Source organism: Nelumbo lutea, chromosome 1 (genome assembly GCF_056320005.1).
Source record: "Nelumbo lutea isolate HS-2025 chromosome 1, American lotus-T2T, whole genome shotgun sequence".
In the NCBI taxonomy this organism is placed as follows: Eukaryota; Viridiplantae; Streptophyta; class Magnoliopsida; order Proteales; family Nelumbonaceae; genus Nelumbo; species Nelumbo lutea.
Window position 1 is genome coordinate 130,212,674 of NC_142684.1, and position 71,458 is coordinate 130,284,131.

Sequence of the window (71,458 nt, forward strand, 5' to 3'; positions counted from 1 at the left end):
CCTTAGCTTCAATCGGATTTGATGTACTTTTGTTATTTAGTGGAAATAAATTAAAGTGCATGTTTGATTCATGTTGTTTGGTATAATTCTGTGTAAGACCCTAAAACTAGACACTTACAGAAACTTGTGTTAGTTTTAAATGTTTGCAGCCATTGGATAAGTCTGGGGAGATTTATCCTGCCAAGGCTGATACTGATGTGCCACCAAGTGTTGGGATGGCTTGTTTCGGCCATCAGGGTAAGACCCAAGGCACATGCAGTATGGGATTGCTTGAACCCTTGAACCGGACCAGATTTCCAGTATTGCCCTAGACCATGGAGACAGATGGGCAAAACTGGAAAGTTACACCTGACCCCTAGACTCGATTATGACACATCACTAGGTGTCGGATCGGGCTGTCTTTGATGTGTCAATCAGTGAGATCCTTTGTGGGGGTCAAAACCTGGACATGTTGGGGCAGTCTGAGAATTCATCTGAGTGAGTGGTCATAGTGACAGGATCAGCCCCTTTGTGGGACAATGGTAATGATCGGGAATGCACTCTCTCTGATGGAAACCAAACTGTCGGTAGTTGATTTCAATCGTTGGAATTTTGTTTTGCAAAATTAATAAATATATATATATATATATATATATATATGTATGTATGTATGTATATGTACGGTTTCAAAAGATTTGCAAAAGGTTTTAATTCCCGGGATCCATGTGAGTGGAGAGTGCGGCACTGTTTCTTGCAGCTGAGGGAGAGGTCTTCTCTTGTCGGGCAGTGCTTGATCATTAAGGGCTGAGAGGTTAAATGTAAGACCATTTAGGATAATACCTTATGGGCTAATCTTGCACCTGCCCACAGTCCCTGGGTTTTTATAAGATGGTTTGGCCCAGGGACCACTTAATGTAAGTGTTGGGCCCATAGGGTCCATGTGATGGGCTAAAGGGGGTCACTGAGTCTTTCAGTGAATTCGGCTGGGCCTTGTAATAAAGGCTGGGCCGAACTCATGTGGCTGGTGTGTAGATCAATGCTTGGGTCCCATGCCATACAAAGAAGCCCAACTGGGCAGCAGATTGGAAACTGGTTAAACACTGAACACTTAATGGGCCAAAAGCCTATTTCGAACTGGGCTGATATGATCACCTGTTCATGGGGCGAATCTGAGATTAATGTTGGTAAAAGGATTGGGTCTTTAACCTTATCCACTCTAAGAGACCAAATTCAAATTAGATTTGAATCTGGTAACCTCCTGATAAGATCAGGAGTTAACTAACTTAATCTGCAGATAGGATTAAGATTAACCCTTATCCAAATACTGATTTGGATTGGGATAACTCCCAAAATATTGGGAAGTTTCTTAATCAAGAAGAAAGAGGAGAAAACCCTAGAAGAAATATCAGATTTCGAACTAGGGTTTTGAGTAAGCAAGAAACACATCCTGCGAATTGAGATCTCTCACAGACTTTAGAGAGAAGAGACAGTTCTGCCCTCTTCGTCCCTGGACTTCTCCTCCTCCAGCCGTCGCCACTCCCTATTGGAAGATTGGATCTTTGCAGCAACAGGAAGTCAAGAAATTAATTCTTGACAATAGTCTTGCAAGAAAGACAAAAGGATTCGGTGTTCAAGGTTTCCAGAGGGTTCTTGCGAAGAATCCAGTGTGTAGGACGCATCCTGCTGGTTCCGTTCCATCCATAGCTGTGTCATCTTCAGCAGGAGCGGATCTTGGTTTCTTCTTTGGGCGTGAACACCAACTTTGGGAGATATTGTTTCTCCGGATCAAGTATAATCCTTCATGTTTCCTTTTGGTTCAAATCTGGTTTGATTATGGTTCAAGTAGAATCCTTGAATAATGTATTCTAAATTTAGGGAATATGATTCCCAGTTGGAAGAAGGTAGGAAATTTTTGAAATTCGCCCACCCATTCCACACCCTTCTTGGCATCCATTAGATGGATCCTATCATTCTTTCAGTACACTACATAATTGAACAAATGGCCTATCAAGCTAGTGGGTCCTCCATCTATGACTGGTCTGGGTTGAGCACATGATCCCTCCGTGTGGCAGACACAGGTGGTGTTGTGCGGGGAAGCTCCCTAACTGACCCAGTCAATGGAAGGAAGTGCTACATTGGTCTTCTTCCTTAAAATACCAAGGAGGAGAGCCATCTCCCAGTCAAAGACAATAGCCAAATAAACTCTGCACTAGCTTGGCTCAGGGCTGAAAGCTACCATCACTAGAGGGTGAAGGGGCAAACATGTCAGGCCCTTTTGGGCTCAAAACAACATTGCCACATAGAAGATTTCTAGGTAAGTTTTGGGCTCTCTAAATTCTTAATTTCCCTTGTTCAAACAACAAAAAATTCTACATACTTCAATTTTGAATGCAAACACGATACCATCTTGATCAGTGTGATGGTGGAGCTGCAAACCAGATATGACTTTCTTCTAGAATTTTGGAGTTTTATTTTTATTTTTTTTAACTTGCTATTGGCAGTTTATTCTCAGATCAAATCATTTCTAAATCAACGATTAATGGAGTTGATAAGTGAAGAGACTGCATCTTTACAGCATCAAGTTCAGGCAGTTGCTCCATTTGTTCTGCAGCAATACACTGCTGATGCCATTGAGAAAATGTTGGCATTTCCCTGTTAATCATGATTCTGAACTCCAGAAGGTGGATAGCTTTTTTAGCATTCATTTAGACTGGTTTGATATAAATTTGCTTCCCATTAAAGTTATTATTTAATTTTTTTCTGAGAAAATGTAATGTAGTCTATTTAAGGGCTGAGAAAAGTATCACGTACAGCTCTTCAATCTGAAAGACACAGATAGTGGCATCAAAATGATATGTATAAGTGAGGTTTATCCACATTTTTACGTATAACCAGCAAAGCCTTTTCTCTTGCTTGCTCATGCCTATCTGAATAAAATCCCTTCTTCCTTGCCTAACAGCTCTTCTGATGAAGATACTCCATTCTCAAAGAGCTCCCTGTTCCTCTCAGTCTACAAAGCCCAACTTTCTTCTCTTACTGAAACCAATATTTGGCCATGTCTTGAAGTCTTTGAACATCCCAAATATCACTCATCGCAAGCCAAAAAGCTTCACTAATGAGATATACAGAATACAAGAAGTTCATTGAGGACTGAAAATAATTCTACCCAGTTGTTTATTTAAATCCCAAAGGTAAATTAATTATAACAATTTATTTGAATAGAAATCAATTAGTACCTTTATACTTCCTTCACTATGTTTATGCAAGAGATTGATAGATTTAATTAGGAACACTCGACTTTTCTATACTTTCACCATTGCTAGATCCTTCAATTGGGCTCCTAAGTTCAGCTACTTGTGCTTGTGCCAACAGTATAGTGGAAAAGGAGTAAATGTTCATTCCATCTATTAACAGTGATTGGTTAATTGGTGTGCTTTCATTTGAAAGTTCCGTCCATTCTGGCAATCTTTAAGACTATTGTATGAACTTCCTGTTCCACCCACAAGCCCAAATATGGCCCAAACAAGACCCTTTGAGCCTGAGAATATGGCGGACTAGTTCCTCCAAACACATGTAAAATAGAATATAAGCTTTTTAAAGTCTTCTCTCTTCCTCTGTATTGAGCTGCTTTTTATAAAGAGTCATTATGTTTGGTTCAATTCTTATTCTTTTTCATTCATACCCAAGATGAAATTCTAAAATGGAAAATAATGGGTAAAAATAGGCAGAATTAGAAAATATTGCTATGAACCAAACACATTTTTCTTAAAAATGAATTCTTTTCAAACTAACAAGTTTCCTATGTTACTCATTTTCATTCTTCAAAAAAAAATTTGTCGGTATTCACAAACCACCAGCCTAGTTCTCTAGTAGTCAATGTTTATCAATTGGCATAGATGTTTTGTTAAAGTGCATTTACAAAAGTACTTTTATAAAAAAAATATTTTATAAAAATACTTTTGTAAAAGTGCTTTTATAAAAGTAATTTCAAAAAAATGATTTTATAAAAGTACTTTCCTAAAAGTGCTTTTGTACTTTCGTAGTTCTTTCATAAAAGTACTTTCACAAAAGTACTTTCATAAAAGTACTTTCGTAAAAGCGCTTTTATAAATGTACTTCCTAAAAGTGCTTTTATAAAAGTACTTTCACAAAAATGCTTTTATAAAAGTACTTTCGCAAAAGTTATTTCATAAAAGTACTTCTATAGAAGTGTTTTTATAAAAGTACTTTAGTAAAAGTGCTTTAGTAATGTACTTTTATAAAAGTGCTTCCGCAAAAGTCCTTATATAAAAGTATTTTCATAAAAGTACTTCCATAAAAGTGCTTTCTTAAAAATACTTCCAACAAAGTGCTTTCGTAAAAGTGCTTTCATAAAGGCACTTTTATAAAAATATTTTCGTAAAAGTACTTTTATAAAAGTGCTTTCGCAAAAGTAAACATACATGGCAATAGTTTTATAGGTAGAATTTCCTCAAGGAATGAAATGAGCAAGATGGGGCATGATTATTTTTCATGCTGCAGGCTGGTCAATTTTTGTGCTATGGGACTTATTTTTCATTCTAAAAAGAATGTGACCCTCGATTTGTAACCAAACACTCTAATGTTATTCATTCTTGCCCATTCTTACTCAGAATGAGCAAGAATTAAGAGAATGAGGCCTAGAGCGTGAACCAAACATGGCCAAGCATCTTCATATAAATATAGCCACTTGGAAATGAACTTTCTTATATCTTTCTATAAAAATCAGACCATACGTTCAAGCTTGGTTATTCCTTTAAATCCCTACAAAATATATTTGCAAAATTTGTCCAAATCATTACAATTGCAGTTGGTAGTCTCATGATGCTCATGAAGTAGATGGGGAAGGAGGAGATGTAGACTTGATGAAAATTGATCTCTTAGCTTGTGATAGAAATCTTGGATTTCCAACCAATGAACTTTGACTAGTACTTTTCAAGAACAAAATTATAACATTCTTTTCTTGATTTCGGAATCAAGATCAGGTTTCCTAGATACTTTTCATTCGGCTTTAGTAATTGGACTCCAAATGCACCAACTAGCAACTTAACAGTGCCTTCTATAAAGGTTGTGACTGAAAACAACATTTGGCCTCTCAAATTTAGCCTCTGAAAAAGATCATAACTCATATCTCTTCAAAATTTCGTTAATATCATCAATTTCAGCAAGAGATGCCTTTTCAAACATCAGGAGGGTCATCTACAAACACTAGATGACTTATTTTCAATGATTCTCCTATTTTCACCCCTGACTTCTCCCAATTGTAACAAACTTAACTAGCATTTTAGAGTAGATGGTGAATAAGTACGGAGATGAGGGACATTCTTACCAAGTCTTCTTTTTAGTTTAAAAGGACTCCTAGAAATCCACCTATGATCTAACTAATAGCTAGGTGAAAGGTGTGAGCTAGCTTGTCGGTAAAGTCTTTAACTGGTTGTGACAGAAACCTGAGATCAAACCCCACCATCACCAGGGTTGGGGGAGTTTAGGGGTTTGGAGAGGGCTGCCCCCTATCGTGTAGCCCATTTGGTGGATCTAGAAATTAAATCTAACTAGCAAGTAAACAATGTATGGGGTTAAATTGAAATTTGGTTAATTTGGATGAGCAAATTGTGGTTTTGACATTAGTTTGGGTCAAAGCTAGGGTTAGCCCTTAACCTAACCCAATCTATCTCATTTAACCCCTACTTTATTAGAGAGAGCTAAAAGGGGTTAGGAGAAATTTAAAGGAAAGGGGGATTTAACGGGTGAGAGAAGATGTTACAAACATTGGCTATTAAAGGAAAGAGGATTTAAGAATGATCTTATCATAGAATATACATATGGATTTTATGAGAAATTATGAAGACTCATGGCCAAGAGGGATTTTATTTTGACTTGTTATATTTTAGTATTTTAATTTAAAAATAAATAACCCCGTGTGTGAGAAATGAGAGGAATAGGAAGGTGGCATTTGATAACACTTTTCAGACCTCTAAAGTCTGAAAATGTTGCTTTTCAGACGCCACCTATGTTTGGGTTAAGTCTGAAAATTCAGATCTGAAATGTATTTTTAGATTTGAATTTGTAAGAGGCAGGCCCAATGACTTAATGCGCTCAAACATTTTTAAGACCACGTTAAAAGATAAAAATGCCCATCCTTGATTTCCCTTACCCTCTCCCTCTCTCTCCCCTTGTCTTCCAACCACCGCCACGGCAACTCTCAGCAGCGATGTTTCCCTCTCTCTCTCTCTCTCTCTCTCTCTCGCCACCACCGCTGCAAAGAGTTGTAGTGATGTTCAATTTCCCACACCCTCTCACTCTCCCCCCTCTCTCTCTGTCTTCTCGCCATCATCGCTGCAAAGAGTTGCAGCGACGTTCAATTTTCCTCTCCCTCTCTCTTTCTTTCCTTGTCTTCTCGCCACCACCATTGCAACTCTCAGCAATGACATTTCCTTCTCTCTCTCCCCTTGTCTTCTCGCCACCACTACTGCAAAGAGTTGTATTGGCATTCGATTTCCCTCACCCTCTCCCTCTCCCATCTCTCTCTCCCCCCATCTTCTCGTCATCGTCATTGCGACTCTCAATAGTAGTGTTCGGGTTCCCTCTCCCTCTCCCTCTCTCTCTCCCCCTGTCTTCCTACCATCGCCGCTACAACTCTCAGCACCAAAGGTCGGGTTCCCTCTCCCTCTCCCTCTCTCCTTCCCTCCCTCCCTCTCCCTCTCCCTCTCTCCTTCCCTCCCTCCCTCTCTCTCTCTCTCTCTCTCTCTCCCTGTCTTCCCACCACCGCTATTACAACTCTTAGTAGCGGCGTTTGATTTTTATTCTTAATAATTTATTATTATTTTAATTTAAAAATTTATATGTTGTTCCAATTTTATTCTTATTTTAATAAATTATTTTTATAACTTCTATTTGTATTAATTATTAAAATAATAATAAATTTTTATAAGTTTAATTTATTAATTTGATAATTATTAAATATTTTTTTGATTGCTTCATGGACTTATTTATTACTATCTTTTGTTATTATTTTAACTTTTAACAACTTATTTTTAATTTATAAATTTTATATATATATATATATATTCAATTTTATTCTTATTTTAATAATTTTTTATTTTTTTATAATTTATCATAATTTGTTCATATTTTTCAATACTATTTTGAATTTAATAAATTATATTTTATGAAATAGTACAAATTGAACTCAAAATTACCAAATAGTATGTTCTAGGGTTAAAATAGTAAAATTAAGGAATTTTAGATGTTAAAGGTTTTTGATCCAATACAAACAACCTTCTTTGTTCAGAGCCTCTAAAAAGTCAAAAAGCATTTATATATTTTTTTTCAGATTTCAGACCCCATTAATATATTATTAACTTTTCAGATTTCAAATTTTAGATTTATGAAACGCCACTTAAGTTTTTAACATACCTACTCTTATTCTATTAATTGAACATTATAATCTATATCTACAAGATAAGATAGGTCTCCTCTTTCCTCTTTCTATTGTAGATATAGATTATAATGTTCAATTAATAGAATAAGAGTAGGTATGCTAGATTAACTAGAAAGAAAAATGTACAAATTGTTGGGTGTACTGTTGTGTAATTTATGCACAGTTAGTTCAGGCAAGTGTACCTTAGTCAAATGTGCGTATAATGATGAGAAAAGTGTCGATCCCACAGAGACTAGATCATAGTACCAAATCAATTTTAAACTAATCTAAGTTGAACTCATGAATCAATTGAATGAATAAAAAGTAAAAGAATTAATGCAAATCCAAGAACTTAATAAAAACTGAATTGACGGATGAATGTAGATAGGGTTTAGATTTCATTAAATCAAGGTTATATAATTATTTATTTAATCCAACTCAAGACCAAAATTACCCTAAGTATGTTAAAGTTATTTGCATGTGATGGTGGATTTTCCTAAATTAATTAATAAGCTTTCTCAAGTCATATTAATCCTTTATTAATCCAATTCTACCATCAAATTTCTAAGTGATTGTCAAAAGGAAAAATAAGCATTAATTTCTTTGAAAACCTCTAATCATAGAAGGGAATTTGACTCACTAAGCTTCCTTGATTCCCACACATGAGCTAATCATTTTTCGATATCATAGTTTATCATGTGATATTTATTGCCTAGGGATCTAATTCATAACAATCATTTGGTCAGTCATGCATGAATCATCAAATCATTAAAAGATTAGCCAATTCTTTTAAAGCATTAAGCATAGCAATAAAAATTCCTCATGCAAATAATAAAAGTCTTGAATTGAACTAAGCAAGTAACTATATAATCTTAAGATCAAAATCCATCTAAACCCTAGCTAAGAGAATTTAGCTAGACATCATTAAATTCAACATACTCGAGAAAATTAAAGGGGAAACACAACAAAAACACATCAATGAATGAATAAAATAACAAGAAAATTTTAGCCTTTGGAAGTCGAAGACAAGTGCAACAACTAAGCCTTCCTCCCTCTTGGATTCGGATTGTTCCTCTCCTTCTCTAGTGTGCTGAAATTGTTTCATCTCTTCTTCTGATGTGCTAAGACTGTTTCCTCTTTTTTTCTCCTCCAAATTCTCTCTAGAGATGTGCCCCTTTGCCTTGAGTCTATGGTTATTTTTATAGTGCAGTCTCTCATCAATTGCTTCTCAATGCAGACTCCTAATTCAATACAAATTAGGTCTTTTATTCTTTATCTCATTTGAATTTCTATCTCTTATGCATTGCCAACTGCTAGACCCGAAACTTGTAGCTCGAATTTCACCTGGTTGGCGGCAGAATTAGGTTGGGTGATAAACACAAAAGTTGTAGCCCTATCTCTTAGCTTTTAATTATCTGTTTGAATCACCTCAATCCGAGTTGTAGGCAGAAAGTTATGCCCAAAATATAGGAACTATATCAAAAGAGGAAATTTCTCGATTTTTGTGCATACATATCAAATCCGATTTCAATGGATTCTCTCCTTCGTGGCTACATCATGGAGCATCATTACTGCATGGTCCTTCCTCTATGATTATCTTGATCAATTAAACCAAAATCCTCCTTAAAATTATACAATTAAGCTCCAAATCATCTTATAAGACAATTTCATCATAACAAATTCCAAAAACATTATTACCAAAATCATCAAGTTAGAGGTATGAAAATATGTACAAAATATAGGCTTATTATATATTAAGTGCTCCTAAAACAAGTTGTGATAATTAGAGTGTATCTCAATTCTGAATCAATCGTGGAAACCTATTTATCTTTTAGGAGCATAGTAGTTCAAAGGAGGGTGCTTAGGCTTATTAACAAGCTAGGTTTTAGAGTCTTTTCAATATTAATGGTTAACAATGTAGCCACATATATAGCTAAAATACTTCTCGTACATGTGTAATATGGGCATGCCGGGCCTTGCCCGGAATCTCTCAAGGGAGAAGTTTGGGACAGCTTGAGGCCCAAGCTCAAGGCTAGGAGTGGCACAGTTTTTTAAAAATTGAAAAAATAATGACAAGTAAAAATAAATTAACAAGATAAATAAGAAATTGAAAAAATAATATCTTAAAAATTTATTTCATATGAATTTCAATGTATACAATTGTTTATATATAGAATAATAAAATAAAATTAAAAAAATTACAAAAAATGTATTATATATATATATATATATATATATATGCGTGTATAATGGACCGTGGGCCTCAAAATCACTAGTCTAATTAACCTAAAATAAGATATAATAAGAGGTTGTTTTAGCATGATGGGAAAGGCAGGAGAAAACATATATAATCCATTCCACGAAATAGGCAAAGAAAGTGGATTAGTTAGGATAGGTTTTGCTTATTGAATAAGCAAGGCTAATAAATAAATTAAAAGCCAATGAAGTGGGGCTCAACCTATGAGAACCAGCTAAGCTAATTAACCCAATTTGAAGTGACGTGCCTTGACAGTTCAACGACTGCTTCGAGGCAGCCTGCAGCCTAGTGCCTGCCACACTGTTCTTTCTTCTGTGCCCCTCCTCTTAACTCTTACAACTTCTATCACCTCAATTCAGTAAACCTGAATTCCTAAAAGCCTGACCCGACTGCCTCACGTCCTCCCTGTACCAAGTAATCCTCCAAAAAGTTTTTATAACGGACCAAGTAATACTCAACTCGAGTCGATTAATTAATCAAGTCGCAATCCTAAACATCTTATGGTAAAACATTAAAATTTTAACTCTAATCGAGCTGAGCTCAACTAATTTCTGAGTATCAAAACTTGAGTTTGAATAAGAAGCATGAAACTTGATCGAGTTCCGTTGAGTTTCGAACTCCATTTTTTTTTTAATTGACTCGAATACAAATTTAGATGGTGTTTGGAAGCGTGGGTGTTTTTCGGGATCAGTTTTCAAGAAAAAACGTTCATGTTTTTAAAACTTGATTTTTACAAAAAAATATATTGATTTTATTTAGGAGTGTTTTTAGCACCTAGGCAGTGAGTAATACTATATTGTTTTATAAGGTGGCTTTTATCACCTTTTTATATATGTGCTAACAGGTAAGCGCCACATAGGATACATGTAATTGCCAATCAGTCGACCATTGGGGGAAACAGTTTACTAATGGCACTTCATGCATCAGTGGAATCCCAATTTACGAGGTATGCCAGTTTTTTTACATTTTTTCAAAAAACGCTTGAACTTATGTGAGCATTTGTTGAAACGTCTACATGAATCTAACGTGACACCGTTTTTCAGAAAAACAGCCACGGTTCCAAACATCCCCTTTAATAACCCAATACTCGACTCGGCTCAACTCGGTTCTGGTTAGAACTCGGTGCTCAAGTTTATGGGTGAGTCAGATGAGGTCAGTCTTTATCAGGGTACGTTGGATTGAATCTGACCTGACCCACCTCAAATCCACCTCAAATCCGACCCATTGACGGTGCCATTAAAAAGATGTAAATAAGATCAAGCTTAGGTTTGTTGGAGACTGGAGGACGGATTCGATTCGGTAATCCTATTCCATTTAGGGTTGGGTTCAGACGTTCAGTTGGTGCAAGTGTACGTGCAGCTTAATTTAGGTTCAACTGAACAAACCAAGATTATACTAATAACCAGTTAATTTATGATGACAGGTATCCAACACTTATTTTCTGCACTTTTTCACTGCACATCCATTCAATTACTTGTGTATGGAAGTGCAGGAAAAAGATGAAGGAGATCCAGAGGATGGGACTAGAATCATGGGGCAACTTTCAACATTATTTAGTGATATCTATCCTTAGAATTATTGAAAGAAAACTAGTTAATGGGATGATCAGGATAGGCCATATAATAAAGCTTAATCATAGATCTGATGATTATTTTATGGTTTGTGAATGACTCAATCAAGCAATTACAAGCACAATACAATGAAGTCTCATATTGTTTTCTAGCTCTTTTCTTGAGAATTCTATATTCCATCTCTGAATTATTTTTTTCAATGCTACCCACTTACAAAGGGAAGCTACTAGATCTGAAAGCATTTTTAGTCCTCCTTTTCTTGCATCTCATCATTTCATTTATTTTTTTTCTTCTTTTCGTTATGGTTACAATGAATCAATCATGGAAGGTAGGTCACAGTCAAAAACTTGAGATTTCCATTGCATCCTTTTGAGTGATAAAGCATGCGTTGAGCACTCACTGAAGGTGGGACTTTATCTCTTCAGTCTTTCATCTCATCATCGATCAAGAATTTCATCAATATGCAGACCATCTTCAGCTCTTCTTTAATTAATGCAGCTGCTGCAAATTAAACCATTTGTTTGGATGATCAAAACTGGTCAACCTCTGGTTTTTTATTTGTTTATTGATCCATTTACGAGACATCCAGTATACGTGACTTGCGCGGCCCCCCACCGACAGCACCAACCGCATAGATAAACTGGATGAGTCAAACTCCATTATTAATTTATCAACTGGCTGATGAATTGCTTGAGATCTAATGGGATAATTCTGTATTAATTTATTTATTTTGATGAGCTGACTGCAATTCCATGAACTGTGTTGTTGCTGGGTTTTTGCCTCTGAAGGAATTCCAGATTCCCAGGTGGGTCAGTGTGGATGGAGAGGCTGCATATGTCGTTGCACACTTGCATTGACAGGGTTGGGCCTAGATAAGAATGACAACTCCAAGAACAGGACTACCCCACACCCACAGACCCACGCACAGCGTTGAGCCTCTGTGTGTGTGAGAGAGAGGGAGAGGTAGACATCTCGCCTTGCTGGAACAAAACCATGAAAAAGCTTGTGGGACCTCCAACTGTTGCTTGATTTGTTCAGCCACGACTCTATAAAAGAAGCAGCAGCCCAGTTGCGATGAAGGAGAAACAGCACTGAAGACATGGCTACCCACTGCATTAATTGATCTGGTCCCCCGGCCAACTCCAATTTGCTCATCAAGCGTGGGTTTTACACCAAAGCTACTAGAAATGCCTACACCCTTATTTCTTCTTTCCTTCAATTTCAGTTACATCTGATCACTCCTTCACATGTGTTAATTCACTATTTAGTGATGGAGTGTCAAATGAACAGAACCAGAAGGAAAGAGTGATCCATCTGGGTCCAATAAATCTTAGATATATCATCAGTTTTTGTTCAGATTGGAACAAGTGTTCTTTCCGTTTCACTCCCCTCCTCCCCCAACCCACACCGAAAAAAAAAAAAACATATTGAGTTAACAAATATGCAACTCTCTTAATTTGTTCTTCGCCCAACAGACATGGTGAGAGTTGAGAGCATGAAACAACATAAAACAAGACAAAGTTGGATTTGTCTTGCCATGGCTCAGACCTTTTTGTGTAGAGAGAGCCAAAATTTGCTTAATGTGGTTATTTAATTAATACTTAATAGAATATCCAAGCATTCCTTTGGGGTTTGGGAATTCTAACCCAAGGACAATAATAAATAGGGAAATTTATGCTAAACAGGTCCATGACAGTTTATTATTTATTTATATTAATAAACAAGTATATTTTATTTTAAGGATTTAGGGTAGCATTTTCATGAATAAAAGGAATTATTGAGAATATAAATAGACCCATTTCAGAAGAGTCACACCCTGGGATACTTTCTCTCTAATTTTCTCTAAATTTCACCATTTTTAATATTTTACTACCAAAAATCTGCCCAACACAGACAAATATGTATGAAGAAGGTTTGTCTAGACGCTCAGTCTGGTGTATTCTCTGAGATAACATTGGCTCCATATATACCCCACCATAATTGGATCTTGGATCTTTCCCAAGTGATATTACCATTTGAAAGCTCCAGGTCTTTCTTCGCAAAATGCCTAGAAAAGGGCTTAGTTTCATGAACTGATGGATGGAGGAGAATGCATCCAATGGAAGATAGAACCCTTTTAAGCAGCCAGCTATGTCCCCCACCTCCCACCCTTCTCCCTGGTTGAAGCTCTTCTGTAAATGACTCAGCTCTAGCAAAACCACAAATAATGGCGTATACGTTTATAGTTGATGTGAACCTGGAGTGAACAAGCAATGATTCCAGAAGGGTTTACCATCCAATGGAAGGCTTGGTTTGACTGAAATGAGAATTTATTTAGAGAAATAGCCTAAACAGCTAAACTGATCCAGTTTAGAAAATTATTTTCATACATAAATACATACGATACAGAGACATAGAGAGGGTTTATTTTCAAAAATTTTCTGTTTCAAATAATTCCTTTGTTTGGAAGAAAGTCCTAGATTCAATCACCTACTTCCATTAGAGGATAAAAGAAGCAACAAAGTTTTTAGAATCAAAGAATCAGATTTGATTTTTCCTTTTAGAAAACTAAAAATTAAGAAATCCGATTCAACCCCACATGTTACACTACAAGTCGTACATCAAAACTTTCCCACCTCATGTCAGAAATTAAAAAATAAGATGTTGTGGCACAAACCATGTGAGCCCAAGAATCCCCAGCTCCATTTTTTTTGTCCCTTTACAGTTTTGCTTTTATCAACTGTTACCTCACTCTTTCCTATACATCCTCTCTCACTGTATATATAAACTCGGTCCGAGAGACTGAGGCTGCTTTTTGTTCAGTCCCCCCTCGTCTTTTTGTTTACTGTTTGGAATCGAAATCCGAGATGGGTTCTCGATTCCAAGCTTTGTTCTCCGTGATTTGCTTTCTGTTTGTGTTCCTACAACAAGGAAAAACAGAGCAGTTTTATAATGTGAGCAGCTTGAGGGGTAGAAAGCCAGCGGGTAGCTGTAATCTGTTTCAAGGCAGTTGGGTCGATGATTCTTCGTATCCTCTCTATAATTCTTCTAGCTGTCCCTTCATAGATCCAGAGTTCGATTGTCAGAAGTATGGTAGACCCGATAAACTGTACCTGCAATACAGGTGGAAGCCCAGCAACTGCGAATTGCCAAGGTACGTAAGAATCCATCAGTACATCTATTTCGGTACTTGCTTTTTGTTTTGAGCTTGCATCAATGGAGGTCTCTGTTTCTTCAATTCCATGGGTTTTGATAAATGGGTCCTGTTTATCTGTGAATACGTGTTTCACTGTTTCTATTCATCATGGCTTGCTGTAGGTTTAATGGGGTGGACTTTCTGACGAGGTGGAGGGGGAAGAAGATTATGTTCGTGGGCGATTCGCTGAGTCTGAACCAGTGGCAATCGTTAACGTGCTTGCTTCACGCTTCTGTGCCCAACGCCAAGACTACAGTGACGAGGAGCACGCTGCTCTCCTCTGTAATATTCGAGGTCAGCTCCTTCTCTTCTCTTCCCTACCTTCTCTTTTTCTTTTGAAGTGGAGACAAACGGCCCACTTGCAGTCATTTTTCAAAATCAAAATCATTACTAGCCACAGTCCATGCCTTGTGCTTTTCAAATTCTGATTAAAGGATTTCTGATTTCAATCCTTTTTGGGACCTCCATATCTTTTTTCTCTAGATGAGATATATAAAAATTGATAATAATTGAGAATGAATTTGGACAAGACCCATATGAACTCATCATTTGTAATACATGCACCATCATTAAAGCAACAGAACAACTCTGATTTTGGGTTTCATATCTATTTTTCTTATTCTCTGAATTTTGGTTTTGAACATGGAATCCGAAATGAGATAAGGTGACTTTTCAAGGAATTTCAACCAAGAAAACTGTGCTCACTTTGGTCTTTGAATCGATAGTGATGATTTTCTTTTATCTGTTTCTTCTTTTTGTCGAGTAAAGTTGGAGCGGAACATGCAGTAATCTTGGTTTTCGTTGTGGTTTGTGAATGAAACTGAGCTCGGGATACTGTAATGTGGAAACTCACGCCGTTTCAAATAAATGGGGTTATTGGTTTCCTGTTTCCATGGTGAATGCTAATCTCTAACCTTTTTCTCGAAAGGACTTGTGGAAAACCATTCCAGACTCCACTAGTGCAATTCTAAGCCTAGGTTTAGATCTATGCACAGTTCTATAGATGAACCAGGGAATGATTCTCTTTATGGAAGTAACGAAGAAGAAGAAAATAAGGATAGATTCAGGAGGGTGAATGAAAATGCCAAAAACGAAAAAGAACAAACGGAGAACAATTTGATTCTTCTGTTTTTGAAATCTAATCAGATGGATGAGAGATGAGCTTGGATTCTGAGGAGGGAAAAGAATTCCTTTTTTTGAAAGTTCGAAATTCTGAACCAAGCATGGTACACGCACACACAGTTCGTTGTTGTTGGAGTTTGGAGACATAGCAAGACATGGCCCCCACCGGACGAATGTGGGCCATGTGATTTTGTCACTTTGTGTTGTGATGATAACAGATCCATGTGGGGTTTACTACCTTATCTTACACACGGTCACATAGGGAGGTTTTTTTTCAATTTTCACTGGTGAAGTGGTGAATGGTGATTTGTTGCCCTGGGCCCCACCTCTCTGTGTATAACAGTAATTAACTGTCAAAGCAACTGCTGCTCCAACTGGGAGTGATTTGAGGGGGTTGAAAAAGGATGGAAAAGTGAGAGGACTTTTTTGTAATTTCTGTGGTCAACAGGGGGCATTTTGTCAGTTCAGATATACGCTCCACAGCACATCTCCACCATGTATTGGAAACATCTCTCCATGGCGATATCATCGATTCTGATATTATCATCGGGAGATGTTCTCAATACACGGCCGGAATATCTTGTGAGACGTTGTGAGGCGCAGATGTGAATTCCTGAAATTCCTGCGTCTGCATGCTTTCGTTACGAATCGGGTCCCCCCACCTTTCTCCCTTTGCACGAGCTGTCAACTTCACTTTTCCGGTTGGTGGCCTGGTGCGAAGCCAAATAGCGACGGTTACTCTCGGAAACACCGAAACTGCCCCTATTTTACTCTTAAAATAACGAAAATACCTTTTCCCCAAAATTTATAGGGCTCCACCTCCACGGAAATGCCTGGGCCTGGCCCACGATGTCCCACTGTCCAGAATCTATTGCAGGTTTGCAGCTGAAAATTCCTCCCGTAACAGTTACGTATACTCCATGCATTTGACTTTTGATACAGACAGTTGATATGCTGTTCGGCAGGATTACGAAGTTTCGGTGTTGCTCTATCACACTACATACCTGGTGGATATTGTCCGGGAAAATGTGGGCCGGGTTTTGCAGCTGGACTCGATCTCGGTTGGTAATGCGTGGAAAGGCATGGACGTGCTGATCTTCAACACGTGGCACTGGTGGACCCACAGAGGAAGAAGCCAACCGTACGATCCGCTCGTCAAAATCCATCAATTTCATGCCCCTTGTTGTCTTGTCTTATTACATTTGAATTTGCCTTCAATCCAACGGTCTTTGTTTTGACAGGTGGGATTACATTCGAGATGGAACCTCATTGTACAAAGACATGGACCGTCTGATTGCATTCTATAAAGGACTGATGACATGGACCAGATGGGTTAACTCCAACGTCGATCCCACCAAAACCAAAGTGTTTTTCCAGGGGATCTCTCCCACCCATTACGTGTAAGCATTTCTAAGTGGCAGTATTGATGTGAACAGACATTGTTTTTCATACTCCCAAATGTACCATAATACAATTGGGTACGTCAAAGTGCTGGCCCATAATTTCATGGGCTTCACAACGGACAGATTGGTCTGAGAGGAGGCCCATCCAGTAATACTCCTATTTCTCCACTCAGGGAGTTCAAAAGCTGAACTTTCTAATGTGGTAATACAAGAGAGAACCCAGGCCCACTTGAGCCTATCCTTCTGCTTCTGGACCCTTTGCCTTTTATGTAATACTGTAATAGTTTGTAAACTTGTTTGCATGTTAATCAAGAAAACCATACTGAATTCATTGTTTAACAAACCAGAGGCAAGGATTGGAATCAACCATCTACAAGTTGCAGTGGCCAGATGGATCCGGTGTCTGGGGCAACATACCCGGCTGGCATACCTCCGGAAGCGATCGTAGTGAACAAAGTGTTAAGCCGGATTAGAAAACCGGTCTCTCTGCTTGACATCACTAGGCTCTCGCAATTGAGAAAGGATGCACACCCCTCTGCCTACAGTGGTGAGCACAAGGGCATGGACTGCAGCCACTGGTGCCTTCCTGGACTGCCTGATACTTGGAACCTGCTCCTAAATGCAGCTCTCATCCTTTGAAGATGACAAACAATTGCAAACAAAAACTCATTGTTTGTATTAGGTGGAATTTTCTAGTTATTCTTTCTTTCCTTTTTCTTTTAAGTTACTTGTATTAGGTTAGAAAATAATAGGGATAATGCATCAAAGTTGTAAATTATTCAATCCTTGAAGTTGCTTGGAATTACTGTCAATTTCATTTCTTATGCAGAATTTTAAATGATACAAGTCAAAATTGGGAGGTTTGTTATATTGAATATGACTGTAAAAATTTAGTTGAACTCCTTATTTATTTATTTGTCTATTACATTTATGGCCTATATTGGGCTCAATGGTCCATTATGCAGTTGCACTGTGGCCATGGATTATGGATACACATATAACAGTGAATTTTTTTTCCCACAAAGTGAAAGGAATTGAAAGAAAGAAAAGATGTGAAATTCTTTCTGTTAATATGGATAATACCTTTGGTTTATAAGCCTAAACAGCTAAAAAAATGAATTAAAAAGAAAAAAAAAAACTTTTGTTTACAAGCCTTGCAAAAGAGGAACTGAAAAAGAAAAAAAAAAAAAGACCACATATCAATCTAATGCAATGTGCTACTGAACAGAATTGAATTTATATTTAGCTTGGAGATCTTCGTGCATTGATGCTTTAATATGCTACATCCCTGTCTGCTGTCTACTCCTTCACCCAGAGTGTAAAATAGACTGATTTTTATTAAAAGGAACACTGCCTGGCATTTAACTCCCTGAGATGCATGCTATTATATCAAACCTGACTACAGGCATCTTAATAAGATTTCTTTTCTGGGATCAAATCATCATAGTCCATAAAACATCCTAACAGTATTGTCTATCCCAATTCTAAGTTTGTTGCCTTGCTCAGATGTCTTTCCTGGGACCAACATCACCTTACTCCATCTAATCCTCAGTGGTGCCTATCCCCTTACTCAACTTGTAAAAGTGCATCTGCAACTCAAGATGGATTCCTCAAACCCAATACAATCCAAGAGAAAGGGTTCTCCCTGTTCCCTGTTTCTTGTACCCAATACCATCTAGACCCAAACCCATAGAGCTGATTAAATAGGAAATTTGGAGACTAGATCACCAAGAGCGAGTTAAAAGAGTTCATTTAGCATTTTCCCCAACACCAATGATCGATTTCTTCTATTCCATGGAGTATTACTCATCTTCTTCATGAAAATTTTGACATCGCTACCTCAATCAACTGCAGCTTTAGATGGATTCCAAGAGAACTAAATCAAATGGTAGATTCTTTTTAACTAGACCTGGTTTGGGAAGGGATTTTTTGTATAGTGCAAATTCTTTACCTGTTTGTTGTTTAGCCCTTGTTTGTACTTCTTCTCAGGTACATAATTCCCTTTTATGAATGAAAGTTTTCTTTTCTTAAAAAAAAAGAAAAAAAAATAAACTGCATGTATTTTGGCTCAATATAACAGCATTCAGTGTTGCCTTTATATTAAGTAACTTGCAGCCTAAAGATAAAGGTTTAAACGGACATTGCTCAATGAAACGGTAAAATCCTGAGTTAGCAAGTGTGAGAATGTGGTTTCAAGTGTAGAGATATTAATTTATTAAAAAAAAAAAAAAAAGCCACAGGTTAGACCCTATCCAGTTTATCCCTCCAAGACCCAGCTCTCTGGGGCCATCATTAGATAACAACCCTTTAGCTTAAAGACAATATAGGAGCAAACATAGGTGTGCATGACAAAGATGAACTCTCAATGCTATGCTGACTAGCATTCAACTTTGAAAGAGAATTGAAAGACTATTCTTCCAAGAAGTGGAAGCATGCTTATAAAACTCTGAAATGAAATAAAATGTGAAAAGAAGACTAATAACCAACATAAACTGCGGCATTGACAACATAACAGTCATCATTCTTATCTCCCATTTCTTCCACACATACACCACTTGAGCATACAAGTCCACCATCCACAATGTCAACATTCAAAATTTTGCCACTGAAAACATAAAAGTAGATACATATTTAAGTAATATTCTTGTAAGAAGTTCCTAATTAGTGCCACTTTTAAGACAGTTATATAAATAAATCAGATACTTTCAAGTAATACATGTTCACAGAATAGAAGTATAATCACCGGCCAAACTTAACTTCAACTGCATGCAAAAGGGAAATAGGAATTAGAGTACAAGGCTATGAGGACATCATTAGTTGAAGTTTTGAATTGATGTTATCACACACACAGTGTTTTACTCACACCTAACATGCATAGTTAACTAGAAAAAGCTTTCAAAGGTGTTGGAGGCTTGGAGCTCAGAACTCAGAAGTTGGAATTCTGATTTTAACCATCTAAGTAGAATCTGTGGAATGAGCGTAGAGAGTTTGTATGTATGATGAATATCAAATAAAAGGCAAAAGGACCTAAAAATGCAAAATAAAGCTCAGAAATTTTAATTTTCCCCCTCTGCAAGAAACATACATGCTCAAGTATCAAACTCATATCCTAATAAATTGGGGTACAGCTACAACATGAGAGAGGAATCTTGGATAACTGATCAAAGTGAAATTATAAAGGAAGAAAGGAATGCTAATTCATAAAATATATTAAAGGATAACCTTAATACCATGGTTTTCGAACCGCCGTTGACCCAGACGGTCGGACCATTCGTCCTGGGAGGAACCGTCCAGGCAACCGGTTCTGTTTTACCCCAAACCTGGTCCCCGGCCAAAACCGTTGAATCAGTTAGCAACCCGTTGACCCAGGCGGTCAAACTGTTGACCCGTTCCACGGTTTTTGGTGATTTTTTAATTTTTAATTATTTTTTTAAAATTTTTGTCAGAACGGGCCGTCCATTCAAACCGGACGGTTGAACCACCAACCCGGAGACCGGTGGCCAGAACGGTTCTGTTTCCGGGTCGTTTTTTAAACCATGCATTATACTTGTATTACTACAATTCCCTTCCATCCAGTTCACACATGCAGTGCATTCAAGATGAACCAATTAGAGAAAAGAAAGACTTCTATCTGGAGTTTGAATTAAACAACTAGCTATGATCCAATGGAACTGCTTTTGGGCCATTATATTGCAGGCAATACATCACAGACACATTTAGATTTAGGATAAGAAATTACAGCTTCTGGACTTCTTTTGTCTTGAAGATTCATAAATAGCATCTAAGATTGGAAAAAATCTGACGGTCTATCCCTAAGTTTAAAACTCACAAGGACAATTAAGAATCATATAATTGAGAAACATTTCTAGTTCTTTAATAAACTTCTGATTATATTTTCAGATAAAGGAATTATTTTCCCAAGTATAGAATTTTTTGATAAGCAACAGATAATTTTCCCAAGTATAGACTCAACAAATATAAAATTAAGATAAGCACATATGGAGCTGTAAGCCTGTAACTACTTACTAAGGGAAGACAGATTTAACTCTCTCAATATCCAGAAATTGTTGGAGTTGTCTAGGAACTCCAAGCTTGATCTGAAGCTTCATCTGATCAAATGCAACACCAGGTATGGAGCCTGCACCAATACCTTAGAAGTTAGAACGTCTTAATTAACCAAACCAATTTCTTAAATAGAAGAACCAAGTTAAATTCTTTCTGAAACCCAATAAAATACGGGAACTTCAGATATTGAAACATGGTAGAACTTATTACAAACAACGAAAAACCAAAAAAGTGATATCAAGACCAAGCATAGCTACGAATAAGATCATCAAAAAACAGAGAAAAGTTGAAAAGGGTAAAACATTCGGTGCAACAAAGCTGCAATTAACAAAGCCAGTCAAAACCCAAATAACAAAAACAACAAAAGTAGGAGTCCCTCATCCCGCCTCAAGATCCATCTTCAAAAACAAAACCCACATGAATTACAATATATTCAAACCCTCCCCACCGAAGTCTTACCTATAGCTCAAATACCAAAAAGCAGGCAAACTTCTCACACCCGCAACACGAAAAAACAAGTTCTAAGAAGGAAACCTCTTCGGAAAGCAGGAATTGAATTGGAAGAGATTGCATCTCTGCATGCCCGCATTGCTGCCGCCGTGATGTCTTGCCTGATCATTTTATTTCAGATAGAAAGGAAGTAATACCTAAGTGATTCTGTAACAAAATTTCAGCTGAAAATTGATAATAGAAAGAAAAGAATAGAGAACTGGACATACCCATGTTGATCATAGCCAACACCCATCTCGACAAACAAGAGTTTCATTGCCGGAACTACCCCGCTGGGAATATTCTCGCTCTGCTGGCCTTCCATGGCTGCTGCAGCTACAATGCTCGACGACAGTCGATGAGATCGAATAGAGAATCGAAGTGGAAGAAAGCGGTTTGTAGCAGAGAAATAGTGGACTTTGCAACGACCATCACGGAGATAAAAAGACGGCGAGTTGAGGACGGAGAGTGTTGTCATCTCTCTCCACTGATATTCTCAATCTTGAAGGCCCACTCCGGACTCCGCCACACGGAGCGCGCTACCGCTACTAGTTGGGGGTGCAACTTGGGCGGGCCAAACCCGAGCACGAACCGGCCCAATCCGAAATTGTACACGGATTGGGCTTGAATATTCGGTCTTCCGGCTGAGCTCGAGCCTAAATAATTTGGTTTTTTATTTTTCGGTTCAGATCCGGACCTATTTAGAGTGGGTTCATTAACCAATATCAAATTATAGTGGAGGCTGGGCTTGAATCGGAAAAATTGGGCTTGACTTCAAACTCGGTCCAAGCTCAAGCCTTAAACCCAAATTTTAGGACTAAACTCGAATTGACCATAAACCCAACCTAACTAGCCCGGCTTATACCCTTACTCCTAGTTTTCAACTCTATACCTTTGTTGGTTAAAGACTAGAGCAGGCAATATCGGGTCGGGTTAGAAAATGCTAGGCCCTAACCTCGACCCTAAACATTCATATTAGATCGTTAGGGTTGCCCATGAATCAGATGGGTCAATCGTTTAACTATCAGGATCATCTGGTCTTTCATCAAGTCAACGTTTTTATCCAAAAATATGGTTTTAGTGGTCTAGTTTGGTCTAGTTTGAATGGTTAGGACAGTTTAATCATTCAAATTAACGTTGATTTGAAAACGTTGGTTTAAAAAGATGTGGCCTAGCACCGACAGTGACTTATGACCCAATCTGACCCAACCCACAAATGAATTCAGGTTGGGCCATATCATGATACCATCCTAATTTTTTGGGTCGCTAAATAGGGGTCCTGGTAGGAATGGCAAGAGGGCGGGGATCATATTCCCCATCCCTGACCCCAATTATGAAATTAGCCTCATCCTCGTCTCTGATCTTCATTGGGATAAAATTTGTCCTCCTTTCTCGATTCCCGATGGGGATGGGTTCTTTGTGGGGACGTAAATCCCCGAAATTTTTTTAGATAACAATATTTTTTTGAAAAATAAATTTATTTAAAATAAATAATGTTAATTATAAATAATGTTTTGATATATATATATATATATATATATATATATATACATATATATTTAATATAAATAACATTTAAATATATATATAGAAATAATATATAATATAAATAATATTAAATATATATAATCGAGATCGGATCGAGGCGGGGATCCCAATCCCCATCCCTGACTCCATCGGGTCTGGGAAGTCGGGTTCCAATCGAAGATGGGGAAGATTTCCATCCCTAGGTCTTGACCCACTTTTTTGGGTTGGTTTTGCAAGTTGGGTCAACTTTTTCCAAGTCTACTTTTAAAGCTAATGGATCTTTGCACGCATTGAATCCAACTGCACATTATGAATATTTTTCATACATGTAAGAGCTATTCATATGGTTATATGCCCATATTTTTCAAAGTCTATATAGAGTTTTGTTGGAGATTTGGGGCTTATTCGTTTGCTCTGAACTCTAACATCTAAAAGTGCACATTAAGAGGTATATTGGTATTGATGAATTTTTCTTTCCTCTGAACTTTGAATGTAAATGTTGTTCTGAATTCTAAAAATTGTCAAATATCCATTTTGACTTCATATATAATAGTTTTTGTTTGTCTTTTTGGGGGTATCATTGGAGAACAAAAAGTTATATGATTGCACTTTAAGAGATAAGAAATAAGAAAAAACGAACAACAATTTTTCTCTTAAAGTTAAAAGATTCCTCTTAAGAGATAAGAGTTAAGAGGAAATGAACAAGCCCCAATGAAAGTATGTCATTCCCATGTTCATAGTATCAGAAATGCTTAGGTTGGTTTGAAACACTGTGTATTGGGATACATCTAAAATACCCATGTGTATTGAAGAAAATTAAGATATGCATTGAAACATTATAAATAGTTTAGTAAATCATGATAATATATCAATAACACTAAATATAAGGCCTTAATGAGGTATACATACATTAAATAAATATATTTTAATGGGTTTTATGAAGAAATACATCGTAGTCAATTATAATTTTCATTAAAAAAACCCTATGCTTAACTATAATTTATAAATTATAATTCTTAAAATTTAAGGGATGGGAAAAGCCCAATTATTCTATCCAACCATAAAACATGAATTTGCATAACTTAAAAGTGAAAATATAATTAATAATTATTTCTCGTTTAAATAATTAATATCAATTTTTTAACTTCAATAATTAAAAAAAAATCAAAAATATATAAACATTGTATAATATATTTAAAAGTAATTATTGAAGAAGAAATTTCAATTGCTCTATGGATATGATAGATCATTCATAGATCCATATTAATTGTTTTTTAGTTTTTAAAATATAAAAAAAATCTTGAAGAATTTCAGTTTCTATATGGAAATGATAGATCATCAATAGATCTAAAATATATTAAGTCTTTATAGGCATATAAAAAAAGACATTTTCAATCTTCTTGTTAATTTATATTTTCCCAAATCTCTATAAAATTTCCATAGATATACACATAACACTAAAAAAAATTGTGATTTTCAACACAAAAAATGTTTATCAACATAGATTTAAGAATTTTTAAGCATTCAAGGAAAAAAAAAAAGAAACAACAAGATATTATGAAAAATAAAATAAAATAATACCTTTTTTGCAATCTTTTTCAAAACATGAAAAATCTTTAAAAACCTTGATGATTCACACTTGTTTCTTATTTTATTTTTCTTTTTTTTTTTGAAAATCTAACACTCTAGGAATGATGTTTGGAGGCTTAGAGTCATTTGAGAGGGAGGAGGGCGAAAAAAAAGGCTTATTTTAGGGGAAGGAGAAGCCTTCTTTTCCCTTTTTTTCGTTTTTTGTTTGAATATTTTTTGTAAGGTATCAATTGAACACCTAATATGCCATCGATACACTACCGATACACCCCGATATCAAGAATACCATGTTGAAATTTTAAAACGCTTGTCATTCTAATGCTATTGGGCTAGATTATCTTGGAGGTTAGTGCATGAAATCCTTTTCTTAGGGGTTGTTTACTTTCATATCCATTTATTAGAAAAGCATGGGTTTAGTAAGACATTTCTCTTGAAAATGGGGACAATACATTTATTTTTTCGTTAGATAGCTAGGTGCCACATAGACCAAACAATAAAAAAAAAAAAACGCTTTGCCATTGGGGGGAGTTCTAATCTAGTCCCAATACAAGTCCCAACAACCATTGCAGTCGTGCATTGGGAACATTTCCCTTGTCATTCATGGTTAAATGTTTCATAGCCAACTTCAAGGGTTGTTGGGACCCTATGTTGGAACCTGATTCGGATTCCATTTGAAGAAACCATCATTTTGACATTCATTTCAATGAATGGCTCTCATACAAAAAAAAAAAAAAGAAAAGAAAAATGTTTTCTTAAACAACTTAACCAAACAAAATTTCAAGCTTCATTAAGGGAAATGCCTATTTGGTGTTGAGCTTAGTGCCAATTTTCAATAAATGGCAATCTTAATCAACCTCAAACCAGTTAAATGTGAAACTCATTCAATAGGGGGTCCTGGTTCTTTGGGGCCCAGTGGTCTAACAACCGAAACCTCCAGTGGACAATTTTAGCATGAAAGTTCCACATTTAGGTGCAACTCTAGCAGGTAGTAATGTAGTCGGTTATCGGGGCCACAGCCAACCTAAGCCCAAAGGCTTAAGGTCCATACCAAACTCAAGAATCAAGTTGCTAAGTATACCCATAAATGTGGTAAGTCATTAATGAGTAAACTGATGAAACTCAAGTTGGTTTGTTGGGTTATATACTTATTTTACGACTTGTGCATTGTAAAAAATTCAAGCCTTATAGTTGGATGCAAAAACTCTAGTTCGGTTGGACTACCCAAATTACAGGCCTTATTTTGATTAAAGGGTAAACTAGCAAAGTTACCCGTGCTAAGCACGAGATTGCATACTTGTATATATATATATATATATATTGTTTTAAGTATGTTGTTTGATTTTGCTTAGTGTTAATTGATACAATGATAATTAATTGAGCAACTTAATTTAATGTACTAGATTTTGGGAGATATTAATTGTATCTGATTTATGTAATCATATGTAGCATTATAGGTAGAGAGAGAGAGGGAGAAAGAGAGATTTTAATTTGGTACATAAGAGTGGTTTGAATTCTGTTTGTTGAGCTTGTAGATCTGTTGATTATTCAATTATTGATTTTCCTTTGTTGCTTTTTCCTTCATCTTTGATTGATTGTGTACCTGGGTAAGATTAAATAAAAAATTATTATTAAATTAATTTAGGTAGTATTTCAAATTATGAAATTATTGAATATATATGATGTTGAAAATGCATGTGTGTTTAGAGTTCTTATCTTTTGTAGCTTCATTATTACTGTTATTAGATTTGATAGTTTCAATTTCAGCAAATAGCCTTGTTGATTCTTGGCCCAATTCACATCAAAGATTAAGATAACTATGAGCATTGTTTGTCGATGAGATTTAGTTAGTAAGATGTGGTACTTCCATAAGCAAGACTTTATTAAACGTGGAAACTAATCATATTCATCCTCCTGTAGTAAAATTTATGTTGTATATTATGAAGATATTATTCTAATGATGTTGTTGATGTAAAAATATTGTTATTTTTCGAACAAAGAATTTTACTAGACATACCTTGGAGAGCGTTTGTTTTAATTCCGATAGTCATTCCCATAATATTTTCAACTTGATTGTCAAATACAATGAAATTTTGAGTTGTTGGATCTTGACAAATGATGGATATTTTGTACCTGCAATTAAACATAGTTGTTAGTATGGCATAATTTAGATATATTAAGAAGATAGTTTGTATTTCGAAATTTACCTTGTGATTGTGTTGATGTATTCTTGTTGACAGTTTGGACAGCTGAAAATTTCATTTAATTCAAGTGCTTTCTTTTTGCAATTTTTGCAAGCTCTCATACCAAAATCCATGATCAACATCAATAGATGTGATACATACAAAGATATGATACCTGATTTTGTGGTTTTATTTTTGTTGTATTAATGTTTTGAATTTGACAAGGCTTATATATTTTCCTAATGACATTTCTTGAGCTAATGAAGTAGCAATTTTTTGTTGTTTGAATTTCTTAATTGCTTCTTCATTTCGTTTAAACCTATAATAATAATTTCATTTTTAGTTTTTATAGAAATATAATCTAAATTTTATATAGATATAAGTCTAAATTATTGTATTACCATGAGAGGAGGTTGCTTGTTTCTTTTATTTCTACATTGATGTTGATTCTTGTGAATTTGCTAGTAAAGAGTGATAAACTTACATGACAAAAAGTATATTATTTCATGATTTCTTATAAGTTGAAGAAATATAATGTTTATTTCATGATTTCTTATAAGTTGAAGAAATATAATGTTTGCTTACTTTAGAATGTTGTTATTCGAATAGAAGAATCTATTAATGTACTAGGTTTTGCTTCTATTTGAAGTAATTCTTCTTTACTAATGTCTTATTGTGTGTCCCATAGTGTTAGACTTATTGGTAGTAAGCTTTATTTGTAAAACATAAGATACAATGATTAAAATTTAATTCATTATAGTATAAATTTGATTTTTCAAAGACTTTTGTTGATAATTACTTAATTCTCATCAAATATGGTAACGCTTCTTTTCTTTGATCCTAAAGCAATAGTGTAGATGTTGCTTATACAAACAATTATTGCAACAATATCTACAAGATAATAAAAACTTTTGCTATTAGGAAATGTTAAATATACTTATGTTTATTTGAAAATAGATGATTTGTAGGTATATCGATAATTTTTTTTTCCTTTGAATTGCTCAATCTTGTCAAATGCAACAAACTTGTATTTGTATAGGGGAAATTCTAGAGCATTGTTTATTTCTTTTGTAATTTTTGTCTTGCTTGTAAATTACAAGTGAGTGTCTTTTCGAACAATTATATATTTTTGGTCAATTAAAAGTGCGTGCAGGTGGGATATGCTATACACTTTTCCTTATTGAAATTGTTTGTAGAACTTGTCTATAAATCATATCTACATTCTTATTTCAATGTCTTGTCCCTGCATTTTTAATGCTAAGTTAGTACTTTTTAATTTTTGATTAGGCATGTTAGGGATATGTGTCAAAGAAAAATTGATGCTATAACTTTATGATTGATAAAAATCATCCTACATATTTTTTGAGTTTGTTGCCTTCTTTGATAGTATGGATTCCTATGAATCTGAACAACCAACCTTTGAAGTCCCAATAAGATTAATGAATGTACATGATGTATATTGGGGCTGGTGAAAATGACATCCTACAAGAATAATTTTTAAGTAACATGAGATAATTTTAATTTTAATATACAAGAGTTTGAAAATAATGTGATGCATAGTATTTAAAAATAAAAATACTGATTTATAATATTGTAGTTGAAATTTCATTGAATACTTTGTAGACAACATTTCTTGTATGAATCTTTAAATGTTCTTTTTTATTATTTATGAGGATCTTTGTGCCAGATTTTGATGATACTCTAGAAACCACTACATATAATTGCCAATGTGTGAAGACTAGATCTTTTAGATATACACCAACATGTTGTATAGACTGTCCCTATCTTTTATTGATTGTCATAACAAATGAGAGCCTAATTGAGAATTGTCGTCTTTTGAAACAAAAAGGAAGTGATACTCCTATTGGTGTTATTATTACTCATGGAATGAAGACATTTGGACCAACATGTGTTCTTGTGATTATTTTTGCTTCTATGACATGATTTCTAAGTTTCTGGATGATAAGTCTTGTTCTATTGCAAAGATCATGTGATGGGCCTAGATTTTTTAAGAGCATTATAGGAACTTGGACTTTTAGATGCATAGAATAGTTTGTGATGCTTGTCAACTTAATAGAGTTAAGATATTCTGTTGGGTACATACTTGAGTGCTTTGATGTCAAATCATCTTCTTTGATTATTGTATCTGCACTTAGATATGTACAAACATCGGTAGGTAAAAGTTCTAGAATGTATAAATTTATGTCTTCAACTTCTTCATTTCGTAGAGCAAGTATTACTCGTTTTAATAGGTAATCTTCATCTATAAATTTTTGTTGAATGTCTAGAAAGATGCTGTCAACCAAAGTTTTTATCTCGATTCCATCTTCTTTTATTAGAATACCATCTGGTATTTGTATTCAATTAAACTCAACATTAGGTTCTAGAGAAACACATTTGATATCACCATTTTTTATATGAAGGACCCAATTATCAATTTTTTTTCTATTTCTGATAGTTGATCAGATGTCTCATTATTTGTTAAAAGCCTTGTGTTTACTGTTAATTTGAAAACTTGACATTACGACCATAATTCTGATCTTTGCAATGATGTAGCAACAATTTTTTGTCTTCATACTTTTGGAACAATAAGTAGAATTTGTCTAAAATCTTCACCTAAGACAATAATTTTACCACTAAAGGGTTTGTTGGAGTTATGTGATGCACTTACTCTCATGATATCTTTTATAGTGCGGTCAACTGCTTCAATTGCATATCTATGAGCCAGGACTTCATCCCAAATTATTAACTTTGTTTGTTGAATAAGTGATGCTAATTGAGACTTTTGATTAATAGAACATGTTAAAGTCTCATGTAATTTAAGTGGTATTTTGAACCTTGAGTGTCATGTTCTTCCACCTTGTAGTAATAGTGTTGCAATTTCAAGCGTCGTAACCACAAAAACTATTTTTCTCTCTAATCTTAACTTTGAAATCAATGTATTCCACAAATATGTTTTGCTTGTACCACCGCTTCTATAGATTAAGAAAAGCCCACCAATTTTAGTTTCACATGAATTAATGGTTTTCTCAAATATTATCCTTTGCTCCTGGTTTAATCCTCCATATAATTGTTGAAATTCTTTCTTTGAAATATTTTTATCATATTGTAGTTCTTCCCATAGAAGTTTGTTTATGTTGTTGTATGTGTTGTTCTTTTTAGGAATTGGCATATTTGGGAAATATTATAGAGATTTTCCATTTTTGGTCAAAATTGAATTAATCTCATATAGGCCACAATTTTGTAATTGTTGGTTAGATAACAAGTTTGAATCTTGAGTTTTTGTTCTTGCTCTTGCTTGTATGTCATTGCATAACTCTTTTCATGAATATTCCATAGTTGTTTTCGATTTGTAACTTTATTGAATAGTAGAATCGTTACAAACATATGACATAATTGATCTCTAGTTGCCCAAATGCAAGTTTCGGATAATGCTTAATGCCATTCGTTATCATCTTCTAGCAAGCCGAAAGCTTTGCATGCTGGCTTTTAAGTTGGATGTTCAATGCCATCAATTGTTCTCAATTCTTTATAACTCCTAGGTCCACGAATTACATGTAATAGCATTCATAAGTAGAACTTCTCTCCAGAACCAGGATGCGCATAGTATTGATCTTCTAATTGATCGGCATTTTTTTCTTCTTGTCTAAATGTTTTCATCTTGATTCCAAACTCACTTTGTAGGAAATTCTAGATATGTTAATTCTCAAGCATCTAGGTATTTTGCATTTGCTTCAATCCATGTAGTAAACAATATTCTCTCAATATCTGTTTTTTATACTACATGGTATAAGTCATCATTGAAAATAATTATCTATTGATTTTCTAAATGATATTGTAGTCTTTCAACATGTGGGTTCTTATGTTTTAAAGGAAAATCAAATATTCTCCAACATGCTTTAGAGGCTGATACATATCTACATCCATATATTGTTGGATCTCATTAATTCCTTGAATTAGCTCTGTACTTCTATTGTTTTCAGTTTGATTCATTTAGAGAAAAATTGTTGCTTTGTCAAATCCTTTGTGTATATACTTGTATAAGTATTTGACAATTTGAAAATATCCAACAATTTCGACATTGATATGAGCATTATACTTTCATGACAAATCTTTATTGTAAGGAACAACCTAACGATTATCAACTTTATATTTTCCAACTTTTACTTTTCATCATTCTTCATACGGTAGATACGATAACCACTTTCTTTAATAATGGTTTCTAAAGAGAATTCTCGTGGGTAATGCTTTGTACACTTGAACTCAGTTGTGCATGGTAAGTTTGGATTAATCCTTCCACAAGTCTATGTATCATAAATTTCATGATGGTTTCATATAATAGAGGGTTTTCATCTTTGTCCAGTATTTCGGTACAAACTATTGCATCTATATCTATAGAGGTACAAGGCTTATCTTTAGGATAAAGTGTGGCTAATATATATGCATGTGGAACCCCTTTCTTTTGAAATTCAATGACATGTAAATCTGAAAGTTCAAAGTTTATGTTAGAAGACAACTGACAATATGGTTTTTATAAAATCGTATTAGTGGATAGAGATTTGTATGGACAAACATGCAAATACTTTTCCAAAAATCTGTTAGACCTTAATATCATCTAGCGGTTATTTGAGCTTCATTTTGAATACATGTGTGATGATATCAGGACGATCATTTTGTTTTAACTAAGGCATTTCTGTCATAGTTGTTGTAACCTCACTCTAATTTTGATTTGCTGTGAATGTGATAAAAAGATTTAGAGGGCCCAGTGCTCAACATATTGCCATTGCATCTTGGTAGTTTTGGATCATGTATCTCAATCCTCTTGTAAATGTAGAAGGAAGGACAAGGCGACGACTAACTGATCGAGCATCATTATCTCCTGAAGTTATTGCATCTTGCAAACCTTAGTACAAATCGCTTCTCATTTGTTTTTGGTTTAATTTGATAAACCTAAGGCGTTCTTCCTCTATAATTGCATATGCATCATTTAGATATTATCGTAATAGACAACCAACTTGTAATAGTGTTTTGCCTTCTTATATTCGTTCTTGAAGTCGGTATGCATGAAACTCTCTTATAGAAATAGTGTCTCTTCGAATGCTTCTAATGACTCTAACTCCTTCATGTGGAATGTTAATGCTCCAACCATCTTTTCCATATGGAAACAGTAGGGGGTATTGTAACGGCATATAGTTTGGATGTGTTTCATCTATTCTTTGAAGTTTATTGTCAATGGTACGGACAATAATATCTCGTCGATGTATATTTTCAGACCCATCACCAACTATCAATGCTACAATTTCATCTTATGGTTTGTTATACTAGTTTGTGTTTGAAACTCTTTTTTTTATTATTCTAATGTGTAGGCTGAGTAATTGATTATATTGGAGGATATCTCTTGCCTGATGAAACACTTTTACATAAGGATTGAGTTCATTCAGCATCATTTGTAGTTGTTCTACTATGCCGGGAGTCCAGATCTAGCCATCTCAAAGGTGGTTTTTGTATTAGGAACATTAAATACAAAAAAAAAAAAAAAAAATCTGCCATGTGGAGTCCTGCTCTAGCCATCTCAAAGGTGCTACTTGCAATCAAATCAATATTTAGCGATCTAAACACAAGAAAGTCTTTCCATGCTCTTAGCATACAAATCATTAAATACTATACCTAGTTTGCTGAATTCGATTCTAACCTATTTTGTTTATTAGATTTTGCTTCATATGTTTTGACCACACTCAGCATTTCCAACTACTAAACTTGCATATTGGACTCTTTGGAGCTGGCTCAGCTATGTGATCATTTTATTATGTCTAGGCTAAAAAAAGACTTGGTCATCCTCTTTGTTAGCGTAGATCCTTCTCTTTCTCTTGCCTTCCCCCCTATAGTTATCCCTTCTATAGAAAATGTCTTTGCTACTAATGTTTGGCATGGATAGTATAGAAAATAAAACTAATTCAATCCCCACACATACTAAAGAAGCAAAAATAAAAGAATACACAAAAAAGAAAGAAGAGAGATATCTATAAAATCATATTTTCCTTTACATTTATGTACACAAAAAGATCAAAATATAGTTTCTGAAGTAGTACTCTTTTCAAACCAAAAGGATAATTACACTTTTCAAGTAGTACTCTCACAAAATTCACTAGACCTAACTTATAAACTAGTAAAGTTACAATTCTTCACGCTACTCTTTGTAAGTATTTATAAAGTTAAACTGTAAATTTTAAGACCATTATTCATTTTCTCCCTCATCTACGCTATATTCATTCTCTTCTACTGTATCAAGAAGAGTTGCTTTTGCTTGTATCGCATACCAACTTTGCATTATTTCTCTACAACCTCCTAATAAACATTTTGGTTAAAAATTTTGCAAATCTATCTACACCTGCATACACTGGCTAGAAATGTTGGTGAAATTTAAAAGGACATCTCTACCCTCCCATAAAAACCAACTTCCATTAGAATATTCATCAGGTTCAACTATATGACAACTATTGATTCGAAGTTGTTTGATAATACTTTCAAATTCAGATTTTTTGGCCCTTATTTCAACGAGAATAACCATAGTAGGTCTATAATCTTCAATTAGACCATTCATAATCTCTGTGAACATATAATCTTTAACTCCACAAAAATTACAGCAAAGTATCTTGATTGATGGATAACTTGCAATTTGAATCTTGTTTTGACCTATGTTTGACTGATTCGTTTTTCTTGCACTTGGTAGCTATGCCTCCCATAATGATCCATCATTAAATTCATTAATCATTGATCTCATTGAGAGATAATGTTGCCACATTTCTGAATGAAACTTAAATCGGCAAAAGATATTAACAGTTATAACCCTTGTATTCTTATGAGGTTGTACCATTGTTACTTGCCAACGCTGTGGGCCAAAGTCAATTTTTAATGGATATTGGTTAAGAGAAAATTTCCTACTAATACTAGGAGCATATGTGCATGTAGGACTCATCTTTTATAGTAGCCCACAAGGTTTTCCAAATAGAAACTTTTGCACATATAAGCAAAATATATATATATATATATATAGATAAGAGGCTTTATATTATTTGTAAAAGATATAAACACAAGGAAAAAACAAATAAGGGGCTTTACATTATCTGTAATTTATAATAAGCTACATATCATTTTGTTTAAAAGAAGGACATTAATCTAAATTAAATATCAAGAAATTATAAAGAACATGAACAAATAAAGCAAAAAGCAAAACTAATTTGTAAAGAAAATTGAACATTATCATTAATTATGTATAGCATGTGTCAGATTTTCAAAACCCCATTTGTTATTTTCAGAAGGGAAGAGGTTCCATAGTTAGGCTTATTTTAAATTTCCAATTGACATTATATTGCTGTTACTCTGCTACTTGAAATTTATCTTCAATAGATTCTCCATGAAAAAATGATTTTTAGAGAAAGGGATAGACTCCATTTGTATTTGTATTTTTACTCTTTCCAAACTGAGCCTAATGGTTAGATTTACATGTTTTAGTGCCAGCATAAAACAAACAACCAATGCTATGAGTATTTAATTGAAAGCAAGGTGTTGCTTCTGTTGGGAAGGCACCATTCTCACAATATCTTTCTTCCAGGTCAAGACCATGAACCTTCATCAGAAATAACCATCAGAAATAACCATTAAAATTAGCTTGATGATTCTCAGGTTTTGTAGCAATCATTATCTTAGCTAATGGCCTCTAGTTGTTTCTCTCACATGTGCAAGTAGTTCTTTTGATGAGCAAGACTTAGGTTAGCTTTCATGGTTGACATGTGATATGGTACTGCCTCGAAAGCATGTACAAGATCTTAGATCAAAATGTGACAAAATCTACAAAAATGAGAGCAGGTGAGTTGCCTGCTGACCATCCCAGAAGATAAGTAATAATGTTTTCATATTAGAATGTAGCATGTACAATAGCTCATATATGGATATTGCTCTTAGTGTCATATTAGAATGTCATGTGTAAGCACAATAGATAACCAATCCCATGTGGATTTAGGCATGAAGTTTTTGTCCTATGCCAATGAATTTTGTAAAGGTGACCCTCCTAGTTCACATCGGTAGAAACTTTGTTTAACTTTGGAATTTAAAGTTGTAGACAAAAACATTCTACCAACTTAATCCCCTATGTGAATCAAGTATTACTTTCTTTCTGGGACAATAGTGTTTAATAATTATTGAAAGCTGAAATGAGTAACTACAACTCAAGGCCTAGAAGTGGATATACATTTGTGATGTGAGGAACATATAGTAATGCACATATAGATGGAACAAAAGTATTTCTGAAATAAATTAACTTTTCAAGTTGGAGACACTACAGTTTGTTGTCATTTTGTAGATGGCACAAATACTGAGGCACAGAAGACCATGGAATACATGCGCCTAAAATGCAATTGTGCTTAATGCAAATTTTTTTTATTTGTTTGGTCTTTCTTGTTTAAATTCACCATATCCTAACTAACAGAACTATAAGCATCCACATGAAGGATAGATAATAAGCTAACCAGTAACAGAATACCAAAAACAGTTGCATGCTTTTCTCTTCTGTTCTTTTTCATTTTTTCCTGATGCTCTGTCTCTTAACATTGTACCACTATTCACATATACTTCAATCATTGGTATGTGTTTATGTTCAACAGATTTTATTTCTAATTTATTTATTTTACATCTATAAATAAGATAGATAATAACTTCTAATACCAAGTTCCTTATAATGTTTCAAACACATATAACTGTAACTCGAATATGTTCAAACGTTTTTTTTACAAGGATAACACCCTTCCCACTTTAAAATCAATAAGGGAGGAGAGAAGTATCACGGGTGAATGAAATTAAATCTAGCACAAGTACATCATCTTTGGATGAAACAATACACAAAGAACTAAAACCCTGAGACTAAGGGCATTGTGCAAAATGAAATCTTGTATAACAAAATAAATAAAATAAAAACCAACAACAACAACAAAACTACTTTGTACAAGAAAAGAAAGCATACCTGAAGACGGAGAGAAAATAACATCACTTCCATATTTATAAGAATACATCCTAAAAGTCATTAGTTGTCTATAGCAACCAAATGGCAAATTTTAAAAACGTAGCTGAGCACAACTGTGAAATAAAACATGCAGAAATTAAATTAAAAAAACACATAAGCAGTAACCACCTGTAAATATGCAAAATATGATTATAAGATAATAAGAAAATTTACCAGTCATCTTATAAAGGGCATAAATCGGTCTAATTGGAGATCCAATTGTCTTGGTGTGGCTCCTATTTGCCCAAAAGACAAAGGGTCAACGTACTCGAGAAGGGAAGAGAGAATGGCAAAAGGAAAGAAAGACACAGCAACTCACAGTGACTGAAATCCTGAATTTCTTTGGCCTTAGTCTTGTAAAGAAAATGATAAAGTTGCTTTCCTCGATAGCTTTGTTGATGAATAATTCAAATTTCGAAGACGTACTTTCCTCGATTTCTTTGTTGATAAATAATTCAAATTTCTTAAATCACCCACAAGATTCCTTGCTTGCGAACTCCAACGCTCATGGCACTACCCATGATGCTGGAGCTATGCAAAGTCGCTCCTCCAGCTTGCTCAGGCTCCGGCTCAGTCATCGAAGCATTACTCCCACTTCCTTTCTTTGACTTGTTTAGGCGTTGAGTTTGAGTAGTGGCGAAAGAGATGGTAGTGGCCAATGACCGGTGTTCGACTGCTATCACAGATTGCAAAGATTAGGAATAAAAAAGGGAGGAAGAGAAGAGGAGTGCGAATAAAAAAGATAGAGGGAGAGAGAGGAAGAGAAGAGGAGGAAGAAGAATGAAATTAAAACTTAAAAAAAAAAAAAAGGAGATGAAAGGACAAGAGAGAGAGGGGGGGTGAGGACCGAGAGGGTGGGTGAGGACCGAGAGGGTGAGAGGGGAGGGGAAGGGTCATTGAGAAGAGAGAGAGAGGGGAGAGGCCCGAGAGGGAGGAGAAGGATCAGAGAGAGAGAGAGTGACATCATTGCATGTTAGCTTTTTTTACGAGGGACATGACCCCTCTTTAAGAGTTAAATGTATATATTAATATATATTAATGTATATAATTAATCGAATTCGAATTTTAATCGAATCGGATCAACGCGAATTCGAATTCGAATTCAAAAAGTTAACCGGTAAAAATGTATAAATTTGAATTCGACCGTTAAATTTATCAAACCATTGGAATTCGATTTGATTATGTCAGATATTAAATTCGGAATGGGATAGTCGGATACCGTTTACACCCTACAAAGTCTTCCCATGAGAATTCCAAAATAAATAAATGAATTCACTAATATGATTCTCTTTTCTCTTTCACTCTCAACATATGCCTGCTTTTGGTTGCATGTAAAACCACAAAAAAAAAGAAGTGCTTTTCTTGGAAAGAGAATCATATTAGTGAATTCATTTATTTGTGGTTTTTTTGTGGTTTTACATGCAACCAAAAGCAGGCATTAAATAAATTTAACGGTCTAGATTGCATGATTAAAAAGGAAATAAATAAACCATAGAATATTATCAAATGTAAAACATATATATTTTCACTTTCGAAAGTGAGCTCGGGATTTTCAATCATAATGGAGGGATTTTAAGCTCAGCTTGGGAGGAATACAAATACAAAAACGTTAAATTACTAAAATACCCTATTAAACTTTTTTTTATTTTCTTTTTCTTACCATTTTTCTCTTAAAACCTATTTAACCTGGGAAATGCATATTTGGTCCTTCAGAGTGATTTTGTTTATTTTAATTGCTGGTTATCTTCCTTCTATGATCAAAACATCATGGCCATGTTCTGAAGCCCTTATTGGCTCACCCCGGAGCTTATTTAGCTCCTTTCTCGTCTTTTCGTCTTTTCGATAAAAACCCCCTGACCAAAATAACAATTCGAGAAATCATGGAAAAATCGAAAGACCAGTTCGACCACGTCGAAGCAGAACGCAGCATGTGCTCTACTCAACAGCCCTCTCGTTAATCGAAGACAAGAAGCAATCGGTGCTTGCAGAGCGATCCCACCGTTGGTCTCTTTTCTCCTGCATTAACAGCCCTCTCTTTGTGAAAACTACCAGTATCCTCAAATTGGATTAATATCTTAATGAGGTAAAGCTCATTTTAAAGGCTAGATACTGATTCTTAAGTGACAATTTACTGGAACCATGCTGTGATCACCAAGCAAAAAGAAAAGGACCCGAATGACAATTATTCCCAGACCAAAAATACCATAGAATTTAGAAAATGTAGACTTAAAACCCAGAAAAAATAACTTAGAAACACCAGTACTAGAACATAGGATTGAATTCCAAGACATTAAAACGGTCTGAAAGACCGAAACTAATTGTAAAGTTATTCTTATAAAAAAAATTGTAATGTTATTAAATGAATTCACGATTAACAGAAATGAAGCATATAAACAAATATTTTCTGTTGAGATGGGAAATTTTCATTTTTTTTTTGAAAAATAAATGAAGACCAAAATGAAATTTAACCATGAAGTCAATTATAGTAATCTGACATAACATTATACATACAAAAATGGTGAGATTACAACAACACATGTTTTGAAGAATCACAGTCTCTCTACAAGTAGAAATAGACAAAACAAACAACAGAGTGATCAAAGCTTCAAATTAGACCTGAACATGGAACAAAGTGAAGATCCTCGCGAGTGGGTTTGGGCGAGTGAATTCGAGGGAAGAAAGACGCGCTTACGACGCTCTATATAAGCTCTGTTCTACGAAACAGAACAAGGAGAGGTCTGTTAATGCGGGAACCGTGAAACCGCTGGTGGACTTGATTTCAGAGCAGGGGAGCGGTTTGACGGAGAAGGTGATGGTGGTTCTGAGCAACTTAGCTGCAATTCCAGAGGGCAGAACTGCCATAGTCGAAGAAGGAGGGATTGCAGTTTTGGTTGAAGCGATCGAAGACGGGTCGGTGAAAGGGAAAGAGCTCGCGGTACTGACGCATCTGCGATAGTCGAAGAAGGCGATGGTGGTTCCCGCCGCTTGTTGGCAAAGCAGAAGGTACTTTCCGTTCTGTTAGGATTGAATTGGGAGTCTCCGGGATTAGGAGACTCCGCTGAGTTAGGATCGAATTAGGAGTTTGTTTTGAGTTTGAGTTCCCGATGTTCGATGGCTGTGTATATATATCTAAATCTTCAATGAATGAAAATAAGAAAAGCAAATCAGAAAAGCAAATCAGAAAAGCTCTGTTTTACATGGTATCAGAGCCACGAGAGGTCTGTGTTCCAAGACCTCTGGAGATCAGTGGCAGAAGCGACGATATTCGGTGCCGGGAAAGGAGAAACTCTGCATGCCAGATTCCGATCGATTCTCCGGATTCCACAGAGTTAGATCTTCGTCTTCGTCCTACCAAGACTGCAACCGGCGGTGGAAGCGGCGATCTGTTACCAACGATCTGTTACCAATCGTGCGAACACTGAGAGGCGGGAATCGTTCCAGCGGGGACGATCCATTACCAGTAGTCGTGTTTCGTTCCGGTGACGGCGATCTCTTACGAGTGGCAGCGATCTCTTACCAGCGTCGGCGTTCGTGTTTCGTTCGGTGGCGGCGATCTCTTAGAAACGCTGTCGACAACACTGCTTCTGCTTCATATTGCTTCCACATCCGAACAAAAAGTTAGTTCCGTTGAAGCAGAAGCAGAAGCAGTTTTGGGATATCGACAGCAGTTTTGTGACTTGAAGAGAGTCAAGAGTTCAGCATCACGGTTCTATCTCTCGATCGTGGTAACCACATCCCGGGCCTCAATAGAAAACTACCGATCAAGTATCCGTGAGTGCCTGCGTCGAACGTCTGAAGATTCTACACTGAGTGAAAAACCCTTCGACTGGATCAGGACGGTCCTGAAGGAACCGCGCATTGAGGTTGTCGAAAGATCGGCCTCAGATTCCACGGCTTCGAAATCGGTGCCTCGTCAAGGAGTTCTAGATAAGACTCACGAACGTCCGGATCTTTAACGGATTTTCGGCAAGTTGAAGTTCTGCGACAAGTTTTAGGGAGATCCGATTTTCTGTTTTTGTGACGATTCTGCCGTTGATTAAGGGTTTTTAGACACATGGTCGATATGGTTAAAAACAAAGAAAAAGAACACAGTGGGCGTGGTGGACGAAAATAAGGAACAGGGGCAGGAGGAAAAGGTCGTGGCAGCCAAATCAAGGCCAATACCGCCAAAGTCTCTGTACAAGGCAATGCGTCTCAAGGAGAATCAATCGATACAGTCAAGACTGGGTTAAATGGACTAAGTAGTGAGTAGTGGAACATGTTACTCAACCTTTTGAACACACAGAAAGAAGGGAGTCAACAACTAAGTGGTAAGCGAAAATTGTCAGAGTGGATAATAGACACAGGGGCTTCTCATCATATGACAGGAAGCCTCGAATCGATAAGAGACATAAAGAACATCATTCCATGCTCCGTCGGGTTGCTAGATGGGAAAGCGACAATAGCCGAGAAAGAAGGCATAGTTGCGTTGGACAATCATCTAAAACTGACTAATGTTTTATATGTGCCTAATTTGAATTGCAATCTAATTTCTGTGTCGCAATTAATTGAGTAGTCGAATTGTGTTGTTCAGTTCACTAATAAATTCTATGTGATACAGGACCGAACTACAAGGATGCTGATTGAAGAGGGTGAGCAGCGAGAGAGACTCTATTATTTTCGGAGCGTTGCATCAGCAAGAGCAATGGAGACTATATAGAGCAAGACGTGTGATATTTGGCATCAAAGGTTAGGGCATCATTCTCATAAAATTATTAAGTTGCTGCCTTTTGTTAGTACTAAAAATAATAAAGATAACAATATTAAGGGTTGTGATGTATGCTTCCGAGCTAAACAATGTCGAGAAGAGTTTGTTTCTAGTAATAACAAAGCATCCGATATTTTTGAGTTAATTCATTGTGATTTATGGGGTCTTTATAGAACTGCAGCTTCTCGTGGTGCTCATTATTTCTTGACAATAGTAGATGATTTTTCTAGAGGCGTTTGGATTTATTTTCTAATTGATAAGACAGAAGTGGGACAAGTTCTTCGAAATTTTTTTGTTATGGTTCAAAAGCAATTTAACAAACATGTCAAAGTGGTTCATACTGATAATGAGACTGAATTTGTCTGCTTAGCTAATTATTTTGCTCAGCATGGTATTATTCATCAAACCACTTGTGTCGGGAACTCTCAACAAAACAGGAGGGTTGAATGCAAATACCGGCACATACTCAACATTGCCCGAGCATTGCATTTTCAAGCTAGCATGCCCATTGATTTTTGGGGGGAATGTGTATTGACCGCATGTTATTTGATCAATCGGACACCGTCCATTCTGTTAAAGGAAAAAACTCCCTATGAAGTTTTATTTGGGCGACCCCTTTCTTATGATAATGTGCGAGTTTTTTGTTGCTTGGCATATGCACACAATCATGGACATGGAGGGGATAAATTTGTCAGTCGAAGTAGACGTTGCGTTTTTGTTGGGTATCCTTTTGGAAAGAAATGATGGAGCTTGTATGATTTAGAGTCTGGCACGTTCTTTGCATCAAGAGATATTACCTTTTTAGAGGATGAATTCCCTTGTACACGCAAGGAGGATAAACAACCAAACAAAGCACAAGGCAAATTTCATTGTGGAATAGGTGGGGTAGATGAGGTGTTGGTGCCGTCCACTTATTTACCAGGACAAGCAAATGGCGAGATGGAGACTAACCAGCAAGGTGAACTTGCAGAAGGAGTCAGTGTAGAAGAAGGAACCCATGTAGACCCAAATGCCAATACTAGTGAACCCATGCATTCTTCTGACGTCACCACAGGAAATACAAGCGAAGACAGTCCTGACGTCAAGGGGGTGGCAATGTTGAGCAACAACAGCACTCTGATTCTCATTTAGGGCGTGGGCATCGATAGAAACAACAGTCCACAAGGTTAAAAGACAATGTGCTTCACACCACACAACGCTTGAGTCCCTCTGCACGTTCCTTTGCAAGCTCACTCGGCCAATCACATCCTGTAGGTAGTCCTTATCCCATAGATAACTATGTGAATTGTAACAACTTTTCTTGTCGATATCATGCTTTCTTGGCAGCTATTATTACAGGAGTTGAACCTACTTTTTTTGTTGAGGCCGTAAAGGATGAAAAATGGAGGGATGCAATGCAAAAAGAAATACATGCACTTGAGAATAATCAGACATGGACCGTAGAGCCTTCGCCATCCGGAAAATGAACCATATGATGCAAATGGGTATATCGAATCACGTACCACGCTGATGGGACAGTGGAAAGATACAAAGCCCGTCTCGTGATCTTTGGGAACAAGCAGGCTGAGGGAATTGATTATAATGAAACTTTTGCCCCAGTTGCAAAAATGGTTACTGTTCGTACCTTTCTTGCAGCCACAACAGCTAGAAATTGGGAGCTTTATCAAATGGACGTACATAATGCATTATTGCACGGTGACCTTCATGAGGAAGTCTACATGCGAAAATCTCTATATGGCTTGAAGCAAGCGCCGAGATGTTGGTTTGCTAAATTAACTGTAGCCTTGAAGACATATGGGTTTCAACAATTAGGTTCAGATTACTCCTTATTCACCTTTCGTCGAGACAGGGTACATGTGCTTGTCCTCGTATATGTGGATGACATTATCCTGTCAGGTAATGATCATATGGCAATTCAAGTCTTCAAGAAATATTTGAGTGACTGCTTCCATATGAAAGACTTGGGACCATTGAAATATTTTCTAGGCATTGAAGTTGCCCGAAACTCAACAGGAATTTTTCTGTCTCAACGAAAGTATGCTCTGGATATTATCGCTAAAGTTGGATTACTTGGTGCAAAACCTGCTCCTTTTCCTATGGAGTAAAATCACAATTTGGCCTTGACAGATGGACCTCTCTTATCTGATCCTGAGCGATACAGGCACTTGGTGGGCAAGCTTATTTATTTCTCAGCAGCTCGTCCTGAGTTGTCTTATTGTGTGAACGTTCTATCCCAATTCATGCAGCAACCACAAGAAAGACATTGGGAGGCTGCATTGCGAGTGGTGCGCTACTTGAAAGGAAATCCTAGTCAAGGAATTCTCTTGCGTTCAGATTGCGACTTGCAGTTATATGCATGGTGTGATTCAGACTGGGTGAGCTGTTCTTTGTCCCGACGTTCCCTGTCTGGGTGGTTTATTCTACTTGGGAAATTGCCGATTTCCTGAAAAACTGAGAAACAACACACTGTGCCTCGTTCTTCAACGGGAGCAGAGTATCGGTCTATGGCCACGGCCACGTGTGAACTAAAATGACTGAAAGGGATTGTTATTGGCCCTTGGAGTGACGCATTTGAATCCAATGCGATTATATTGTGATAGTCAGACAACCTTGCATATTGCAGCCAACCCAATGTTTCACGAGCGTACGAAACATATTGAAGTTGATTGCCATTTTGTTCGTGATGTGATTCAAAATGGTTGCATTCGTCCTGCTTATGTGTCGACTACCGTTCAGCTGACAGACATTTTTACAAAGGCACTGGATTGCAGAGAATTTGAATATTTTCTCCGCAAATTGAGCATTCACAATCTACATGCTCCAATTTGAAGGGGGTGTTAGGATTGAATTGGGAGTCTCCGGGATTAGGACACTCCGCTGTATATATATATATATATATATATATATATATATATATCTAAATCTTCAATGAATGAAAATAAGAAAAGCAAACGATAAAAGCTCTGGTTTTACACGTTGCCCTTTTAAGCTTTAATCTTTATTGTGTTCCCATCACTCGCTCGAGATTGTGAGTTTGACTCGTGTTCCGGTCTCTGAGAAGAAAATGAAGAGCCTCTTCCTCTAAAGGCCTGGCGTGCTTTGCCTATCTCTACGGCGGGATATTGATGGATGCGGAAAGCGTCTGATTGTGGTTGTAGTAGAGATCAGGCGAAGCATGAAGTATCTTGCAACGGAATGACGGCACTCGTCGCTGGTTTTCTTTCCTCTCGGAAAATGAGATCTTGCAGCGGAACGGACGACGCTCGTTGCCCTCCAGATGGCTGTTGGTGGAAGGTCGCTCTTGTGGAACACAACTGTCGGAAAATCAGATCTTGCAGCGGAACAGACGGCGCTCATCGCCCTCCGGTTGGCTGTCGGTGGAAGGTCGTTCTTGTGGAACACGACCGAGCAAAGTCCTTGTCGGTGCCAAAGCATTACTTGCGAGAACAACCGAGTCACCATCTTGCGTCTTCCTGGCAACGGACTCATCGGCCAAATTCTAGTAGGAGTCTTCGGAAATCTGATGCAGCTCCACACGCTTATCCTCCGGCTTAATGCTCTCACCGGTCCATTGCCGTCCGATCTAGCCGCATGTACGCACGGACTTCCACAATTTATATTTGCAGGGGAACTTTTTCTCCGGCGGGATTCCATCGTCCTTCGTTAACAGTTTAAAAAGGATAGTGAGGACATTTAAAAAATTTAAACACTCCGATGAAAATTTTTTCAAAGTTAACTGAACCGAATATTAACGGAAGGAGGTCTTTATAATTTACCCTATTTTATATTAGCTTATATAATTTACCCTATTTTATATTAGAGTATATATATTAGTGTATATATTAACCTTAACTATTTTATATTACTTTGAATATATTTGTATTTATATTCTTTCCAAATTAAGCTTTAGGCTCAATTTGAAAGTAGCACAATAGCATAAATGAATAAAAAATGCAAACTTTGGTAGTTTTATTTTAATTAATCTGCACTGCAAATATACGAAAAGGGTACACGAATATAAACGGAAAATAAGCAGAATTTGCACTCAAACCGAATGATCTAAGATTGATATCAGAGTAAAAATCGGAATGTTCCACATGTCCCGGTTTCGGTTTGGTTAATCAAGCAGTCGACCCATTCAGCCCATAAAACACATGAAATCTGTCATTTAACCAGGACCCAAAAGGCCACGGTTCCTTTTTCAGGTTCCATCCAATCCAGGCCCAGGCTTACAACATTGCTTAAATCAATTGCACTCCCATACTTTTGCACCACTGCAAATCAAATTGCATCACACACAAACCAGGGCCAAGGAATGAACTTGCTAGTGTACTGTAATGTGCAGACATCGTGTTTTCAATCTTGAAAGGTATCATAGCTCGATTGCGTTTTAACCATGGCCCCATTAGAGCCCAAATCCTTTTAATAACGATTCCTTTTTGGTAGTTCAAAGGTGTCAATTCTTTTCCTTTACATTTTGCTTTCTGACCTTCAATGTTGTTACGCCGAGGACTTGAACATATTGTCCTTTTGACAAGTGGCTGTGGAGTTTCCACTTCATTTCTTCTTTCGCCAAGTTCCAAGGAAACCTCGTGGACTGACAAGTTATGGGCCAGTTAGCATTGTATATTGGGGTCCACCAAAGGAATAAGGATGGTGGATAAACCCAACCATCGACCATCCATTTGTTGGTGCATGCATCAAGTTTCTTCCTGATATATCCCACGTGTGAGTTGATCCAGCTCCCTAAAGCTACGGCTCAAAAACACGTAACCAAAGTAGGGGACACGTATCAACAACCTCTTGAATCAAACCGCCACCACCATGAGCTTTTAAGACATCTTCCTCCACCCTCTCTGTTCTATGAACTTCGTTTACACTCAGCAAATCCATTACCAGAGCATACCCACCGAAATAATATCATAATATGGCTTCTGAGCAAGCTATCAGGAGTGATTTAATCACAGCTGATCGAGACGAAGTTCATGTTGAGAAAGAAAGGGTTCCCAAGATGACTCAGCACTTCGAATCTCTTGCCGAGAAAGTCAGAGAACCTGACCTTGGTAACTATGATTCTCATTCTGGCAAAGTCAGCCAAGCGGAAGCCCGTTTCAAGGAAGGAAGAGAGCCATTCGGTATTGCCAAAGTTGGCCATCACGGAGGCCCGCTGCAGCAAAGTAATACAGGCAACGTTGATGTGGTTGCTGAGCAAGGAAGAGAGTCACAAGGTGTTGCAGGTACCACAAAGAACGAAGTCCATTCCGGGCAAGGTAGTCTTACTGGCAGAGTCGATGTAGGTGGAATAAAACCAATCGGAAAAATGGAAAGTGTTGGAAAAGAAAGAGACTCAAAATTGGCTGGTACAAGAGACACTCAATCTGATGAATGGAAGGAATCGAGATTCTCTGCTGCAGAAGAAGCTCGTGGAGAGAAACAGAGAGCATCAAGTATAACTGGCGATAAAGGAGGGCGTAGCGAGAAAGAACAACCCACAGCTCAGGACATGGGAAATTACCAAACAATAGCACAACAGGCTTCTGCAGAGGCCATCAGGAGGAGAGCGGAAAAGCTAAATGAGAAGGCCAAGGAGTTGGTTGCGATGACACGCCAGCAGGGAGTTCAAAGGGAGGCAGAGCATGGAACGGAGAAAGGCTCCATTACCGGGGTCACCCGCCCAGAAGAGGATCAACGAGGCTATTATGATGATAATAACAAAGAGAAGTCTCAGGCTCAGCAGCAGGGATATGTTGGTGCAAAGGATACCATCGCTGGTATTGGCAAGACTGCTATGGATTACACTCTGCAAGAGGCGGCACAAGCCAAGGACACAACCGTGAACGTTGGCAAGAGTATTGCAAGCTCTGTGGGAGAGAAGAACGCTGAAAACAAAGACACCGCCACGCAGAGAGTTCAAAGGGAGACCACATCTGGACCGGAAAAAAATCGCACCACCAACGAGCTCACCGGTCCAGAAGGGTGTCAACAAGGCCATGAAGTACATGATAATAACAAAGAGAAGTCTCAACAGCAGGGATATGTTGCTGCAAAGGATACCATCGCTGGTGCTGGCAAGACTGCCATGGACTACTCTCTACAGGTGGCCACGCGAGCAAAGGACACAGCCGCGAACGTGGGCAAGAGTGTTGCAAGTTATATGGGAGAGAAGAATGCCGAAAACAAAGAAAGGAAAACCGAGTCTGGACCGGAGAAAGGCCCCACCAACGAGGTCACTAGGCCAGAAGAGGGCCAACAAGGCAATGATAATACTACAGAGAAGTCTCAGCAGGTCTATGCTGCTGCAAAGGATACCATCGCTGGTGCTAGTAAAAATGCTATGGACTACACGCTGCAGGGGGCTGCAAAAGCCAAGGACACGGCCGTGAGCAATGGCAAGAATATTGCAAACTATATGGGAGAGAAGAGTGCTGAAAACAAAGATGCTTCCGCGCAGAGAGTTCAAAGGGGGGCACAATCTGGAGAGGGTCAACAAGACCATGATAATAACGAAGAGAAGTCTCAGCAAGGCTCTGTTGCTGCAAAGGATATAATCGCTGGAGCTAGCAAGACTGCTATGGACTATACGCAGCAGGCGGCTCTGAAAGCCAAGGACACTGCCGTGGGTGTGAGCAACAATATTTCTAGCTATGTTGGACAGAAGAATACTGGAAACGAAGACACTACCACGCAAAATGTTCAAAGGGAAGACGAGCCTAGACCTGAGAAAGGCCCCACTAGTGAGGTCACCGGTCCAGAGGAGGGTCAACAAGGCAATGATAATATCAAAGACAAGTCTCAGCAAAGCTATGTTGGTGCAAAGGATACCGTCGCCGCTGCTGGTAAAACTGCCATGGACTACACACTGCAGGCGGCCGTGAAAGCCAAGGACACCGCCTTGAGCATTAGCAACAGTATTGCAAGTTATGCCGGTGAGAAAGCAGCGGTAGCCAAGGATGTCACGCTTGAAAACAGTAAAAAGGTAGGAGGTTTAGCTGGCCAGAAAACCGTGGAAGCGAAGGATACAGCCGTGGACACCGCCGGGAGAGTTAGCCAAAGCATTGCAAGTTACACCGGTGAGAAGGCAGCGGTAGCCAAGGATGTCACGCTTGAAAGTAGTAAGAAGGTAGGAGGGTTAGCTGGCCAGAAAGCTGTGGAAGCAAAGGATGCAGCAGCAAAAACAGGTTGGGCCGCAGCGCGCTATGCATCTGAGAAAGCGGCTCTCGCAGCTAACGCAGCTGCGCTGTACACAGCGAAGAAAGAAATAGAAGCTAACCAACCATCTGAAATACGGGTATTCTTTTTCATCATCATTTACAGTATAACTAAAAATAGAACTTGCAGCATTTTTGCGTCCATTTTCTTTTTTTACAACACAGAAGATAACTTGATTTTTCACTGTTTCTGCATCGCATTTGCAAATGCCAGCAATAGAGTAAATTACTAGAATCCAGTGGATACTTTTACACCCATGAAGATGTGGACCTTAACTGTGGCTGGTGTAACTAATGTTTACCCAACTGTCGGAGCCTATATTAGTATGTTTAGCTGTTATATTTTATGACCCTTGATTATTGTTAATAAGAAAACTGAAGTTAAATGGGTTCTCTCTACAGGAAAAGTTTGCAGCAATGGCCGAGGGCAAAGGAGGGGAGGATCAAGATATTGCTACAAAATTTAAAGAGACGGTGGGAATACAGAGCGGACCTACTGAAGAAACCAAGCAAGAGGAGGATGAAGGTGGATTATTGAGTGCTGTTGGCGAAACTGTTGTTGAAATTGCACAATGCGCTAAAGACATCGTTATAGGCCAGGAGCCTGGGGATGAGACTAAGCATGAGTAGACCTGGATATGTAGTCCTGGTTTTTAGAGATAGGAATATACAGAAAGGTATAATAGCGTGTCCTTTGTTGTAGATGGAAGATGTTTGAATAAATTTGAATTTAAATTGCTAAAAATGCTTATAGCAAGCGTGGTGTTCGTATCTTTACAGGAAAAAACTGGTAGTGCTACAGAAATTGGTTTGCTACAGGTTAGCAAGGTGTAGACCTGCAAACGAGCTTCTGTTGCTGCTGGTTTTGACTCTGTATATGACATGATCTAGCTTTGTCTCTCAACTCCTGGAATGCGCGCATTGTTTCAACATCAAATCCTCCGGCGAACTGGTGAAACATAGAAGAGTAACAAAAGCAAATAGAAATTTAGAATCAACGAGGTCAATGAAATTGTTGAGCAGAAGAGACATTTGTTTTTCACTTTTTACCTGATGTACCCGAAACGCAAACCTTACGCCTTGAAGCATAAGCTCTTCTTCCTCTGGACCACCACCGACAGCTTCCAGCTCAGCAGATACTCTCTTCATGTACTTCATTGCCAATTTCACGGATGCTAGCTTGATCTGCGTCCATTGGATTCCGATACATAGTTTAGCAAATTCAGATTTCTCTAACCAGTTGAACCATATAAGCATATCAAGATGTCGACAAATGAAACTAAGCACCAGGGAAGTGCATAATGTAACTCTCAAAGTAATTTACGCTTGTTATTTGCTTTCCGCACAATAGGAATGGAACTAATCCATGAACACCCCTTTAAAATAAATTTTATTTCAATAGTAATTTCATTAGATATCTGGCTTAATTGTAAACTCTTGAGTATTGAAAAGGGGACTAGTGTTTAAGTTTTGTATTTTTTTTCATTTTTTGATAAATTATGTTCAACTTCTGTATTCTCTATTTATGAACTTTCTTTCTCCTTTTTTTATCAAAAAAAATTGCTTTCTAGATTTGATGGTTATGTTTGCTATTAGTATAGGCTCAGTTTGGAAAAAGTACAGATATATATGATGTAAATACAAACAAAATAATATAAAATATAAGGATTTACATTCTACATATTTGTATTTGTGCTCCTTCCAAACCTAGCCTTGTGAAACTATACCGGTCTCTTGTTCCAGAACAATTCATCCTTAAGCTATGAAATCAGGAATTCATCCTTGACACCGATGCAAAAGGGAAGCCTTCAAAATTCTATGTCAACTTGCCATTACTTCTGTGTGATCGAAAAGATTAGGGTAGGAGGTTGTTGGTGACCCATCAAAATTGATAGAGAGCATACAGCAAAGTTTCCTATTTCTCTTTCTTTTTTATAGATACAAATATGATTTTATGCTGAAATAAGGTAAGAAGACTAACTTTATTGAACAGAATTGCAGCCATCAAAATCATGCAAAGCCAAAAAGTAGAATGCGACGTAACTATACAGACATTTGGGTTTTGGGACCACTCTTCGGTCCTCACATTAAGGACTCCAACAGATCAAATGGTTACTTCCGGTGGGGGGAAGATATGGGACCCACGTATAATATTAAAAGGTATGGAGGTATGGAACCTGACCCCCAAATACTACTATTTTAATAGCAATATAATAAAGCCCACAAAACAACCTGGTTGGTTTGACGAGTTTTCACTAAACCAGGTCAGACCAAGTTTAGAGTGTAGATCTACAGAGGAACCAATTAATGGTGATCAGAGTATGGGATTCTCTGCATTGGATCCAAATTTTAGATAAGAGAAGTGCAGACAATGGTCTATGGGTGTGTGCGCCTTCTCGTTCGCGCGTGCGTCGAGTAAATAAGCCAAACTCCCTTTGTCTCCTGTTGGCATTTTGCTAACGCTAAATAAAATCACTCTTTTGGTCAATGTCAACCAAACAGGGACCACCTACACTTGCTATTTGTATTAGCAAATCGGATTTCAGAATTGTCTGTATTTGCATGACCTGACGTGGATGAACAGTCTCTCAACATCCACCGTCCATCACGAATAATATATACTCGTTATTTTTATAATCTTGATAAAGAATACAGCATACCACTAAACGGAAGGGGAGGTCGGGGAAGCGCAATTTACCTGGATAACAAATCCAGTTTCAAGCATCCAATCCGTGGGAATATGAAATCCTTTGTATCGGTTTGTTGCTGATTCTCTCATACGTGATAGATTGTACACTCCGTGCTCTAATCTGTTATTGGAAAACACCAAGGAGTGATTTCGTTGATTCATCTTTATTTTAACAATTTCAGATGAGAAATGGGAAGAAGGTTTTACTTTTCTAGCAGAGCTTGCATCTTCTTGAGTGCCGGACCGCACGGTTGGCGACTGTCGTCGCAGAAGGACAAAGCCTCGGCTTCGAGCTTCTTGAGATCACAGTAGCCGAAGGCAGCCTCTCGCAATGCGTCGGCCTTGTGCTCCGGCCAATCGAAGTGCTTCAGAACTGCCCTTTCATCGACCTGTTTGAGAAGAAACGCAACGACATTGTCAGAGCAGATTCCGGGAATTTGTGTGTGATTTTGTTTCTTCATATAAAATGGGATTGGGGAAAAAACCTTACCAGGTAAGAAAGCTCGTCGTCGAGCCACTTGACGAAGGGGACCACGTCTTCGATGTCTGTAAACGCAGCGTTTTCAACTTCCTTTATCAAGAAACGTATAAAATCCCCTTGAGTCTCCACGTCTGTCTTTATCTGTATAACCAAGGTCGACGCAGAGGGGAGAGAGAGAGAGAGAGTATTAGAACTTGAAAATTCCAGAAATACCCTAAAAAGCCTGGTTTCATTGTTTTTGAACCAGTTTGCCTCCGAAGGAAGCAAAGAACTCAGAAAAGGAAAATGCTAAATGCCCCTCGAGATCCTCGAATCTACAGCTGGTCCAAAACACCAAGGGCAATTTTATCAGAAAATCTAGAGAGGCTGAAAAGTGAATAGGCAGAACCGCAATAGGGAGTCAACACTATCACCCCTTTACGCACAGGCACGTAACACAAAACCATAGGGGTAGTATAGTCATTTCGATTATTATCACTGACCTACTGTTGCTGTTAGTGGCAATTTCGTAATATTGAAACGGACAACCCGGTACAGAAGGTACAGGGACTTACAGCGAGCAAGTGAGTGGAACGGTTCTCGATTTCGCCGATCATGTTTCGCGCGTTCGCCGCCGCCGGAACATCGGAGAGGCCGGCGCCAGATTCCCTCCTTGAATCTCTTCGCATCAGGGAGTGATAGAACTCTACCACCTCCGGAATTCGCCTCACCTTTGCTGCTGCCGTTTTCAGCCCCTTCGCCGATAATGGTGGCAGTGGTGGTGGCGGCGGTGCTGCCTTCGCAGGCGGGGGAGGTGGAACCGGAGGAGGCGGAATTGCCGGCGGTTTCTTAATGGTTACCGTTGGCATTTTGCCCTCTGCAATCGTGGAAGATGTCGAGCATGATGACGACGTTGGTGAGGATGGCGCTGAAGTCGGTTGTGACGATAACGACAATGAAGCTGACGAGGAAGGTCTCGGCGGGGGTTTTGGGACTCTAGGAGCTCTCGATTTCACGGAAGGGATTGTAGATTCCGATATTTCGGAAACTTCTTCCGCATTGCAGCGAGACTGCTGCAGTCGTTCGCTCTCTGCATCTTCTTTCTTCCGATCTGCAATTTCAACTTTCTGAGTTTCTAGATTCGAAGCAACTTCCGTTGATTTCTGGCCCCTCTTCAAGTTCTTCATTAGATTCGACCTCGCAGACACATCGATTAGTCCCTGAAACCTCTGGGATGAAGAACATTCGTCCTCGACCGAATCTCTGCATAAAAACCTCTTCGATACCGTTCGGCTATACTCCGAAACAGTTCTCTTAAGTTCCGCAATCTCCTGCTCCATTTCCTTCGCTTTCTTTTCCGTTACTTTCAGGTCTACATCCATCTTCATTTGTAAGCTCTCCAGCTCTCGTCTTAATCTCTCATTCTCAACTTCCAAGCTCTTCTTTTCACTTTCCTTCGTGTCGTCATCGATCCTCGCCCGCAAGCTCTCTAGTTCGCGCCTCAACCTCTCATTTTCAGATTCCAAACTCTCGATCGTCTTGGCAGACTTCTCAATCTCCGCGTCCTTTGACGAGATTTCGCTCTCCAAAAACGGAACAATTGCTGCAGTCTCCTTCAAAAGCTTATGCTCGAGCAGCTCCGTTCTGAGGCGAGATTCCTTCTCGCGCAACTGTTCGACGAGACGAACGAGTTCGGAAACGTCGGGCGGACGAGGCTGGACTTGAGCAGAAGAGCGAGGGAAGTAGACGCCAAAGGAACGAGGCTTGGGCGAAGATTTAGCAGAACTAGGAGCATTGGCAGAAGGAGACGGGCAATACTTGGGGGTCTCTGGTTTTGGGGCTGCAGGGGATTTCTGCAATCCCATTGCCGCTTTAACCTTACCTGCAACCATTCTGAACCGAGAGCCAAAGGCGAGAGAGGCTGGAAAGCTCTATCCTTTCTCTCTGGTTCGAACTTCTTCCTTCTTGTTCTTAATCTTTCGTTTCTGATCCGACGGAATAGCTAGAAACGAAAGCTCCAGAAGACATCATTATCTCGTAAGAGAAGTTTTCCCTTTCTCTTTTCTGGTTTTGTTTTTTTACAGAGAGAGAGCGAGATGACGAGGAACGGTCCTACTTCTCTTCTCGGATCGACGGATGAAATCGGAAATTATAAATGAAGAAGTTAATGTTAAGTGAGTGGGGGCAGTAGTGGAAATTAGAGGCATCCCACATTCCCAGTTTTGTAACGGTAGGGTTAGTAAAATGACACGCAACAAATTTATCGCGATATGTTTCGTAATATATTGCGATATTTTGTTACATTTGAATTGACTGATGGCGGTATATTATACGATGATTGGGCCTGGGGGGCCATCATTGTCGATGGGCCCTGTCTCACGCACCGTACACGTGATGGGTGGGTGGATGGATGGATGAATTCTTGTGGGCCCCCCGTTCCCTTTTTTTAATTAATTGAATATAATTTTAATTAATTTATCGAGAACATTCTATAATTTGTATGCCAAGCAAAGATCAGTTGAAACTTGAAAGAAAAGAATGGAATTTCTTTTTTTTTTTTGGGTAGCCAAAACTCAAAAGGAATGAATTAAAACAAGAAGGGTCCTGATTGGAAGTGGTCCGGGTTTGTCCCACTCCCACGACCCAAAATGGGCGCAGCCCACCCGTTGCTAAAGGGATTGCAAATTTAATGGGCCGAGTGGGATTAATGTCTAATGGTCCATGCGCAGCGCTGCCAAGGAAGGTAAGAATCCATGATCAAATGTAAGGGAGAGAGACTTGTCTTTTGGAGATAGATTATTGTATGTAGGACTTGATGATCAAGATCCCATGGTCGAGATTGTTAGAGTTTACTGACACTTTGACTCTACAGATTACAATTCAATTCTGTGCGTGTCTGCAATGTATCGAATACCAATCGTTGACCGGTCGAACGACAGGATTCTCTACTCAGAGTAGAGTGTTGCAGCAAAATCAGGGAATCCTTGGAGGTGAAGACTGAGAGAGAGAGAGAGAGAGAGAGAGAGAGAGAGAGAGAGAGAGAAAAGATGAAACAGTTGATCCGTTGAGTGAGTTACTGGGTAATGACTAATGAGAAGGAGAGGCCAAGGCCATTTCTGAATTCTTCTGTCCTGGTTCCTGAACCCTGACTTGGTTTTGGCAGCTATTCAATTCGTGTGGTCGTAACCCAAACCAGATGGTCCTCGTTATAATAGCATAGGGTTTTTGTTTTGTTTTGTGTATCATCATCTTCTTCATCAATTCATCATTCATTAACCCACCCATATTCCATTTCCTTCACCAATCCTGAGTTCCGACCTCTCCAAATTTTGGGCCCATGGGTTACTTAGCTGGAAAACCGTACAAGCCAAGCTGCCTGAACAACCCCATTCTCATGGGTTATGTAAGTCCATGAACCATTGACAGAATGTTAGTCCAACATTATTATTACTGAACACTGGGCTGCAACTGCCTGCAGTAGGCCCTGTAGTAAGATAAGACTTACACAAAACCAGTAAATGCAGAGGAAAAGGCAACCCCAAAGCATCTTAGATAGAACTAATTCATTAGAGTAAATTGCATCAAGGATATTAGTCTACTGTTGAATTTGTGGGTTTCTGGTCTTATTTACCCTTTCTGGGTTTTGCATTCCAATGAGGGAAACGCAGTTGCTCCACTGTAATTACCCAGGTTAGCCTGATGGGAAGTGCTTTTATCTTGCATTTAGAATAAGTCCAACCTGACAACAACCTAATGGTGATATAAATGCAGCTCAGCATGTGAAGGGACCCTTAATTGAAATGCGACCCTTCGGTACATAGTTTTCAGGAGGCTGGGGCTTGTCCCCCAGGCTCTAACTTTAGTACCCATAAACGGTAGGGCAGAAGGTGGAGCTCGAGCATAAGAGGTTACGTGCAGAGTTGTACCAAAACCCTCTCATTATTGCATTTCTTTACCTCTATTGCACTCGTATGGTTTTCAACCGTGTCAGTGTTGCTTTTAATTTGACCGATGTTTTGTTCCTTCGGTTTAGTTTGGAAGGATTAGAAATACAAATTGATGAATGAAGATTTGGCCCGACCTCTTTGTTACGTGACATGTGGCAGAAACAACATCTCGGTAAAAGGGGCCAAGCCTAGGCAGGAACAAGGGGACACGAGCGGACTGAACTCCCTACCGGGGGCCCGAACTCACCCTTTGTAACAGCTTGAGATACACTTCGCCGAACTGACCCACTGTAACAGCTCGGGATACACCTCGCCGAACTGACCCACCTTGTAACAGCTCGGGATACACTTCGCCGAACTGACCCTTGTAACAGCCCGGGGTACACCTCGCCGAACTGACCCTTGTAACAGCTCGGGATACATTTCGCCGAACTGACCTGCCCTATAGATACCTCCGAGCTCAAGACCGCCTCGCTCAGCACTTCGCGTCACCTGGCACCAAAACCAAACAAGTCGTACCATGCCTGACACTAAGGAAGTTCGTGCCCGAGGGCGCCGCGCCTGACTGACTTGGGATCTGACGTTTGGCGGCAGCACTCTAAACAGCCACCTGCCACCACCACTGACACCGCCATCTCCAGTTAGATAGATGGTTAGGCAGTGACGGTTCTGTCTCAGCAGAAAGGACGACGGCCGAATTGACAAGCACAAGGGTAATCATACCTGTCCTGACAAGGGCCTTGGGACGAGTGCACGAAGTGAATATAAGAGCCCCCTGCCCCCCGACAACAGAGGTATGCAAACTTTGCACTATCTGGCATTACCTTGCTTTTGAAGGATTCTAACTTGAGCTTTGGAGCCTCTACACCGGGTTCCCCCCGGAGCTTCCCCATCTCCTCCGTTTCAGGTTCCCTGCTACCCCGTTCGGAAGCAAGGCCGCGGACAGCTAAGACCGGCCGGATCGCGCTCCATCAATTGGCGCCGTCTGTGGGAAAACGCTTCAAAAAGCCTCCCTCCAAACTTCGATAACCCCTTTTCTTCAAAAAAAAAAAACCCAACACTCATGGCCTCCTCCAGCAACATCGGACGTGGCACGGAGACAAACGCCACCGGGGAACAACTTCAAGTCCCCGTGGTGTGCGTTGGACAGTTCACCATCCCCCTTTCGGCGGATGGGATCCCCAGCTTGAGCGCGCCACAAGTAGTGGCACCCGTAAACCCTCCTACCACAAGCATCCCCTTTCCTCTCCCCATTGAGACAACCTTCACTGAACCGACTGTCGTCCCCCTGGCAACCAGCCAAAACCGGTTGGAGGACCTGATGCAGTGCATGCGGGCAATGCAAGCCCAAATGCAACAGTTCCAGCAGCACCAGCTTCACCAGCACCAAGTACTGCACAACATCTCCCAGTATCACTATCAACAACAGTTCCCCCAACTACCACTGAACCAACCACTACTTCCGCCTCGCCACCCCGCTCCGAGGCCGGTCAAGGCATCCCCGCAGGATGGACGCCCCCACCAGGCGAAGGCCTCCCGGCCCCCAGAACCACCCCAACAGCCATGCCTCGTCCCCAGGCCAAAGAGAGAAAAATGTCATCCCCGCCTCGCAACCCGCAGGCGGGTCGGGAACCTCGCCCGCGAGGTCGGCACCCCGGCGCTCCAAGCCCGAGCTCTCGCTCACCGAAAACCGATTCAGCGCCCTGGCGGTAGACTACCAGCATTTCGGGCCCATCGAGCTCGGTAACACGGAGGCCAGCAGCGCTAGTACAAGGCCCGCTCAACGGCGAAGGCGCCGGCGAAGTCGCTGAACCGCCACCCGTGCCTTGTCGGAGTTCAGAGGCAAAGACACGAGCTCGGACGAGGTAGGGGCTGCCCCGGTTCTCTCGGTTCCTTCCCCCTGGCATCGGAACTCCTGGCGGTCCCCTTACCCAGAGACTTCAAGCTCCCACCTCTAGACAAGTACGACGGGTCCTTCGACCCCAACGACCACGTTGACGCCTTTCAGTCCCAAATGCACCTCGCCAGGGCCAGCGAATCGTGCATGTGCGTGGCCTTTACCACCACCCTCAGGGGGGTAGCCCGCACTTGGTACAGGAACCTGGCCCCCAGGTCGATAAAGTGCTGGGCCCAGTTCGTGCAAGTCTTCACCACACACTTCGTCACCAGCCAGCGGTGCCCCAGAACAGAGGAAAGCATCTTCGGAGTAGTCCAAAGAGAAGGAGAATCCATCCAGGGCTACATCAAGCGATTCAACGAAGCATGCTTGCAGATCCCGCGGTTGGACCCCGCAGTACAGCTCGCGGCAGCCAAAAGAGGGGTGACGCACAAAGAATTCAAATGGCACATGGTGGCCAACCAACCCGCAACCGTGGCCGAATTCCTCAAACTCGCGGATAAGTTCATGAGGACAGAGGAAGAAATCAACCAACGAACCGAGGGCGAGAACGAGAAAAGAAAGAGAGAAGGCGAGCTCTCGAACCCGGTGAATATAAAAAACCCAACCCGGGAGCTGAAGCCGAACCAGTCGTTCCGGGCCCCCCTAGCAGTTCGGACGGACTACACGCCGTTAAACACGAGGCGGACGGAGATCTTAATGACGATCAAAGATGCCCCGTATGTTAAGTGGCCACCTCGCCTAAAGGGAAATCCGAACGAGAGAAATAAGAATTTGTATTGTAGTTTCCATAGAGACCATGGTCATAGCACCAAACAGTGTAATAACCTCCGGGACGAGATAGAGGGGCTCATCCGTCGCAGATACTTGAGAAACTTTGTACAGCACAACAATAATAACAATAAGGCAGGTCGACAAGGGGAGCACGAAAAGGATCCCCCCAAGTCTAGCAACAGACCTGCCGAACCGTCGCAGAAGCAGCCTCCGGAAGAGAGGCCAGTTCGGGGAACCATCCATGTAATAGTGGGAGGTTCGGTGATAGCGGGGTGTACCTCGGCAGTAGCCCGGACTTCAGTTCGCGAAGCGGCCCTCGAAGAACGGAACCCCCCAAAGAGACCAAAGACCGAAAAACCAATCTTCTTCACCGAGGACGACACGCGAGGGGTCCACTACCCCCATGATGACGCGCTTGTCATTAAACTAAGAATCAGCGACTTCGAGGTCAGGCGCGTACTCGTAGATTCAGGTAGCTCAGCGGACATCCTCTTCAAATCAGCATTTGATCAGTTGCAGTTACAGAGGAGCGAGCTAAAGCCCGCGAACACTCCCCTGGTGGGTTTCAACGGAGAGGAAGTCAGGCCCCTCGGAAAAGTAACTGTCCCTGTGGAAGTCAGCACATGGCCTTGTGTAGTTAGACTCAACCATGATTTTCTGGTAGTCGCGACCCCCTCCCCATACAATGCCATAATAGGGCGGCCGATCACACATATCCTACGGGCGGCGGTCTCCACCTACTATTTGGCCATGAAGTTCCCTACGGACTTCGGTGTAGGGGTAGCGCGGGGCGACCAGCTCGAGTCCCGCAAGTGTTATGTTGCCGCCCTGAAGGGAAAAACCAAGGCGGCCGACGACCTTAAACTGGAGCGGTCTGCGGAGCAAGGTGAGGAACGAGCTTCGCCCATGGAGGAAACTGTCGCAATCCCGACTTCAGCTACGGACCCAGCTCGCACACTAAGCATCGGAGCTTCCATCGAGGACCCCCTTCGAACCGAACTGGTGAATTTTTTACTTCAAAATTTAGATATTTTTGCCTGGTCCGCGGCCGACCTGCCCGGCATTAGCCCCGGACTGATAACTCACAAACTTAAGACTGACCCTGTAGTCAGACCCGTTAGACAGAAGAAACGCAACTTAGCCCCAGAACGCTGGAGAGCGGTCGACGAGGAGGTCGAGAAGCTCCTCGCAGCAAACTTCATAAGGGAAGTCCATTACCCGAGCTGGGTGGCCAACCCGGTGTTGGTATAAAAGGCAAGCGGCAAGTGGCGCATGTGCGTCGACTATACCGACCTGAACCAAGCTTGCCCGAAAGATTGCTTCTCCCTCCCCAGAATTGACCGCCTAGTGGACGCAACCTCGGGAAACGAGTTGCTAAGCTTCCTAGACGCCTACTCGGGCTACAACCAAGTTAGGATGGACCCATCCGATGAGGAAAAAACCAGCTTCATAACCGAGTTCGGCCTGTATTGCTACAAGGTCATGTCCTTCGGACTAAAAAATGCCGGGGCGACTTTCCAAAGACTTGTAAATAGGCTATTTTGGCCCCTGATTGGTAAGAAGATAGAGTGCTATGTAGACGACATGGTCGTCAAGACTCAGTTTTCACAAGAATTAATACAAGACTTAGATTCTGTTTTCCAAATCCTGCATCAGTTTAGCATGATGTTGAACCCCAACAAATGTGTCTTCGGCGTCACCTCGGGCAAGTTCCTAGGCTACATTGTCAATCGGCGCGGTATTGAGGCCAACCCGGACAAAATAAAAGCCATTCTAGATATGACACCACATCGGAAAGTAAAAGAGGTTCAGAGGCTAAATGGCCGCATAGTCGCTCTAAGCCGCTTCTTGTCCAAGTCAGCAGACCGCTGCCTACCCTTCTTCAAGGCAATCAAAGGCAAAGGGTTCGAGTGGACCCAGGACTGTCAGCTCGCGTTCGACGAACTAAAAGGTTACCTCGCTAGTGTGCCAACCTTAGCCCGGCCCGAGGTGGGCGAGGTCTTAGAACTGTACCTCTCGACAAGCGACGAGGCTATCGGTTCGGTACTAATAAAAGAAACAGACCGGGTCCAGCGACCCATCTATTCTGTTAGTAAAATTTTGCAGGGAGCAGAGGCAAAGTACCCAGAGATAGAAAAACTAGCATACGCCCTAGTAATAGCAGCTCAGAAACTCCGCCCATACTTCCAAGCTCACACCGTCATCGTCCTGACTAACAAACCTCTTAGACAAGTTTTACTCAAACCCGAGGTTTCTGGTCGACTGACGAAATGGGCCATCGAACTCAGTGAGTACGACCTCCAGTACAAACCGATAACCGCTGTCAAGGCCCAAGCTTTGGCAGATTTTATCACCGAGTGCACTTTCAGCCACGAAGCCCCACAGGTCGAGCCCGAGGTCCCCAGTTCGGGCGAACCCGGAGCTCCTGAGCCCATAGATTCTGAACCCTGTGAAGTAGCAGCCAGTGTGGCATCTCTCCTGGTCAGGCGAAGCATGAACTGGGATGAGGAGCCCTGGATCCTTCACGTGGATGGTTCCTCGAACCGGCAAGGCAGCGGAGCTGGAATAGTCTTGTGCGGCCCGAGTGGCACAAAATTAGAATACGCACTACGCTTTGAGTTCGCGGCATCCAACAACGAGGCAGAGTACGAAGCACTGATCGCCGGGCTGGACCTAGCGCGAAAGGTAAAGGCAAAACACTTGGTCATCTGCAGCGATTCTCAGCTCGTGGTGAACCAAGTTACCAGCGAGTACGAAGCATGCGATCTCTCCATGATCGCATATTTGGACAAAGTAAAAGAAGCCCTGCTCAACTTCCAGTCACACATCATCAGGCAAATCCCGAGGTCAGAAAACACTGAGGCCGACGCCCTGTCCTGGTTAGCCAGTACAAGTCACAACAATATGAGAACTGTGTACATAGAGGACTTACCTCGGCCTAGTATTCTCGGGGGGACCAAGGAGGTCGCTCCCGTCTTGGAGGCAGAGCCGAGCTGGATCGATCCACTCGCGAGCTTCTTGATAGACGGAACCATCCCTACAGAACGCAATGCGGCCAAGAGGGTGCAACGCCAGGCAGCCAAATACGTCATAATAGATGAACGGTTATACCGACGGTCGTACACGCTCCCCTATTTGCGTTGCCTGTGACCTGCCGAAGCCGAGTTTGTACTCCGCAACACTCATGAAGGCCTGTGCGGTGGACACTTGGGGGGCAAAGCACTCACCCAAAAAGCACTTCGACAAGGATACTACTGGCCAACGATGAAGGCAGAAGCTGTCGAGCTCGTCAGAAAATGCGACAAGTGTCAGAAGCACGCCAATTTCCACCATCAACCTGCCTCTGACCTCAAATACCTCGCCAGCCCGTGGCCCTTTGCACAATGGGGCATCGACATCCTGGGGCCATTCCCACCAGCAACAGGTGGAAGAAAATTCCTAGTTATTGCAGTAGATTACTTTACGAAGTGGATAGAAGCCGAACCTCTGGCAACTGTTACGGCTCGAAACATACAGAACTTCTTTTGGAAGAACATAGTATGTCGGTTCGGGTTACCTCGGGTACTAATCTCCGACAACGGCAAACAGTTCGAGGATATCAAGTTCCAAGAGTGGTGCCAAAACATGGGGATTCGGCAAAATTTCACGTCAGTCGCGCACCCGTAGGCAAACGGTCAGACGGAAGTAATGAACAGAGCCATCTTGCGCGGACTAAAAGCACGTCTGGATCGAGCTAAGGGATTGTGGGCCGAAGAGCTACCAAGTGTCTTATGGGCTCACCGAACTACTGAAAAAGCAGCCACGGGAGAAACCCCCTTCAACCTCACCTACGGCACTGAAGCAGTGATCCCGGCGGAAATCGAAATACCAACATTGCGATTAGAAACATACGACGATCGGATGAACGGAGACGAGTTACGTACCAACCTTGACCTACTGGACGAGGTAAGGGACCTCGCGCACATCCGAACAGCGGCATACCAGCAGCAGGTAGCTCGCTACTACAATAGCAGAGTAAAGCGACGAAGCTTCCGAGTCGGCGACCTAGTCCTTCGTAAGATTATGGTGCTCGAACCCGGCATGGGCAAGCTTGGACCTAATTGGGAAGGGCCCTATAAAGTAAAAAAAGTGCTCGGGGGGGCATACGAACTCGAAACCTTGGAAGGCAAACGAGTACCTCGAGCGTGGAACATCGTGAACTTAAGGCGATACTACCTATAAACCACCAAGCGAAGTGGACGAAATCAGGTCCTATGTGCCACGAGGCAAGCCAAGAGGAACTTCGGCGTAGACAAGCAAAGAAGAGCATATTATCAGCTCGGCAAAAAACCAGTTCGCGGCATAAAAGACCGCGGAAATTTAATAACCCGAACAAAGTGGCAAACAAAGAATCAGTTCGGGGAAGAAGAACAAGGGGAAAAAGACATATTCCATTGCAAGAAACAGTACATTGGCAAAAAAAAAAAAATTACATGCCCGGAGCCACTTCTTCGCCATCGGAAGGCACTTCAACAACACCCGAAGGCCCTGCCTCTCCTTCAGAGTCCGGCTCGCCATCGGCAGCATTGGCCATCTCCTGAGTTATACGCGAAGTGGATATGGCACTTACATCGAGGTCGGGGTACGTATTCCGGATCATACACCGGCTCAACTTGAACCCCCTCCTGTAAGAGTCCACCATCAGATCGTCAAAACGCGGAGAGGCAATGTAGTCTTCAACTGCCTTCTTCTTGGCGTCTTCAATGCCTTGGGAAAAAATATGTGTTCTCTCCCTGATGTCCTCTTGAAGATATTCGACTTGATGCTGCAAATCCAACTTCAAGTCCGCCATATGCTTGACAACTACTCCCATGGCCTCGGCGTCACGCTGAGACCTCGCCTGCCTGACCATCGCGACGCGAGCAGCCTCTTCAGCAGCGTAAGCAGCCGCCTCATCAGCCCGAGTATTTGCCTCTGCAGCACGGAAAGCTTCTTCAGCAGCATGAGCGGCAGCCTCGGCAGCTCGCGCCTGTCGCGAGCTCCTCTCCACTTGGGCCGCCAAGGCATGAATTGAAGAATTCACCTACCAAAAGAAACAAGTGAGCAAATAACAGCAGAAGCAACAAAATAAAAAAGGAAGACGAAATCTAACTTACCACCATGGCATGTGTTACGGCGCGGCAAGCAACCTGATTCAAGGGAAGATTGGTCCACGTCGTGACCTCCTCAGGGAAAGTAGCGTCCCTACTCTTCTGAAGAGCGTAGTTCGGCGTCAACACGCTCCTAAACTCCCCTTGAGCTCCCGAGCCTGAGGGCCCAGCCCGCGTATGAGCAGACCCGGAGTGAGCAGGAGCACTTGAGTATGCAGGAGCGCCCGTATGAGTGGTCTCAGCGTAAGGCGCCCCGACAGTTTCGTGCACCGGTGGAGTCACTTCGGGCTCCCTGGGCAGATCCTCCGGCGTATGGTCTGGAACTTGGGGCTCCTCATCCAGGGGCAGCTCGGTACGAGTTCGCTTGGCGACCCGCTTCCTCCTCTTCATACCTTGGAACAAACGCCCCCCACGAGTTCTCTCCGCGTCCATGACACCTGTAGAAACGAGTTCGACATCAGAAAAAACGAAAAGAACAGAGAAAGCAAGAACCGCATAGCTAGAAACCTACCCGAACTCAGGCCGGCTGCAATAAGCTTGGCCTCTGTTAAGTAGTGGTGGCACTTTAAGCCTTGCCGTGCCCATTGTTTGAGGCCCTTCACCGTCTCTTTATCGAGAGTCACGCCTAAATCGGGAGCGGCCTCACCCCACCCGGTCTGAAAGGGCCATCCTTGTGCATTTCGCACGCCGAAATAGTCCCGCTTCCACGCCAGGACCTTATTAGGAAGATCGTGCAGAAGCTTAAAACCCTGGCGAGGAGAAAGGTAATACGCCCGTCTCCCCCCAGGAAGAGAACCCACCTGTCTCTTGAGCATCAAGATAGAGGAGAATATCTCTAAGTCCAAGGGGAAGTTCTGCTCGCAAAAAAGGGAAACTGTCCCCACCAGGTTCCGAATAGAGTTCGGATGAAGTTGACCAATGGTGACACAGAAGTGGTTTATGACTTCGACGAGAAGGGGATGGAAAGGAAGTCGCAACCCCGCAGCGAGTTGCTCTCGAAAAATCACGATCTCGTCAGGGCCGTGTTCCCAAGGAAAGCTACCCGAAGGAATAAAATATGTGTACCCCCCAGGAAGATTGTAAGACAGAAGTATAGATTGAAGCCCCTCAGGCGTCATGGTCGAAGGACCAAACCTGTCTAGCATCCGACCTCGGCGGGAGGTGGACGCCAAACCGCCCGAAGTGACTCGGCCTACTGGTTCATAGTCCTCAAGCTCCACCTCAGGATCACTGAGGCAGTCGGGGGACACGGCTCGGTTGGTGGAACCTACGTCGGCCCTACTCGAAGAATCGTCTGAACTATCAAAGCTAGACATTGGGGAAAAGATGGATTCAGGAAAGTACTCACCGGAAAGTTTGAAGAACAAGCCAAAGAACCGTGAAGACTGTATAACCAGCCTTGACGCGAGCTGGAAAAGACTTGGACGTGAGCTGAAAGGTTGGACGCGAACTCAATAGACAGACCGCAGAAGTGACAAACCGACCGGGGTCCCCCACTATTTATAGCTACAGTAACCAAGAATCGGAAACCGAAAGAACCCTAGCAAAAGCAACTCGCGCAGTGAAGGTTCGAAGGACGGGACAAATCCACCTGCTACCTCGCGAAACTCCCCGCACCATGGCAAGACCCCCGACGCAAGGAGTGGTGGGCAATTGATGAAGGAAGATTTGGCCCGATCTCTCTGTTACGTGACACATGGTAGAAACAACAGCTCGGCAAAAGGGGCCAAGCCTAGGCGGGAACAAGGGGACACGAGCGGACTGAACTCCCTACCGGGGGCCCGAACTCACCCTTTGTAACAGCTCGGGATACACTTCGCCGAACTGACCCACTGTAACAGCTCGGGATACACTTCGCCGAACTGACCCTTGTAACAGCTCGGGATACACTTCGCCGAACTGACCCACTGTAACAGCTCGGGATACACCTCGCCGAACTGACCCACCTTGTAACAGCTCGGGATACACTTCGTCGAACTGACCCTTGTAACAGCCCGGGGTACACCTCGCCAAACTGACCCTTGTAACAGATCGGGATACATCTCGCCGAACTGACCTGCCCTATAGATACCTCCGAGCTCAAGACCGCCTCGCTCAGCACTTCGCGTCACTTGGCACCAAAACCAAACAAGTCGTACCATGCTTGACACTAAGGAAGTTCGTGCCCGAGGGCGCCGCGTCTGACTGACTTGGGATCTGACGTTTGGCGGCAGCACTCTAAACGACCACCTGCCACCGCCACTGACACCGCCATCTCCAGTTAGATAGACGGTTAGGCAGTGACGATTCTGTCTTAGCAGAAAGGACGACGGCCGAATTGACAAGTACAAGGGTAATCATACCTGGCCTAACAAGGGCCTCGGGACGAGTGCACGAAGTGATTAGAAGAGCCCCCTGCCCCCCGACAACAGAGGTATGCAAACTTTGCGCTATCTGGCATTACCTTGCTTTTGAAGGATTCTAACTTGAGCTTCAGAGCCTCTACACCGGCTTCCCCCCGAAGCTTCCCCATCTCCTCCGTTTTAGATTCCCTGCTACCCCGTTCGGAAGCAAGGCCGCGGACAGCTAAGACCGACCAAATCGTGCTCCATCACAAATCAAATATGTACGATGTAAATACTTAAAAAAATTGCACTCTACAAATTTAAATTTATATTTGTACTCATTCCCAACTGAGTCTCTATTTTTTTACCTTCATCATAGACATATGTTATAAGTCGAACTATGTAAATATGTGTGACGTGTGTATTTTGCTTGAGTTCCTCTATTTTGAGTTTGTTCTCTATTTTTTATCAATTAATTTCGATTTTAAATTGAGTCTGTTCTGATAATATAGATGGTCAATTAGGTTGCATTTGGATTGGGAGTGGATGTGGAATCTCAATTCCGTGAATCTCTGGATTCTATCTGAGATGCAGATATATGATTATAATTCCAATTCTTCTCGTGAAGCTAATCATTTCATTTCAGCTTTCCAAAATTTTCAATTCCTTTGAATCTCTCTCTCAAAAATCAAAAGGGTAATGCCCTTACAAAGGCTTTTGGGCACATTGCCAAACTACTGTATTTGTCAAAACGTATGATTTTGCTTCGGAAAACAAACAAACTACGTGACCAGAAAATCTGGGCAATCTTTAGTCATTGGCCATTAATCAAGTCAGTACACTTTTTCTGATAATAATATCAACTGGTATTAGGGCTTCAGATTGGTCAAAGTTCTTCCGGTATCTTAGGCTGCAAATGTTATTCAATTGTCTGAGTTCCAATTGAGGACGTAATATGGATACATCTATGTCCGATCCATCATAATACGATTTGATTTGATGCCCATGCATATTTAAAATTTATATTTTATCTATTAGTGAAGTTGGCTTCAACTTTCAATAGAGATTTTATTAATTCTTCTTATTTTCATACAAATCCTTTTCAATTCATTTTGTTCATAAAATAGAATATCAAAAGTTATGTTTAGTTATTATTATATAATATTTTGATAAATTTAATTTATAATATTCAATATCCAATTGCAATCGTAATTGGATATGAAATGCAATTGATAATAACCAATATGAATTCAAACATAAACGAATCAAATCTGAATTGCATATATCTGCAATTCATCCGCTTGCAGAGTCTTCCTGGGACCATTTTCCTGTGGGAGTCTGGGCAATCTTTGGTCATTCATTTGTTTATCAAGCCAGCATCTTTCTTGATGATAATTATCAACCGGCATTCGTCAAGTGTATCTGTATGTGTGTGCTTATTTATTTTTGGGCAAATGGGTTATGCAATGAAAGGTAGCCTTTCAGGCCTCCCCAATCCCGAGGCGGGATTTGATCCCAAATCTCACAATTAGCTCCTACCGATGCTGCCGACGGTGTAGGTTCCGCCGAAGAGGAGCGTTCAACGAATCTCGATCCCTCTGAGACTCCAACAAGAGCCCAGTAAGATCGAAGCCACCGTCCAATTGGATGCTCCGTCATACTTTGCGGTCAAGCTCGAATGCGAGCGAGCCCTCACCACTCTTCGGCGAGGAAACCAAACCAAGGCTTTGAGATTGATGAAAGAGTCCTGTCTATGCCATGAGAGCTCTGCTCTCCTTCACCGCATTCAGGGGACTGTTTGTGTCAAGGTTGCTTCCTTAATTGAGGACCCCAATGCCAACCAGCAACACCTCAAGAACGCAATTGAGTCTGTTCGACACGCCGTTTTGTTCTCCCCCAACTCAATTGAGTTTGCCCACTTCTATGCCAATCTACTGTACGAAGCACCTAACGATAGCAAGGGTTATGAGGAGGTTGTGTAGGAGTGTGAGCAGGCGCTTTTGATTCTGAACCCTGTTGATCCTGCCAAAGAGAGCTTGCAGAAGCTGTCTACACCCGAGGATCGAATCGCCCATGTGCAATAGGAATTTCGTTCGCTCATTCAAAAATCAAACATTGCTTCTAAATCAATGTGGATGAAGAATCTCGACGATGAGACTGGGGAAGAGAAGTTTCGTTTGATTCCGATGAGATGGCTACCGGAAGACCCCAAGGAGGTCAAGCTGATTCAGACGAGGCGGTCCAATGAGATCAAGAAGGCCACTTAGACGCCCAAAGAAAGAAGGAAAAAGATTGAGGTGCATGTTGCTACTGCGAGGTTATTGCAACATAAATCTGGCTCTTCTCAATCCTAGAATGGAGGAGAAGCCTTTGGAATCGTCTTCTAGGTTGTCCCATCAAGTTGCAAAGCACCGCAAGTATGCAAATCTAAGTAAAGTTTCTTCTTCAGCGGACAGAATGGATCAAGTTCGATCTTATTGGAATTCTACGAGTCTTGATAAGAAACAAAGCTTGCTTAAGATAACTGTTCGTGATCTCAAAGCTCATTTTTAGTTCATCTAAGGATGGTTTGGCATTTGAGGTCTTATCAAAAGCTCTATTTTTTGCTGAGTCCCATAAGACATAAAAGTTTTGGTCGTACGGTCTTGAAAAAGGAAGAAGATGAAAAATATTTTTTGCGCTTAATATTAATTTTAAAAAATTAATCTATTTTTTAAAATTTATTAAAACCTTAAAAGTATTAATTTTATTGATATTAGGGCCCAAAAGTTGCCCTTACTAAAAGTTTTCTCATGGAAGTGGCTATCGTATCAAACGTGGGCACCCAAAGTTGTTTCCTCCTCAATTCCTCCCCATCGCCATACTCCGTGCATAATGCATTGAAACATCTCTCGGAGTCCGTGTTCTGTGAACCGGTGGATTCATGGGTTACGTGGACCCGCCAATGAGAAGTAAACACGTTGGTTGGGCGACATTGAATGTAACTTAACGGGCCAAACTGAAGTGGCCGGTTGAACCGGACACAAAATGACAAAAAACGCACCTATCCTCCTCAATTCGAACTCCCACTTGGCCAGACGGCCACTCCTCCCTCTCATTTTTGTTTCTCCTCCACCGAAACCTACCCACAAGCACCACCGGCGTCCGTTAATGCGGAAGCCATCTGGCAGTGCTTTCTTTGGTCGTTCTTTCTGGTTTTCTATTTTCAACAGATTAAAAAACCACGGCTATACCTGCGGTTAGTCTTCTTCTTCAATGCATACAATCTATGGTTACTGAAATGCCAAACATCAACAAAGAGGGATTCACCACAGTAACTTCATCCATGTAAAGAGGTTTTCTTCTCTAAAACCCGGAAAAGCAACAGAAAAAATAACTAGATGCATCTAACACTAACCCAAAATGTAGCACCAGATGAAGGACCAAACCAACTCAGTAAGCGCTTGCGGTCAGTCATGCTTCAATCTCTAACCCTCAACACTTGATGGAGCCCATGGAGATGTCGATCTCTGTCAAGTTTTCTTCTTCACTCATCTCATTAATTTCTGATAGCAGCTCCATTATGCCCTTTTGTCGAGAAATTGACCTCGACAACATTTCTAGCAGATTAGGTGTTTGCCCGACGCAATGCCCATCGGGGAGCTCAATCTCAGTGAGGCTATCATCATCTACAATTGAATCATCGAAGCATCTCAGAATTCGACCCATTTTGCTGGGAGATGGCGAATCAGCATCCCACCGATCACTATCAGACGAGTGATCCATGTTTTCGCTCTCCAAACAGAAAATCCGGTGACCTGATGCCATTTTCATCAAGCTTACCTCTTCCACTCCAATCTTGGGTTTCTCTCTCATGTACATCATCCTCGGCTTCTCGGAGTGGTTCGTCTGCTATCTCTCTCTCCACGAGGTTTTTCTCGTTGGTACTTGTAAGCTCATCTTTGCTCGCTGTGCTTGTAGGATAGGGTTTGGTGGAGGAAAAACAAAAAAGGAAGGGAGGAGTGGCCGAGTGGGAGTTTAAATTGGAGGATAGGTGCGTTTTTTTGTCATTTTGTGTCTGATTCGGCCCGTTATGTTACATTCAATGTTGGCGAACCAACGTGTTCGCTTCTCATTGGCAGGTTCACACACCCGTGAACCCACGGATTCACATAACACGGACTCCATCTCTCGGGGAGAGCCCATTCCGTCACGGGATGATGTTCCGAATTGGCGGGGATAGGATGGGCTGTGGGGAGCGCTCTGCGGGGAGCCCATCCCGTCTTTCTCCTCAAACCCCATGACAGTTTAACGCGGAAGGGTGACAGGCATAACAAACCAAACGGTCGGAAGTTTCAATCGGGGATCCGGTCGAAAGAGATGTCGACACATAGAAAGAGAGTTAAGTCAGATAATGAGACCTGAAGAGATATGTCGAAGTGACAGCAAATTAAAGAAAGGCAAACAGGCTTGTTCTTTGTCTCATTAATGTGGGCAGATGAGAAGTCTTGTGAAGTTGTGAGATGGTGGCATATCCGATAAAGACGGAATTGAATGATGAGCGGCGTCACAAATAAAGGAATTCTGTCATTTTCTTTGGTTAAATTGCTGAAACCTCTCCGATCATTCGATAGTATTTGGTCGAATTTGGATCACTCCTCTTCGAATTTTCGAATCGGATTATATATTTATAAATATATATATATATATATGTTATTTATTTATTTATAAATATATTTTTTATATTATATTTTTATAAATTTGTTATATCATTTATTTTTTATAAAAAAATATGTAAATATAATATATATATATATATATATGATGGAAATCATTAAAAAATATTTGTGTTTTTTGTTTCCATTTTATTTAAATTAGTGTATTTTATTTTTCTTTTAATTATTAATTTTTAAAGAAAACAAGTCAGATCGGATCAGATCCAAAAATCTGACTTACTGATATGATTTGAATTCAAATCAAGTTCTATCAGATCCGATCATATCTGACATGAACAATGTTGGATCGGATTCGATACCCTTATTCAAATCCGATCCATTTGCATCCCTAATTGCAAGTAAAACTCCTTGTAGTTATTTTTATCAAAACGTTTTGGTAATAAGAGATATGAAAATGTCTAAAATATCCATGTAGTTATTTTTTATCGAAATGTTCATTTTTCAAATTTTGTCTTAATATCAATCACTACCCAATCTCTTCCAATCTGTTTTCCAAAATTGGTTTTTTTCAAATTTTTCCTTTATCAATCGCTCAAAGGTAAAACTACAACTTTAAACTCTCTTCTTTGCTGTTCATAAAGTTTGTATTGATTTTGTTGCAGAAATCAGCCTCAATAGTTATTGGATGGGTATTTTGGACATTTTTGTGCCTCTTATTAGAGGATTTTAGCAAAAGATGTTTACTTTCAACCGTGTTAGAAAGCTTAGGAAAGGTGATTGCAATTACCAAACTTTAGGGGAGGTTTCAACAATTTACTTGTATTTCTATATGCAAGAGTGTGAAGAGGAGTCTAGATCTAGTAGGCATAGCATTGTAAGCACATTTAGTGCACACTTAATAAATATTCTAGCAAGTCTCAAAAGTTGTTTTTAATCTTTTTGAAGGATAGGGCAGGGGTATTTTAAGGGACAGGTTCATTGAACGTTTTCAAAGAGGGGAATGGGGTGAAAGGTGGGGCTAGAGAAGGAGATGAAAATGGTCTCTCAATTGAGGTCTTTGACTCTATTTTATGGTGAGTGTTTAGAAAACAGAATTAGACTCCTTGATTCATAATTGGACCCCTTGGCTATCTGATCGACTAGTTTAATTAGAGAATAGGTTAACTGCTTCCGATTTCACAAAACGGCTCAAGTCACTAAAGCCATGTTTTGGAACCAATGTTTCTTGCGAGGTGTTTCTTGAAAAAGTGATACTACATTGGCATGTCGTTTTCTTAGAGAATATTTTTTCTTTTCTTTTTATTTGAGACCATTGGTGTTGCTGCCACATGGCCATTTTTCAATGTCATGTCAGCATACTGTGCTAACAAATAAAAAAGTGAGAAAATATAAAAAGGGCATTTCCTCTTACCACACCTTTCCCAATTTCCAAGGCAAGGTTTGAGAAACGTTTTCAAAAAAATTGCATAACCAAACATTAGATGTTATTTCAAACATGGTGCTGATTTGGCACTAGTTTTCAAGAAAATGGCATCAGTTCCAAACACTAAATGAATGAAATTTTCAAAATGCAAATGATAAAACTTGTATCAAATCTTCTTACTATATAAATTATATCAATATTTTTCAATTTATTGTGCTAATTGAACCATTGTTTGCCTAGAAACCGATTAAACTAATTGAATGGTTACTTGACCTAGATTTTTGGTTTATTTTCCACCAAATTGCTTGTTTGTAAAAAACCATTGACTTGGCCAACAGCATGGTGACCTAACTA

At 40.0% G+C, this 71,458-nt stretch overlaps 4 protein-coding genes and 2 long non-coding RNA genes across 9 annotated transcripts; 3 read left to right on the forward strand and 3 right to left on the reverse strand.

Moving 5' to 3' along the window:
• The first annotated feature begins 13,329 nt into the window (after positions 1-13,329).
• On the forward strand, positions 13,330-17,855 carry LOC148877552 (protein trichome birefringence-like 38). Its single transcript, XM_088942142.1, has 5 exons — positions 13,330-14,378; positions 14,543-14,714; positions 16,508-16,683; positions 16,784-16,942; positions 17,293-17,855. Exons 1-5 carry the CDS (start codon positions 14,092-14,094, stop codon positions 17,582-17,584), a joined length of 1,086 nt encoding a protein of 361 aa, XP_088798268.1. The 5' UTR covers positions 13,330-14,091; the 3' UTR covers positions 17,585-17,855.
• Positions 17,856-19,201: 1,346 nt separating this feature from the next.
• LOC148877553 (50S ribosomal protein L34) lies at positions 19,202-22,097 on the reverse strand. 2 transcript variants are annotated; one of them, XM_088942143.1, is made up of 4 exons: positions 21,730-22,097; positions 21,545-21,621; positions 20,972-21,083; positions 19,202-19,550 (listed from the first exon to the last, which is right to left on the reverse strand). In XM_088942143.1, exons 1-4 carry the CDS (start codon positions 21,975-21,977, stop codon positions 19,421-19,423), a joined length of 567 nt encoding a protein of 188 aa, XP_088798269.1. In that variant the 5' UTR covers positions 21,978-22,097; the 3' UTR covers positions 19,202-19,420. The 2 variants fall into 2 exon arrangements, with proteins under 2 accessions (XP_088798269.1, XP_088798270.1); XM_088942144.1 differs by having other exon boundaries at positions 19,301-19,707; positions 21,730-22,031.
• Positions 22,098-35,529: 13,432 nt separating this feature from the next.
• Positions 35,530-39,775, reverse strand: LOC148877554 (uncharacterized). The gene is made up of 4 exons (XR_016096700.1): positions 39,049-39,775; positions 36,171-37,867; positions 36,026-36,087; positions 35,530-35,925 (listed from the first exon to the last, which is right to left on the reverse strand). It is a non-coding gene; the product is annotated as an uncharacterized LOC148877554 (long non-coding RNA).
• On the forward strand, positions 38,364-40,743 carry LOC148877555 (uncharacterized). Of its 2 annotated transcripts, XR_016096683.1 has the most exons (3): positions 38,580-38,854; positions 39,059-40,313; positions 40,452-40,743. It is a non-coding gene; the product is annotated as an uncharacterized LOC148877555 (long non-coding RNA). The 2 variants fall into 2 exon arrangements; XR_016096689.1 differs by lacking the exon at positions 39,059-40,313 and having other exon boundaries at positions 38,364-38,854.
• Positions 40,744-45,029: 4,286 nt separating this feature from the next.
• On the forward strand, positions 45,030-49,378 carry LOC148877556 (uncharacterized). 2 transcript variants are annotated; one of them, XM_088942146.1, is made up of 3 exons: positions 45,030-47,886; positions 48,209-48,483; positions 48,587-49,378. In XM_088942146.1, exons 1-2 carry the CDS (start codon positions 45,526-45,528, stop codon positions 48,434-48,436), a joined length of 2,589 nt encoding a protein of 862 aa, XP_088798272.1. In that variant the 5' UTR covers positions 45,030-45,525; the 3' UTR covers positions 48,437-48,483; positions 48,587-49,378. The 2 variants fall into 2 exon arrangements, with proteins under 2 accessions (XP_088798272.1, XP_088798271.1); XM_088942145.1 differs by lacking the exon at positions 48,587-49,378 and having other exon boundaries at positions 48,209-48,551.
• On the reverse strand, positions 48,520-53,127 carry LOC148877557 (protein INCREASED PETAL GROWTH ANISOTROPY 1-like). Its single transcript, XM_088942147.1, has 6 exons — positions 51,531-53,127; positions 50,986-51,117; positions 50,703-50,884; positions 50,505-50,616; positions 48,857-48,991; positions 48,520-48,755 (listed from the first exon to the last, which is right to left on the reverse strand). Exons 1-6 carry the CDS (start codon positions 52,845-52,847, stop codon positions 48,627-48,629), a joined length of 2,007 nt encoding a protein of 668 aa, XP_088798273.1. The 5' UTR covers positions 52,848-53,127; the 3' UTR covers positions 48,520-48,626.
• Positions 53,128-71,458: the final 18,331 nt, after the last annotated feature.

Coding starts and splice junctions, on each gene's coding strand:
- LOC148877552 (XM_088942142.1), top strand. CDS start 14,092: ATGGGTTCTCGATTCCAAGCTTTGTTCTCCGTGATTTGCTTTCTGTTT. Junction 14,379..14,542: donor AGCAACTGCGAATTGCCAAG/GTACGTAAGAAT, acceptor GGCTTGCTGTAG/GTTTAATGGGGTGGACTTTC. Junction 16,943..17,292: donor ATCTCTCCCACCCATTACGT/GTAAGCATTTCT, acceptor TTAACAAACCAG/AGGCAAGGATTGGAATCAAC.
- LOC148877553 (XM_088942143.1), bottom strand. CDS start 21,977: ATGACAACACTCTCCGTCCTCAACTCGCCGTCTTTTTATCTCCGTGAT. Junction 21,622..21,729: donor GTTGGCTATGATCAACATGG/GTATGTCCAGTT, acceptor TAAAATGATCAG/GCAAGACATCACGGCGGCAG. Junction 21,084..21,544: donor AATTCCTGCTTTCCGAAGAG/GTTTCCTTCTTA, acceptor GTATTGGTGCAG/GCTCCATACCTGGTGTTGCA.
- LOC148877556 (XM_088942146.1), top strand. CDS start 45,526: ATGGCTTCTGAGCAAGCTATCAGGAGTGATTTAATCACAGCTGATCGA. Junction 47,887..48,208: donor ACCAACCATCTGAAATACGG/GTATTCTTTTTC, acceptor TTCTCTCTACAG/GAAAAGTTTGCAGCAATGGC.
- LOC148877557 (XM_088942147.1), bottom strand. CDS start 52,847: ATGGTTGCAGGTAAGGTTAAAGCGGCAATGGGATTGCAGAAATCCCCT. Junction 51,118..51,530: donor GTTCCACTCACTTGCTCGCT/GTAAGTCCCTGT, acceptor TTGGTTATACAG/ATAAAGACAGACGTGGAGAC. Junction 50,617..50,702: donor ATGCAAGCTCTGCTAGAAAA/GTAAAACCTTCT, acceptor TTCCAATAACAG/ATTAGAGCACGGAGTGTACA.